Source organism: Melitaea cinxia, chromosome 22 (assembly GCF_905220565.1).
Source record: "Melitaea cinxia chromosome 22, ilMelCinx1.1, whole genome shotgun sequence".
Taxonomy (NCBI): Eukaryota; Metazoa; Arthropoda; class Insecta; order Lepidoptera; family Nymphalidae; genus Melitaea; species Melitaea cinxia.
Window position 1 is genome coordinate 8,761,411 of NC_059415.1, and position 72,089 is coordinate 8,833,499.

General features: G+C 32.9%; 4 protein-coding genes across 4 annotated transcripts in view; 3 read left to right on the forward strand and 1 right to left on the reverse strand.

The window, feature by feature from the left end:
- The first annotated feature begins 6,247 nt into the window (after nucleotides 1-6,247).
- Nucleotides 6,248-6,715, forward strand: LOC123664704 (UDP-glycosyltransferase UGT5-like). Its single transcript, XM_045599209.1, has 2 exons — nucleotides 6,248-6,395; nucleotides 6,492-6,715. Exons 1-2 carry the CDS (start codon nucleotides 6,248-6,250, stop codon nucleotides 6,713-6,715), a joined length of 372 nt encoding a protein of 123 aa, XP_045455165.1.
- A 16,287-nt stretch (nucleotides 6,716-23,002) lies between these two features.
- On the forward strand, nucleotides 23,003-27,322 carry LOC123664703 (UDP-glucosyltransferase 2-like). Its single transcript, XM_045599208.1, has 4 exons — nucleotides 23,003-23,853; nucleotides 25,863-26,085; nucleotides 26,415-26,634; nucleotides 27,013-27,322. The coding sequence occupies exons 1-4, from the start codon at nucleotides 23,032-23,034 to the stop codon at nucleotides 27,293-27,295; spliced, it is 1,548 nt and encodes a 515-aa protein (XP_045455164.1). The 5' UTR covers nucleotides 23,003-23,031; the 3' UTR covers nucleotides 27,296-27,322.
- A 19,618-nt stretch (nucleotides 27,323-46,940) lies between these two features.
- On the reverse strand, nucleotides 46,941-48,782 carry LOC123664595 (UDP-glucosyltransferase 2-like). The gene is made up of 4 exons (XM_045599114.1): nucleotides 47,970-48,782; nucleotides 47,602-47,824; nucleotides 47,302-47,521; nucleotides 46,941-47,193 (listed from the first exon to the last, which is right to left on the reverse strand). Exons 1-4 carry the CDS (start codon nucleotides 48,780-48,782, stop codon nucleotides 46,941-46,943), a joined length of 1,509 nt encoding a protein of 502 aa, XP_045455070.1.
- A 23,015-nt stretch (nucleotides 48,783-71,797) lies between these two features.
- LOC123664596 overlaps nucleotides 71,798-72,089 on the forward strand; it is a 993-nt gene continuing 701 nt past the window's right edge. The window contains exon 1 of the mRNA XM_045599115.1: nucleotides 71,798-72,089. This exon is cut by the window's right edge and continues 701 nt beyond it. Within this exon, the coding sequence (XP_045455071.1) occupies nucleotides 71,798-72,089 (292 nt within the window).

Sequence of the window (72,089 nt, forward strand, 5' to 3'; positions counted from 1 at the left end):
ATATTTTTTTAATTTTTTTAAAACGAGTTAATATACGTCCTGTGTCTGCTTTCATTTACAAAATTCGTTACAGAAACATCTGATTGTGTGCGATTAGCCTTAGTAAGACAGATCGATACAAGATCAGAATTTAGATCACGTTCAAGATTGTCAAGCGAACGAGTCGTTTTATATCCTTCCTGGTTACCATCTGTGACTCGAAAAATATGAGATTATAAGGTTATAAAGAGTATATAAGCGGACATTTAGTAAAAGTTTGATACCTTCGCAGCAGTAGTGGTATATATTAAGAGTGCCATTCCACATATTTGTGATTATTTTTTAAAATTTATTTATCTTTTGTATCGTTTCATTCAAATATACATCGGAAAATAAGACTTTTTTTATCTATTTTGTTAAGAATTTTTTTTTATTTTTTATATTATTTTGGGGTAAGTTAGTATACATAAGCAATTTTTACTATAATACGTTTTTTTTTTTGTTTCGCATTATTTAGTTACTTTATAATTAAGGTCCATAGTCCATAGATATTCATTGGCCTTAATCCGTCTATTGCAAATGATTTAGACAGAGTTAGTAAGACACTGTGTCGCCTAGGACACTCTTCAGGAAAACGCAGAGTTGCCTAAGCTCTGCGCCACCCTCTTGACCTCACTGGCTAGGCCCACAGGAACGACAAGTCGATACGTGTGGAGCCAGTTCGGCTGCAGGAGTCTTTTTCATTTTAGAGCTATGCCACGAATGCTTGACGGAGACCCCATTCCGGGTTTCAAATGAAGTTTTCTTCTTTCTTCTCCAGAACCCTGATGATTTTGAGCCAGGTTTATCCCTCGGTCGCCTTTTACGACCCCCACGGGAAGAAAGGGGGTGGTGCTATCCTACTCGGCCAACACCACACGGCATTGCCATAGATATTAGGGAACAAGAAATATAGAGTATGTAGTTAACAGATTAACGGGTTAACATAATAAATACAACGTTAATTAAAAGGTAGGAATTAAATAAGGTACAGATACACTATAAAGTTTATAACTTTTGTTTGTTATTTGTTGCATGTACACAAAAAATTCAAATAAATAGATAAACTATATCAAAAAAAAAAAATTTAAAAAAAATTGCATAATATTAACTTATTTTGTATAATTTTAAACAAATTAGAATATAAGTAAATGGTAAATGTCTGTTATAGTAGAAGATAATTAGGCTAAATTCGTTACTACGTCCTGTTACTTTTGTCTTCCTTTTGTTATTTACGATCAATGTGCTTGTACATAATTGGAACTGATTTTGATAATTCTTTTTTTGTTGGAATGGAGATATCCTAAGTGTGGTATGATAAGGAAACCAAAATCTGATGATAGGATCCCAGAGAAATCGAGGGAAACCCTCGAAAATAACTTTTTAGTGGGTGAACCGATTTTGATGATTTCTAATTTAATCGAAAGTCGGTGTTTATCAGGTGGTCACGTTTAAATTTCCTCAAGATCTGATTACAACTTTTGGAGTAATCTTTGATAATGCGTATTTACTTGACCAATTTTTCGTCTACCTACGTTGTATTATTTGTCGATGTAATTGAAGTCGGTTTTTTTCGTTTGCCAGCAAACACAATTATTATTAAATAAATGATATTATTTTATTTGTAATGTCTAATTCGGTATTCACATATAGCAAATATTTGTATTGATAACAGAAATATTTAGTGTCTGGGTGTTTGCACTGCTTTTCTTAACTCCTACCCAGTATGTACATGTATGTATGTAGGAGGCCGTTATTATACTTAATTTTATTCATCATTACAGGCTATACAGTCCATTGCTGGACATAGGCCTCCACAAGTTTACGCCAAAAATAACGTGAACTCATGTGCTTTGCCCATAGTCACCACGCTGGGCAGGCGGGTTGGTGACCGCAGGGCTGGCTTTGTCGCACCGAAGACGCTGCTGCCCGTCTTCGGTCTGTGTATTTCAAAGCCAGCAGTTGGATGGTTATCGCGCCACCGGTCGGCTTTATACGTTCCAAGGTGGTAGGGGAACTGTGTTATCCCTTAGTTTCCTCTTACGACACCCACGGGAAGAGAGGGGGTGGCTATATTCTTTAGTACCGTAGCCACACAGAACAACAACAACAAACAGTACAGCCAATTTTATTGATTGACTACTAATTTATCCCAATTATAATTATCAACCAGAACACCGAAATTGGGGTCGTTTCTCGTTAGTTCTTTACTTAATAGATTGTGTTTCAGTGTTTTTGAAATATTATAATAATTACGCGTGTATATTGCTATAGAATTTATGTTTGCGAAGTCTAGTATAACATAGGGGAAATTAAATTAGTTTGCTTATCCGAAATTATCCGAGATAAATTTTTGCGTGAAATGTTGACATGAGTAAATAATTATAATACTGGATGCTTATTTTCATTACAGCCTATACAGTCCACTGCTGAACATAGGCCTCCACAAGTTTACGCCAAAAATAACGTGAACTCATGTGTTTTGCCCATAGTCACTACCCTGGGTTGGTGACCGCAGTACTAGCTTTGTCGCACCGAAGACGCTGCTGCCCGTCTTCGGCCTGTGTATTTCAAAGCCAGCAGTTGGATGGTTATCCCGCCATCGGTCGGCTTCTTAAGTTCCAAGGTGGATGCTTGTTTTAAATATAACAAATTAAGTATGTTTGTTCGCAAACGAAAAAATTAAAACGAAATATTTCAAAAGTACTCGTCATATCTCGATTAAATTGATTTGTTGTTACAATGGTTGGTGGATGTATTATTCTCTACTATGAGTAACTATTACTATCAGGTGTCAATGATAAAAACTGGGACCGAATGCTTAACGTGCTCTCCGAGACACGGTGGGGAAACCCACGAGGACAGACAACCAGACCGGGAAGAAACATTTGTACAAATACAAATATCCATTCCGAGCGGGAATCGAACCTGTAATCGCAGCGTGCACACGCCACTACGCTTCAGCCTGTAATATCCCACTACTGGGCATAGGCCTCTTTCCCCATGTAGGAGAAGGATCAGAGCTTAATCCACTACGCTGCTCCAATGCGGGTTGGCGGATATATTCCCTACTACGAGTAACGATCGCTATCAGGTGTACACGATAACAACCGGGACCGACGGCTTAGCGTGCTCTCCGAGGCACGGTGGGGAGACCCACAAGGACTGCACAAACACCCAGACCACGGCAAACACCTGTATGGCCAATACAAATGTTTATCATGTGCGGAGATCGAACCCGCAACCGCCAACGCACAGGCACAATCCATGGCTGTAACTGTTGCGGCAACGCGGCGTCACGCACACACACCAGAGCGATATTTTGAAGTTACACACAAAAAAATAGTCGAATTGAGAACCCCCTCCTTTCTTTCGAGTCAGTTAAAAACGACTAAGACATAATATCAGTAACATTTCAACAGAATTAACTTATTATTTACAAAACGAGACTCGTGTAGCAAACTTATCTTGGATATCTAAACACAAAAAGTATATTTTCCCTAAACGTTGTTCAAGTAAATGTTTAGAACTAACACACGATTTCAGTTACATTACATTGAAGGCGTAAGTGTTAAAACTGTACCAAATTATTCGTATTTGTTAATTCAAAACTATATTTAGTTTATTTCTTTTATTTAGATAACGTTTCATTGTGTTTACGAGCCTATAAAAATTTAAAACATTTTTGTTATGATCGAAAATAGCAAAGCGAATCATTTTCTGAAAATAGCTTTTTTAACAATTTGTCGCTGTTATCATATTCACTTTTTAAGTTGCATTCAAATATCTATATATAAATACGTGAAGCAAATACTTTTTACCTCTTTTTATGAAAATTGCGCGGATGGAGGAGTATGGAATTTCGTACACTTATAGTTTAGATAGATAAGGAGTGCTTCTGCACTAATTTTTTTTTTAATTATGCAAAAATATATTAAATCGATTATAAAAAAAAAAACATTACACACACTACCTATTTGAAATACATATGTATATTATACTATTTTGTTGATTATCAAAGTCTATAGTCGAATTGAAATTTTTAAAAAAAGGTTCTTTATGTTCATTATTTTTTGGTTTCTTGTAATTTAAATGGTCGAATTTCGACCACTGGGCGACAACTACTAGATGCTTAAAAGTCAACCACCTTAAATCTATACTATGATTTTATTTTTTGTTTGCATTGAATAGGTTCCGAAACTACTGAACCGATTTGAAAAATTCTTTTACTGTTGGGAAGCCACACTATCCGCGGATGACACAGGTTGTATTATATTTTCAAAAAAATCAGGGGAAAAAAATATTTTGAATTTTTTGTTAAATAGTCGTGCGAAGCCGAGGCGGGATGCTAGTAATTTATAATTTGTGAGCTATTAACTGAATATTATTATACTATATTGAATTATTGAGGTAGGGCACAGAATTAGACATGCTCCTTAAAATTTGGAGCAATCCGTCTGGGGAATTACTTCAACTTTAACTTCTCTCATAACTCTTCATGCAAGTAATTCAGATTAAAATTTTCAATCAGTTGAATTCTGCATTCTTTTTCCTAAAAAAAAAATTCGTAGTAACTTAATTTATTTTCTTTGCTTACTCGATTTGAAAGATATCATATATTTTTCTTGGGAATATACAAATTGTATTAATGAAATTATAATATTCATCCTTAAATCTAAGATATTTATTTTACAACTGCAATATCCATCTGGTTTCTTCTTCTGATTCAATTTGTTATAAGCTGCTACCATTAGTAAGTGTCTCACATACCTAATTGTTCTTTAATTACATCGTCACTAACTTGTGATAAGGATGTAATAGAGTTGTATCATATGAGGCACGCTTCACCAGCGTGAGAAACGGTAACACTGTTAAATAGGTACGATTAACGAGACCGCTAATGATAAATCGGTATGTAGATTAGATTTTTATACACATTATGATGTAAATTATAAGTTAAAAATTATTCAGCGACAGTGGTAGACGGTCGCGCACTACGACGTGTATTTAGTGTCTTAATTACAAAACGACAATAGAAACAGAATAGATTTTTAAGTTACGTCTGCTGCAATATTAGTGATTTTTTTCTGATATTTCATTTCCTATCATACAACAAAACTTCAAGGGAGTATTTATATGGCGAATAGTAATTAAATTAACAATGAAATAAAGGAGATATAATATTATCAGATAGCTTGGACTGAATATATAATAAAAATCAAACAGTATCTCATCTTTCTAACGAGCATACAATATGTTTTTATCAATAGTGTTTTTAATTTCTACATTTTTTGGAAATGAGTGTGCAAAAATTTTGGCAGTGTTTCCAACACCATCTATAAGTCATCAAGTAGTGTTTCGTCCTCTAATGATAGAGCTGGCTAGTAGTGGACATGAGGTTACAGTGATAACAACAGATCCAGCATTTCCTAGAGGCCAAGCTCCTTCTAATCTTACTGAAATTGATGTACACGACATATCTTATGAATACGTATCTAAGATAAAAGATTTTGAAGTTGAAAATGATGAAACTGCAGTTGTTAATATACTGTGTAAAATGAATTTAAACTTAGTTGATATGCAATTAAAAAACGATGAAGTTCAAGAATACATTAACAAAAATAAAAATATCGATTTATTGTTTGTTGAATCTTATGTACGACCAGCGCTAATATATTCGTATATATATGATAACGTTCCGGTTATTGAATTTAGCTCCTTTAGTGGGTTTTTTTCCACATTTCAAAATATAGGAGCTGCTTCACATCCATTGTACTATCCTGAGCCAATAACTAGAAGAATTTATAACCTAACTCTTTGGGAAAAAATTAATAAACTACATGTTTATTACTCTTCAAATATGATTTTATATAGATATGCAGAGACGGAAAGCGAACGGTTTAGAAAAGATTTAGGTCCAGATGTACCTAACATGAATGTTTTGAGACGTAAAATAGACATGACGTTTGTAAATGTAAATCCTATTTGGGATTTCAATCGTCCCGTTCCTCCGAGTGTCGTATATTTGGGAGGCTTGCATCAGAAACCTCAAAAAGAACTACCACAGGCATTTATTATTTATTTACAAAACTTTTAGTATTAATAAATTAGCATCTCATCATACCAATTAAATAATAAACTTGTACATTTTCAGGAATTAAAGTCCTATCTTGATTCATCTAAGTACGGTGTTATATACATAAGTTTTGGTACAAATGTCAAGCCTGGAATGTTTCCACCGGAGAAGTTAAAAATATTTACTGATGTTATTTCTAAACTACCTTACGACGTTTTGTGGAAATGGGATGACGATGATCTTCCAGGACGTCCACAGAATGTGAGACTTTCAAAATGGTTCCCACAGTCTGATGTATTACGTGAGTTTTGTTATTATTCATTAATTTGAAAGAAAATGACAGTATAGGAAAAAATGTTGAAATATAATCATTATACTTATAACCTTTCTTGATTAGGGCATCCAAAAATCAAGCTATTTATAACACAAGGAGGCTTACAGTCCACTGATGAAGCTATCACTGCAGCAGTTCCTCTTGTTGGTGTACCAATGCTTGGAGATCAATGGTTTAATGTGGAACAATACATACATCACCATATTGGTATAGGACTCTTGTTAGAAACTTTGACAGAAAAAAAATTAACGGATGCTATTCGAACTGTAATTGATGATGAAAGGTAAGCATTTCACCTATACAAATAAATAAAATTGGAGTGTCTGTTTGTAATTTTAATATAACCGATTTTTAAAAAATATACTATATGTTTATGTAGTATACACGGTACATATACCAAAATAATATTTTTTACAATTTTTGTCTGCCTGTCTGTTTGTTCCGGCTCATCTTTGAAACAGCTGGGCCGACTTTGACGGGACTTTTACTGGCAGATAGCTGATGTAATAAGGAGTAACTTAGGCCAAATTCAATTGATTAATTTTAGAGCTCTGCGTATTGAACAATATCATTTTTGTTAAATTCCACGCGGACGAAGTCGCGAGCATAGCTAGTTATTAAATATATTTACCTACATAGCAATACATAACTGAAAAAAGTAATATTTTGTTACAGTTAACATCGCAATGTTGATGCTACAACTTTTACATTTATATACGCACACTTGAAATGAACACACCCCATGACATGAAAACAATTAATAACACGAAGTTATCTCATGATACGAACACTTACTGATTGTATCTCCTGATAAGTTAAACGCACACATATAATTACGCTGTATGATCACTGAAAATGTATACGTATACATTATCTACTGCCACTATTCGTGCCACTATTTCCTTGTGAATATATTGATATATATATATATATATATATATATATATATATATATATATATATATTCAGGATAAATGAAAGCGCCTGTGAAACTAAACTATACTATACTAACCTAACCTAACCAGATCGTGTATTTGTAGAATGTTTTTGGTAATAGTATTAAAGCATTCGTTCGTCACAACCTACTCCAACCCAAGGTAAACACCAACACTGGATGTCAGACGATACCTGGCATCTAGTAGAGCGCCGCCGTGAAATGAAGGCCAGAGGATCACCTGTCCAGGAATTGAATTCGATAAGTGCGCAGATCCAATCTTCTACTCGCAGAGATCGTAATAATCAGCTCAACAACATCTGCCAGGAGTTGGAAAAAAATGCAGAGCGTCACGAAAGTAAGGATTTATTTAAGAAGATTCAAGCCATAACTCGTCAATTCAAACCTAAAACCTGGGCTGTCGAGGATTTAAGTGGAGTAACGGTGACAGAGATCAGGGATGTTGTGGATGTGTGGAGGGAGTATTGCAAGGAACTTTTCAATGATAGCAGCATAACACTATCGTGTAACAACGGTACACTCTCACAAAATGCTAAGGAACCATCAATCCTGAAAAGTGAAGTTCGATCCGCAATTGGTCACCTGAAGAGAGGTAGGGCTGTGGGAGCTGACACCATTCCAATAGAGGTCTTTAAAGCGATGGGTGAATACGGAGTTGATATTATGCACATTATCTGCAACCGCATCTGGGAAACAGAGAAGTGGCCTCGAGATTGGGCATACTCCGTGTTCATACCACTGCACAAAAAGGGATCAACGAAGAAGTGTGGCAACTACAGGCTTATTAGCCTTGATTTCGCACGCCAGCAAGGTCCTCCTTCATATCATCAATACCAGACTGCAAGCTTTCCTGAATTCCGAAATAGCTATCGAGCAAGCGGGATTTGTCAAGGGTCGAGGAACAAGAGAGCAGATCCTGATTCTTAGACAAATAATCGAAAAGTCTAGAGAGTTTAACATCCCACTCTATATCTGTTTTGTCGACTTTCGCAAGGCCTTTGACACCGTGAAATGGCATATATTATGGGACGTACTCACTCAAATGGGAGTACCTATCCACCTGGTTCGTCTCATACGTCGACTTTACGAGGACGGAACTGCAACTGTTCGAATAGATGACGTTGACTCGGAAAGTTTTCATACACAAGCTGGCGTTCGTCAGGGGTGCATGCTCTCTTCGCTCCTGTTCAACATCTATACGGAGTGTATTATGAGAATCGTTCTGGAAAAATGGGACAAGGGAATTTCAGTGGGAGGTAGAAGAATATCTAACTTGAGGTATGCCGATGATACTACTCTTCTCACTCAAACAAAAGAGGACATGGAACACCTGCTGACACTTCTAGAGACAACAAGCCTCTCCTTTGGACTTACGATCAACAGAGATAAGACCAAGATGATGATAGTGGATCGAGCTGAACTAAACCATCCTGACATCTCTATGATTGGCAACTGTGAGGTTGTCCAATCTTATGTGTACCTCGGTTCCACTATTGCAAACACCGGAGGATGCGAAGACGAGATTCGAAGGAGATGTGCTATTACAAGATCTGCCGTTAGCAAGTTAAAAAGAGTCTGGTGCAATCACCAAAGCCACGAAAGTCCGCCTAATGAGAAGCTTAATCTTCCCGATATTTCTTTATGGCGCAGAAACGTGGACGGTTAGACTTAAAGACCGACGCAAAATCGACGCACTCGAGATGTGGTGCTGGCGGCGACTGCTGCGGATCCCTTGGACAGCGTTTAGGACTAATATTTCCATCCTAGAGGAATTAAAAATCAAGCAGAGATTGTCGTCGACTGTGCAAACTCGTATCCTGAAATATTTCGGACACGTTGTTCGAAATGAACAATCCATAGAGCGACTCGTTGTCCAAGGGCAGGTGGAGGGCAAGCGGTCACGCGGTCGATCACCTACGCGTTGGACAGACCTCATCAAAGCTGCGACACAGACCTCCATAGTCCAGAGTTCTCGAGACGCTGAAAACCGCATCAAGTGGAGACGTATAGCGGGGGCTGCTTTAGCTAATGAATCGTCGTCAACCACGACCACTCTGTCAAGAGTGAACGACTGAGAAGAAGAAGATTAAAGCATTATAAAATATGTTCTATACTATATTAAATAAATAAAATACACTATACTTGAAATTATGTTTAAAGTTATTAAGACTGCATCCAGTTTACTATTTTATATATATATAACTAGGTCGGCAAACAAGCGTACGGCTCACCTGATGGTAAGCGAATACCGTAGCTTATGCAACACCGAAAGCAAGTGCGTTGTAGACCCAGTCCCCAATCCCCCCAGGAGCTGTGGTCACCTTATCCACCAACAGGAACACAATACTACTGAAAAACAGTATTATTTAGCTGTGGTCTTCTGTAAGGTCGAGGTCGTCCGGTCGTCGAGGACCCCAGTCGGGCTGCTTCATATTTTGGGCAAGAAATTCCTGCTGTGTCCTCAGCAATATAAATTATAGCTTCGCATTTATGATTAAAATAAATCTAGAGGTAATATGTATGCATATTTTCTCTTACAGTGTTCTTATTACAGGTATCGGCAAAATATTGCCAAATTACGTGATATTGTGAATGACCAACCGATGTCGCCGCTCCAGCGTGCCGTGTGGTGGACAGAGCACGTGCTACGTCACGGCGGAGGAACTCATCTGCGGGCCAACGGAGCTGGTGTTAGTTGGACCGAGTATTATGAAATAGGTTTAATATGGTTCCTATTTGCTGCAATTGTTACTGTTTTAGCAGCTATATCGATTACTCTTCGTTTTATTTCTATTAGAATGAAACGCTACTTGCATCCCAAGATTAAAGTTAACTAACAAAATATTGTATAACATTCATGTTAACTTATCATAAAGTATGTAATTTAGCTTGCAATTACAATTTAACAATAACATAATTTATTTTTATTTAAATAAATCTAGGCTCTTATTGTAAACTAGCGGTGCCTGCGATTTCGTACGAGTGGAATTTAACAATAGAGTTTTTGTTAAGTTCGCAGAGTCATAAAATAAAAAAATCTAAAATAAAAGTAGCCTAGTGTTACTCCTTATTTTATCAGCTATCTGCCAGTGAAAGTCTCGTCAAAATCGGTCCAGCAGTTTCAGAGATTAGCCGGAACAAACAGATAGACAGAAAGACAAACAGACAAAAATTGTAAAAAAAGTATTTTGGTATATGTACCGTGTATAAATCCATATGCAATTAGTAAAAAGCGGTTATTTTAATATCACAAACAGACACTCCAATTTTATTTATTTGTATAGATTATTTAGTCTTAAAATAAATGTCACAAATGTTCATAAGTAATTTGGAATCTCCAAAATTTATAACATTTTTATCCAAAAAATGTTAAGCGTCAAAAGTTTGCAGAAGCAATATGAATAAATTGTTACCGCAAAGGTATCACAAATAATACAATTTCAACTCTAGAAATATACAGCGTTTTAATAGGTCAGTGGTGTCATTAAAGTTTACATATCTAAATAAATATATGGATATTTTTCATGTTTTGAGTATTTTTTTAAGAAAAAACGATATTATTGCTGTTGAAATATTAGTTTAAATTGTGCGCCTTCTTGTGTAATTTCCTAGTTTGTTAGTCTGTCTTTGATTACTCTATACTTTGTTTTATCTATGCCCTTCTCTCTTCTCTCTGTGACACTACGTTTACTTCTGTTTAAATTATATTAAAAAAGTTTACAATTTTAAAATTCTTTAATTGTTTATTACTTAATTGTTTAAATTCTTTGCTAACAAAATACAATACTAAAAAATTGACAGACTCCTAAAATAAATTTGCTTTTCAAATTTCTTTTTTTTTTTAATCACTTGAAAAAAGTCTCGAACGCATCGATTTATATCAAAATGCTATCAAATGGAATCGACGTATTGATTGTAACAACGAATGACTAAAAAAAGCTTGGTTTTGAGCGCACTTCTAATCCTCAAAAACCGAACCCTTGCCAAAATCCCTCTCGACTGTAAATGGACAGCTCAAAGGTATATTTTATGATTTTCAAATACCCGCAGTTCTACAGTACCGTTCTGTCTACAGTACCGTTTTTATATCCATCATTGTATCCTAAAAACGAATAAAAATCAGTGTCAACTGTCGTAAATCTAAGAATCATGTCTTGTCGAATTGACTATGGATATGGCTGTGGATTAATTTAATCCGTTTGTGGTTAAAGAGTATCAAAAAAAGTACAATTTTTGCTTGGCTAGTATTTAATGCTATAAATGTGAACATATTTATGAGATAATTTTAAAAGTGGCCATATCCCTTGTTTCAATTTTTTTACCAGATGCTTCTGCGAAGGATACATAAGGAAAATTAATCTAATGTAAATTATTATAAATAAGTAGTTTTAAAATTGTTCCTATAAATAGCCTGTTGCTAACCTTTTTTTCTAATAAATGTTGTCGTAGGTGAAAGGTGCATTTGTTGAAAATTTAACTTAATTAGTTTTGAAAATAAGATTCTGAATTATTAGCAGCTACAATAGCAACGCATTATCAACAATTTATTACAAGTGGATAAGATTATAAAATATACTAAATCATTCCATAGTATAAAATAAAGTCGCTTGTATGCTTAGATTACGCAAAGGATTTTGATGCGGTTTTCTTTAGTAAATAGAATGATTTCAGAGGAAGGTTTATATACATAAAACATAACATAGTAGAGGAACACTGATAGTTCTTGCAACCGCGCGAATCGGTAGCTACTTTATTATAAACTATGTTTCATTCTCATACATTATTTCTTTCATATACCATCATCTACGAGGCCTGTCTCCATTGAACTAGTTGTCTACATGATCCTGTATTCCTAACTTTAGGGGGGGGGGGACCTGGTGACTTATAGTACAGGTATTTCATACCTTTTTTGAGCACCGGTCCTTCGCTAATCGTGTTGTCAAACTTTGTTGAGTTATATCATTAATAAGATAAGATTTCATTTTCCATCAACATGATTGTGATTGAAAATAAATCATTATTATTATTATAATAATAATTCTATTATCAGCTCGGTGAAGATCGACTTAGGTTCGGATCTTAGACCAAAGTGAAATCGTGTGAAATAGTAACGAAACATAATAAGAGTGACGTTTTACGTAAAATATCTCTGGGAACGTTTCTAACAGGAAATAGATGAATAATATATGTTTTTAAGTACCACGGTAATCGTTTTTAAGCAATAAACTAAAGTCATGTGTCGGTGCCGATACACACACTTTTTTACATGTAAAATATTAAGTTAATTGTTACGCATAATTTATAATATTCATACATGTAATTTTGTTAAAATTATGGTAGTTACAAAATACAATAGCAAGTTGGTACTACGTGGAAGTAAAATGGACATATGTCATAATGGAAGTATTATCAATTAAATTGCGGTTTGACGATTCAAAAACAAGTAGGTAATATAATAAAAACAACTTTGCTTTAGACCACACGACTGAAGTTAAACTTCTTTAGCATTACGAATAGGCCTCCACTGTGTCCTAGATATATGAAACGTTACTGGCTATGAGAGAAAGAGAAAAAGAAAATGTGTGCTCGCATTTCTCTCTCTTGCTCCGTTCGCCTCACCCGATCACGCATTTCGTAGCGCTCTCGTCACGCATTCACCAGCTTACTCCCCAAGACAAGCGAGCTTAAGGAAGTTTTACCTCAATAAACACCAATAGGAACCTAATTTAAATGATTCTGATGTACTAATTAATTAGAATTGTGGTCACGTCTTTTATATTTGGTACTAATTAAGAATTACACATTTCGACGCGATGATTAGCATCGAGGAGTGTAGACGGCCGCGAGTTGAAGGACCGAGGGGCCACGCAAGGGTAAAACTCAATTAGTATTGCCATTTGACATTAAGCCCTATTAATTAATGGTATTTCGATCGAGTGCAATTTTCTTTTTACAATTCAACATCAGTTTCACAATATCAGGTTTTTTTATGGTAACGGTCAGAAGAAGGTTTGTATAACTTAAATTTAAAAAAGGCGACGTAACCACGAAAAAAAAACACGTGATAAACACCGGCTTTCGATTAAATTAAAACTCATCAAAATCGGTACATCCAGTAAAAAGTTATGCGGATTTTCGAGAGTTTCCTTCGATTTCTCTGGGATTCCATCATTAGATCCTGGTTTCCTTATCATGGTCCCACACCGGGGATATTTCCTTTCCAACAAAAAAAGAATTATCAAAATCGGTTTATAAACGAAGAAGTTATTCCCGAACATACATAATATATAATATATATATACGGTTGAATTGAGTAACCTCCTCCTTTTTTGAAGTCGGTTAAAAAATAGTCAAGTAAATAAGCGTTCACACGTCAAAAAATCATTGAAATTCTGGACGAATTAAAGTTAAAAGCCAAAAGTTCTGAACATATATTAAGTACATTTGATTTGAGAACTTCCTCCTTTTTTGGAAGTCTCTCCCCAAATTTAGAAAAAAATAAGTATGATGAGATTTTTAGAGGAATATTTTTAGGAAATGTTTCGACTATTGATATTTAGTTTTAAAATATTCTTAAAAATCGAACCAAATAAATATTAGGTTTCACATTCACTAAAATGTAAAGTTTATCTATTGTTAAAATTATGATTATAAAATTCAGAATTATAAGATAACATATTTCTTATTAAAAGTTTATGATTTCAATAAAAAAAAATGTAAAATATCATTATAATTATTATTTTTTGTTATTAATATTATTTGTAAAATTTTCAAAATATACAATTTTTTTAATTTTACAAATCATTGTGGGAATTATAGACTTTTGGGGATAGGCTTAGGGATAAATGTTTTTTAGGGTTTGCAACACTGTACTCATTAGTTTGTAAAATATTTTAACATAATTATTATACTGACTTAAAAATTAAGCGTTTGAAGTTGTGGACGTAGACAACGTAACTCGTGAAAAATATTACGTATGTGAAAAGTTGAAACAATAGTGATGTTAAAAATAAACTAATAATTTTAAGGTTACCGAAAGAACGAACATTTTAGCGTTGTGAATAGTTTTTGAGAGTAACAAATTTTGGTGATTTCTAAAGTAATCGACTTGCTGGACGGAATCATAATTATTGAAATCAGTAATTCAAAATTCAGTACTCCTATAACTGGTAACGTTATTACTTTCGTTAGTTTTGATTTGATACACATTTTTTAGTAAATTAAATAGGACTATTTATTGGTAATTTTGAAAATGATTTAGGTTTTACATAATACGAACACATACGAATAACATACCATATACCTTATACCGAATACCATAGCCCTTTAGTTGGGTTCCGCTTTTAATTACATTCTGTAAAGGGCCATATTGATCTATATTAAATGCACAATGTATTTAAGGTACTTAATTGGTTAAGGATTAATTCTGTATTGCTTAAAATCGCTTCGCAATAAGCCATTATTACTCGTAAAAAGTAAAGGATTGTGGGCTATCCCTAAGAGATAGACATATACTATCGTGAACTTTTTTGTAGACCTTTTTAAGGCGTACAATATTGTACTACATTATTTTGATCTATCTCGTAGGGTTCAGCAAGCGTTTGCAATGTGAGCGCTAAAAATGTGTTTATTTACGACATCACATTAGAAACCTCGGAAATTATCAGTGTTTCTCTACTATATTATGCATGTATTGTACATATAAACATTTCTCTTAAATCACAATATCTATTAAAAAAATCGCATCAAAATCAGTTGCGTCGTTTTAAAGATCTAAGCATACATTAGGACAGACAGACAACGAAAGCGACTTTGTTTTATAGTATGTAATGAAGATACTACATCGTCAATTTGTCCTTATCGAGTACAGGTAATAAAGCGGATAGACAGGTTTCTAATATTTACGTAAGTAAGAAAACTAACTTATGTGATAAATAAAAAATACAATTAAAATTTTTGAACAGTTGTATCCATTATTCAGCGTAAAAATATTATTGATATCGTTTTACGACTCTATTATAATAGCCATCTATAAAATTAATTTCAACATAGTTGATTAATGAAATATTATTATCAAAATTCGTGAAGTGATTAACGAAACAGACCAATCATTTTGTCAAAAAGTGACAAAAAACATTGATATTGATAAAAGAACCGACATTTGTAACCGTGGATTTGGTGGACATTTATGAGATTATTTTTCATTTAAAATTGCCAAAGCGTACTTTTTATTTTATGTTAAACCCTTTAGTAACGATAAATTTACCAGTCCGCTGTCTGCGCAAGTATGACGTAGGATTGAAGGCTGATTATTATGTACGCACTACGCACATTCACGCGCAGTGGTGAGTTATTGTCAAAGGTCAGTTCGCGAGGTCAGTGGCCCCATGTGTCATACTCGTACATCTGGCCTTTTGTTTACGATGCGCAAGTTAATGTTTTATTGTGTTTCGAGTGATTTTTCGAATGAGTATGATATTTGAATATTGATAACAATGCAGCTGTATGGTTACGGTAGTAAATAATATAGCCCCTCCCTTCCCGTGGGTGTCGGTGTCATAAGAGGCGACTAAGGGATAACACAGTTTCATTGCCACCTTGGAACTTAAAAATCCGACCGATGGCGGGACAACCGTCCAACTGCTAGCTTTGAAATATACAGGCTGAAGACCGACAGCAGCGTCTTCAGTGCGACAAAGTCAGCCCTGCGGTCAACAACCCGTCTGCCCAGCGTGGTGACTATGGGCAAAACACAAGTTCACGCTATTTTTGACGCAAACTTGGGGAGACCAATGTCCAGCAGTGGACTGCGATAGGCTGAAGTGATGTTTATATAATTAAACGCTGAAATGTCCGCATAAGCTAAATGCTAACATTATTTTATTTATTAACGTTGTTCATTTAACTTTAGAATTTAACTTAGAGTCTGATACATCAATATAAATGAAGATAAATCACAAAAATGTATTTACGCGCGTGACTTGCGAACGACTGCACTGAATAGGATAAGTATATTTTAGTGATCATAACCATCACTACGAGGTATGAATAGAGGTATGAATAAAAGAAACAAACGGGAACTTCTTTAGCAATAGGTTTACACAACAGGCCTGCACTGTGTCTTAGATAATATACGAAACGTAACTGGCTGTGAAAGAGAGAAAGAAAATGTGTGCTCGTACCTCTCTCTCTTCCTCCGTTCGCATTCCTCTATCACACTTTTCGTAACGCTCTCATCACGCATTCACCAGCTCATTCCCCAGGTCAAGCGTGCGTAAAAAAGTTTTTCTTCGTAATTGTATTCCCAAAAAAAAAGTGCAGCGCGAAGATCGCCAAGTCAGCTCGTGTTATACTTATATTTAGTATTATAAGAAAGTTAACAATAAATTTCTTAGACACTTAAGTTACAGATTTCCTTTCTAGTAGAATCCAATAACATAAATTCAATAAAAGCGGAGTGTCACGAACAATGATCGTTAGGATCGTGTTAATACTGTGCACTCAACATTTTGTCAAATAATTGTGTATGTTCGCAAACGAAAAAAAAAATCGACTTCAATTACATCGACAAGTACAACAACGTAAGTGGACGAAAAATAGTCAAGTAATTAAATAAGTCTTATAAATACGCGAGACGCATAAAGATTACTCAAATAGTATTCATTGTATATCGATTTAAATGGGACACCATGACAAGTATTATCTTTTGATTTATAAAAGAAACATCGAAATCGATGAACACAGTAAAAAGTTATGAGGTATATATAATACGTAGGATGACGAAAAACAGTCAACTAAATACGCGTTATCAAAGATCACTCAAAAGGCAATAATCAGATCCCGAATAAATTTAAATGAGACTACATAACAAGCATTAGCTTTCGATTAAAGTAAGGATCATCAAAATCACTAAACCCAGTGAAAAGTTAAGCAGTATAATGCGAACGGTGATGATCTCAATCAAATTTAAATGGGTCCACATGACAAACAACACTTTTTTAAAAAAAAGTCATCAAATTCGGTCCACCCAGTCAAAAGTTCTGAAGTAACAAACATAAAAAAAAAATCAAATTGAGAACCTCTTCCTTTTTTGGAAGTCAGTTAAAAACAATATATAGATGCGATGACGCATTGGCGCAGTGGTCGTAAGAGCTTGCTAACGTAATAACAGTCGTATGTCCGATTCCCGAACATTTGTGTTGGTCATACGGATGTTTGTTGTGCTAGGAGGGTTTGTATTTGTGTGTTGTATAATATAGAACTACGGGATTATAATCTTTGTGGGGCTGTTGAGTGTGAGCGTTTATTTGTGTATTTATTTATTTATCTATTTGTGTTATAAAGTATTTATACTATTATTGATGTCGCAGACTCAATTAGACTGCGTGTAGCCTTCTCATGACCTCGATGTATGCAAAACCGTTGAAAAATTCACACAAATTAAGTTAAGACTAATTTAAATTTACTATTCAACTAGGTAGATTCCAAAATTTCTTTTAAACAGTGGTTTTAACTTTCAAATAATTTTAGTTGAAAAACGATATAAGTACGTATTTTCAATATAAAAACATATATAACTTAATTATTAGAATCGAAATATATTACGAAAACAAAAGTTACCTAGGTATTTAGTAGTGCCAACTATATCGACCGTGAAGTCAAAACCGATGTCCTATTACCAACCCTGGGTGCCCGTGTTTCAAATATACGGAGTACACCAATCCGGGTGAAATATTAAATTTTTATGAGAACACACTCACAGTGTAGGAAGGCTGAGACGAAAAGTTTTAAATATTATCTTGGCAAGCACTTCAGACTTGTCTAGGTTATTTTTTCTTTAAAACAAGTCGTCAAATAGGCCTTCGTTTTGATTTTAGAATATTAAGATGATTTTAGAACATTAATTTTTTTTGTCAGTCATAAAAATCAATTTTAGTTGTCATGACTTAGTAAAATTCGTGAAACATATTCTTCAAACATACATATGGACATACAAACACACTTGTTCGTTAAATACTTCACAGTTTCCTCTAATCCAATCCAAAAATAATTATATTTCAAGAGTATTGACTCTAAAAACTTTTGTATTGAGTATATAATCTAACAACAGAATCTCAAGTTGTTACCGGTGAATTCAACCAAAATTTTCAAATAATATATAAAATGACAGTTTTATTAAATTTGTAACCAGCAAGACAGGTTCTTTCACATATCACAACTTATTTGGACCTCATCCAAGTTGTTGCGGATTCACTAGAGGATTTTAACACTCTTTGCTCTCTATGGAATAGTCTATCGTTGAAGGCATTGGACGTGACCTGTCTGTATTTATGCTTTTCTGGTACTTACTTGCTTCATATTATGAATGCGTATTTGTCATAAACCACGTGCAATGCGTAATATTGGCTGTTCCGTTTTCCCTCTTTAAAATATTTCCCGTGTCACCCAGTGGTACAACAAAAATATTCCAGTAGTTTTTGAATTTATCCATGAATTAACAGCGACTTTAAAATAACATTTTATTAAAGCTTTAAAAAAAAACTTGTAATATGTATATATTTTTTTATCCAACTAGGTCAGCAAACAAGCGTGCGGCTCACCCAATGGTAAGCGATTACCGTACCGTGGTAAATTCTAGGAAAATTAAATAATGATATCAATAAAAATTAAGTTAATAAAATACAAGGGAAGCTGATTTTAATGCCTTATAATAGAAACCTTTTACACGTTTGTTAACCTTGACGTATTTTCTTCAATTTTAATATCAGTTAAGTCTTGCATCTGAAATAAATACCAAAGAAATGAATAAACCTCTTAGTCTTTAAAAATTTTAAGTTAGTAATTTTTCTAGTTTGATATTATTAGCATAAACAAACGTGCGTGGAGGCGTGCAGTTTTCAGTTTTCACATTTTTTTTTGTGCAGTCTAACCAACATACACACATAGCCGCATGTGCCCCTTGTATATTATTATTATTTTGTCCTGTATATTATTATTTTCCTGTCCAATATTTGTAACTGAAACTATCGGATATTGTGAAATAATTAAATATCCGTAACCGTATCCTTTCGGATCGGTTCAGTCACATCGGTAAAGTTCCAGCTAGCATTCTAACAATGACAAAAATGAAACAGAATGAGGATTTTTTCACCCGAAACGTGCGAGTTTTGAAGACGATAGAAATACCATCGCTTTGATTTCCTGAAAGTAATGGAATTTTCGATCGACTTTCAAAAACGAAGGGTTGTTTAAGATTACGCGATATTAATCTCGGGATGACGATGGTTATTTTAAATTATAATATGTAAGCGTTAGGGCCTGTTTTACTAAAGACCCTTTAAAGATATTAAAAATTTAAAGAAACAAAACAAAAATATGACAAAATTGAAAGATTATCATATTATCTATCAGTTTTGGTATACCATGGCCTTAATAGCAAATTGTTTCAGAAAAGTAAACGTACCACAAAAAATGGAAGATCTATATTAGAATATCTAACAATATTAAGAAGGTTAGGTAAAAATACCTATTATAATTTAACGACAATTATATGTAATTAAGTCCACGAGTTTCTTGGAAGAATTAATTAGTTCTTATGACGAAAACATTAATTACATGTTTATCGTTGTAATAATAGCCCCGTTGAATTCAATAATCGGTTTATAAGATGTTTGTTTTTCTTTTTAATAATTGATTCCAAGAAAAGGGTTACGTTCTCAATTCGACTGCATATACTTCTACCTGTGTCTATGTGTCTATCTCATAACTTTTTACTGGATGTACCGATTTTGACGATTCTTTGTTTATTAGAAAACTAACTGTGCCCGCGACTTCGTCCGCGTAGAATAAAAAAAATATTGTTCGCAGAGTACAAAATAAATAAATTTCTAAAATAAAAGCAGCTCCAGTTCTTCCTTATTACATCAGCTATCTGCTAGTAAAAGTCCTGTCAAAATCGGTCCAGCTGTTTCAGAGATTAGCCGGAACAAACAGACAGACAGTCAGACAGACAAACAAAAATTGTAAAAAATTTTATTTTGGTATACTCGTATGTATGGTATGTGTATGGTATATTATATGGTAAAAATGTTATTATCCATATGCATTTAGTAAAAAGCCGTTATTTTAATATTACAAACAGACACTCCAATTTTATTTATTTGCATAGATTAGTACTTTTAATGTGTTCCTATTGAAAGCGGCATCTGGCAAGTAGTTTTTGAGTTATATCTAAATATTATTGACTCCAACAACGCTAATAATGTTCACATTTTACTACTCATATAAGTTTTTTTTTTTGTTTGAGGACAAACAATTACTATCATACAATAAAATAAATGTAGTTCTTAAATAACAATCAACTACTGTAATTTGACTTTTTGATTCTTGATTTACTTTTATTCAGAATTACACTATGATCTATTAAAATAAAAACGTTATCTTCGATAAATCAAATATAATGTAATCGTCATATCGTCTGTTTGTAATCAAACTAAATACTTTAACATTTAACCTCACAAAGTTTACTGATACCCAGATAAAACATTTATAAAAATAGGGCACATACTGCAATCAACTGACTGAAACAGTTAATAGTTAAGCTGTTTCATTGACAGACTAAAATTTGAATTATCCAATTATATTTATTTAACCAACAATCTCGTTTTGCAGTCGTATCAAAAATTTTTTTTTAACTTGATGGCCGAGTTCTAAACTGTTAAATACAACTTCAAGGTATGTTATTTTGTCAATAAGTCACCATTTTGTTTTTACCGAAAAGAATTCACTTAAAATGGAATTCCTACCAAACAGTCAATGCATTTTTTAGAATTTTTTCTACTTATAAGTATTTAAAGTATAAATAAATGATTACTTTCATGAATTAGATAAGCAATATCTTCTCACATTGAAAACAAATAATTCCATAGTTATTAAAAATGTGTACATATTCATTGTAGCAGCTGTATAATAATAATAATAATAATAATCCCGTAAATGCAGACAAACCAGCCAAAGGCTGAGAAAAATTACCAAATACAAATAGTAATAATAATAATAAATAAATTTATTTGTGAAAACACACTGCGTCAGCTTAAAATTATACAAAAAGACAACACATAGTACATAATTTACAATAAGGATTAAAAACTAAGAGGATGCAAACGTGAAAGAGACAAAAAAATCTTCATATTTTATTTGAAGAGACGGTTGCGTAGCTATTTTTAGGGTTCCGTAGACAAATGGCAAAAAACGGAACCCTTTTGGATTCGTCATGTCTGTCTGTCTGTCCGTCCGTATGTCACAGCCACTTTTTCCGAAATTATAAGAGCTATACTGTTGAAACTTGGTAAATAGATGTATTCTGTGAACCACATTAAGATTTTCATACAAAAATAGAAAAAAAAGCAATAAATTTCGGGGATTCCCCATACATAGACCACAAACTTAAAAATGTTTTTCATCAAACCCATACGTGTCTATGGATAGGTTTTCAAAAATGATATTGAGGTTTCTCATAACATTTTTTTCTAAACTGAATAGTTTGCGTGAGAGACACTTCCAAAATGGTAAAATGTGTGTCCTTCCCCCTGTAACTTCTAAAATAAGAGAATGAATATTTTTTAGTTTTACTATGAAATGAAATGAAATGAAAACATTTATTTCGTCATAAGGTGATATACACACTTAACGAAGTCAAAATAATGTCATATACAAAAATAAAAATACAAATAAATTAAAAAAAAACTCGGCAATAATAAAAGAAAGTTAAGGCAGCAAAAAAATCAGACCATAAAATAAAAATGTATATCTTAACATTGGGTACCTACATTACAAACTTAGGTAATATACCCAGTGCTATGTGCAACCTTAACTTAGTCGAAATAATCAAAATATTAAGTTATTTAAATTTCTAATGTCTCGGTGGACATTACCTTTCTATTATGTCCTCGGCTTTATTAAATATTACAATAAATATGATAAACTAATGTCCCTAGTGTAGGCCGAGAGAAAAAAAAGTCGGAGGAAAAAACTCTCGGTACTCTTTTAAAAATTTAAAGTCATATACAAGACAAAAAGTAACAGTATGACCATGAAATGATCAGGACAAACACGAGACAGCCAATCGTGTGCGTCGAAACCACCACATGTCACCTGCTAATAATATTTTAACTATATCTAAAAATGTATATATGATGTATATTACCATGCAAACTTCGACCGAAAATTGGTTCTAACGAAAGTAGTAAGTAGTTCTAGTTCTACTAAGTATTTTTTTTAATACGTCATAAATGTAAACTGTAATTAACCTTTTATTCAATCAACTCAAATATATAAAAAAAAAATAATTTCAAAAACATAAGCTTTTTCATAAGCACAAATAAACCTTGAATTCTAAAAAATATACTAATATTAAACATCAATCAAAGTTACAATAAACTAAAATAACTTTTATATTATGTTACTATCTGCTACGAAACCCTTTATGGGCTAGTCCGACTCGCAATTGACCGCTTTTTATAATCAGTTTATTACGTATCATTCGTTCAAATAAATGTCCCACTATCACGCAATATGTATACAATAATAACAAAAATATATATATAATAACGTTATTTCTCTTCAAGCTCTATCAGTGCGTCAACGAAGATGGCGGAAGCATTAAGACTGTTACTTATTACAATCTTTGCGTTCGTTGGATGTGAATCTTCTAATATATTAGGAGTGTTTATATTGCCATTAAAAAGTCACCATATAGTATTTCGTCCGCTCATGTTAGAGCTGGCAAGACGAGGACACGATGTGACAGTGATTACAACGGACCCAGCCTATCCTAAAGGTCAATCACCTCAAAATCTTACCGAAATTGACTTACACGAGATTTCCTATAAATATTGGAATAATTTTTTCGCACAAATAGGAAGTGAGAAAGATAGTAAAGTGTATTTTAAAAAAGTGTACAATTTAATATTAAATTTAATTACCACACAGTTAAACACGCCTGAAGTTCAAGATTTACTTAAAAAGAAAAAGGTATTTGATTTAATTTTTACCGAAACATGTGCACGACCGTCTTTAGTGTATTCAGCTATATATAAGGCGCCAGTTATCGAAATAAGTACATTAAGTGGAGTTTTTTCGGCCTTTGAAACGATAGGGGCTGCAACGCATCCTCTCATTTATCCCAATCCTTTACATAGAAGAGTGTACAATTTGACAATATGGGAGAAATTATCAGAACTCTATCAGCATTATTTCATGGAAAACGCTTTTGAGCAACACATGAATGATGAAAATAAATTATTGAATACTATAAAAGGCTTAGAAGAATTTGATATAGACAATGTGAGACGAAATATTCAGATGTTGTTTTTGAATGTAAATCCTATTTGGGACTTCAATCGACCAGTGCCACCAAATGTAGTGTATTTAGGAGGCTTACACTTGACACCTCCGAAGGAATTACCTAAGGTGAGAACTAATTTTCTTTCCTTATTTTCGTCACGCTATTTAGTTTTGCATATTTTAATATAAGCAATATAATAAAGCATCAAATTGCATACCAAATTGTATAATGGGTATAATGTTTTAGTCAAGTTACATCTTCAATACTTAATCGAAATTTGGGGATCAGCCACTAAAACCATGCTAAAAGATTTGCAAATCAACCAAAATAAAATTATTAGAATACTATTTAATATCAATATGTTCACTCCGACGGAAATCCCTAATCTCTATTTAATATTAATATTATAAACACGAATGTAAGTTTGTTTGTTACGCTTTCATGCGAAAACTACTAAACCGATCATCATGAAACATTGTACACATATTCTTGGAGGTATTAGAAGTAACATAGGATACTTTTTATTAAAATAAAATTCAATGCGAGCGAAACCGCGAGTAAAAGCTCTATAAAGTACTCTATAAAAAGACGAAATTGCTTAACTTACAAAACCTTTATAAATATAACACGTTAACATTAATAAGAAAAATAATAACTCAAATGGTTATCATAAATGTCATCCTCACTCAGAAAAAATACAAGCATTACTTGAGAAATATAAATAAAATAAATCTTCCGACGCATAGGACTACAAATTATGGCAAAACATCTAAAAAATTTCAAGGCGTTCAGTTTTACAACAATTGACGCAACTGTTAATATTTTAATTTTTAATTTAAAATATTAACAGTTGCATCAAGTCTGTTAATTTTTTAGTCGCCGAAGGCCACAAGCCATTTTGCAAAGTATGTGCGTGGGAAATTTATTTACTACTACCGTCTAGCCCGTCGATTAGTTTTCCATAACTATTGTTTTATATAATTACTTACACTTTATCTAGTTTTATTAGTTTGCAGTTGTGCTGCCATAGTTGTAATTTTACAAAATGTTGTGACATTGTTTATCTCATTAAAAGCGAACACCCGTTCTTATGAGAAATGTTTTAAAAACGATATTTTACTTGTTATTGTTTGTTAATTTTTTCGGTCATAAACTTTTTACTTCTTAGATTTTATGATCTTCAATAACAACTCGTGTAGGTTTTATCTAATTCACATCAATAAATCTTAACTGAAATAACTTGTGTCCGTTTTTAACCGACTTCTAAAAAAGGTTCTCAATTGATTGTATTTTTTTATGTATGTTACTTCAGAACTTTTGCTGGATGGACCGATTTCGATAAAACATTTTTTAATCGAAAGGTGGTGCGTGTCATTTGGTTAAATTTAAATTTATTTGAGATCTAACAACTACTTTTCGAGTTATATCTAATAATGCGTTTTTACTTAACTTTTTTTTCGTCGGCCTACGTTGTATTATACCGCACAACTTTTTACTGGGTGTACCGATTTCGATGATTTTTAATTTAATCGAAAGCTGATGTTTATAATGTAGTTACATTTAAATTTCATCAATATCTGATTACAACTTTTTGAGTAATGTTTGATAAGGCATATTTACTTGATTATTTTTCGTCTACCTACGTCGTATTACCTATCGATGTAACACAATTATTTTCTTCTAAGCCATTGTATTATATAAAAGATATATAGGCATGAACTAAAGTTCAATCGGCCACGCAACTATATCTCGGCTTGGCAGATAAATTCTCCACCATGATTATCCATTTTTACGTTTAATGAATAAAACCGGAACTCTTGGCTGTGTATGTTCTGCGAGGCTGAGAAAAGCCTTAAAAGAGAATCATTTAGACCTCATATGAGTATATAAACAAATACGGACAATAGTTCCCTTACCTAGAACAAAGTTCTATTGGAAACATTCTGGTTGCATCCTAAGATCAATTCCATGTTATAGTTTTGCATTGTTATCTATTGCATATGCACAATTTCAATTACATCAAACATGGAGAAGGAGATCAAATTGAACTTGCTAGATTTAATCATAATTAAACAGCAGAGATAACAAATTTAACAAACAATTGATAAGTTACTTAATAAAAATATTATTTCAGGACTTAAAATCTTATCTAGATTCTTCTAAAAATGGAGTTATATATGTTAGTTTTGGGACAAATGTTAAGTCTTCGATGATGCCTTACGACAAGTTGAAAATATTTACCGATGTCTTTTCTCAACTTCCATATGATGTTTTATGGAAATGGGATAATGATGACCTTCCAGGACGTCCAAAGAATATTAAGATATCAAAATGGCTGCCTCAACCTGATCTTTTGCGTAAGTTTAGTTTTAATAACGCATGATGTTTATACTAACAACAATGATAATAATACTATATTGTACAACGATAGAAGAAACAAAAAAAAAAACTTTCCTTAACGGTAACTAATTACAACCATCAAAGAAAGATGATACAAAGGCGGTCATATCGCTAGAAGAATGGTCTCTTTCAGACAACTTTTGAGTATAGGACACGACATTAAAAATGCAGTTAAGAGTACAGATATCTACTTGTTATGTGAATTAAACTTTGTAACAATAAAAAACATATAATACATAAAAGATTTTATGTAAATTCGTTTTGAAAAATCGTTGCTTTTTTTCAGGGCATCAAAAAATCAAAGTTTTTATAACGCAAGGTGGCTTGCAGTCTACAAGTGAGTCTCTTAAAGCTGGCGTCCCTCTCATCGGTGTGCCAATACTAAGTGATCAATATTTTAATGTCGAACAGTATCTTAAATTTAATATTGGCAAACGAATTTTATTAGAAACAATGACACACGAAGAGCTTAGAGATACTATCACTAGTGTAATAAATGATGACAGGTAATTGTATTATTATTTTTCCTACATCGTCAAATTTTGATACAACCTCTCATTAAAAAGGTATAATTTTATTGTGAGATGGTAACCTCCGTATGGAAAACTTATAGTATCAACATTTATTGTTTTAAGATTTTTTTTTTAATTTTAGTCGACTTCGAAATGAAGATTCTTAAATACATTGTTTATTTTTTATGTTCTTGTTACTTCATAACTATTATTTATGATTCTTTTTGTATTCGAAAACTGGTGCTTGTCTTGTTGTTGATCTAAAATTTCAGTGAGATTTTACGAGTTTGAGTTATCCCTAATAATGTATATTTGAAGGTCGTTTTTCTTATTTGTTTGAGGACAAAAATAATATTGTTTTATTGATTTTAGTTACCGACAAAATGTTGTTATGCTGAACAACATTATGAATGATCAACCACAACAGCCCTTGGAACGCGCCGTTTGGTGGACGGAGTATGTCCTAAGACATGGTGGGAGAACGAATCTCCGCGCGTCCGGAGCGGGTGTCGCCTGGACCGAGTATTATGAATTGGAGTTAGTGATAACGTTATGGGCTGTGCTAATTTCGATATTGATATTCATTGTGTTAGCAGTAAAATTAATACTTATTGTCATTAAATGTCAAAAGAGACTGAATCTTAAGTTAGATTAAATAAAAATCTGTTTTGTTTTCTATCTATTTTTATATTTTATTCATTTAATGTCATTAAACGATACATTTGTTTTGCTATTTTTTTTTGGAACGTTCTAGCCTATTATATTCCAATGCTGGGCATAAACCTCTTTCCCCATGTAGGACAAGGACCACACTGCTCCAATGTTGGTTGGTGGATATATTCCCTACAATGAGTAACTATCGCTATCAGGTGTAAATGATAACAACCGAGACCGACGGCTGAACGTGCTCTCCGTAGCACGGTGGGGAGACCCACAAGGATTGCACAAACACCCATACCACGGCAAACATCTGTATGGCCCATACAAATGTGCCATGTGTTCGGGGACCGAACCCGCAACCGCCATTGCAACAGCCACAAACCAGTGCTTTCACAGTTGCGCCAACGCGTCGTCATTTTTTTTGAAACCGTTGTTTAAAAGTTAAATATTTTTGGGAGTTGTAAATTTTGATACAAGATATGCAGTTAATTATGTCAATATCTAATATATAAAATTCTCGTGTCGCGGTGTTTGTAGTTAAACTCCTCCGAAACGGCTTGCCCGATTCTCATGAAATTTTGTGTGCATATCGGGTACGTCTGAGAATCGAACAACATCTATTTTTCATACCCCTAAGTTATAGGGGGGGGGGGAGTAAGAGGGTTAATAAAATATTATGAAGTTTTGTGTGCATATCAGGTAGGTCTGAGAATCGGCCAATATCTATTTTTTACACCCCTAAGTTATAAGGGGATGGGGGGATTGAAAAGGTTAATAAAATATATGGCAAAACAACGTTTGTAGGGTCAGCTAGTGATGTTATAAAGATGTAATTAATATCAATAAGGTAAAGACGTTATATAATTAGAATTACAGCAAGTAGTTTTTACAAGATATTAAGGCTATAATTCTCGTATTCGTTAATAAGGACTCAATTAAAAAGTTATTTATTTGTATTTGAACTGCAAATATTTGGTCGAAGAGCACTATAAAACAAAGTGTTCTTTTATCCATGTAACTCTATTATTATACATACTATCTTAAGCACTATAATTGTGTTTGCTCGCAAACGAAAAAAAAAAAACGACTTCAATTACATCGACAAGTAATACAACGTAGATCGACGAAAAAATAGTCAAGCAACTACGCGTTATCAAAGATTACTCAAAAAGTAGTTATCAGATCTCGATAAAATTTATATGTGACCACATGATAAACATCAACTTTCGATTAAATTAAAAATTATCAAAATCGGTACACCCAGTAAAAAGTTATTGCGGATTTTCGAGAGTTTCCCTCGATTTCTCTGGGATCCCATCATCAGATCCTGGTTTCCTTATCATGGTACTAAACTAGAGATATTCCCTTTCCAACAAAAAAGAATTATCAAAATCGGTACATCCAGTAGAAAGTTATGTGGTATAATACAACGTAGGTCGACGAAAAAAGCGTCAATTAAAAACGCATTATTAGATATAACTCGAAAAGTAGTTGTTAGATCTCAAATAAATTTAAATGGGACCAATTGGCACACACCACCTTTTGATTCAAACAAAATTTGTCGAAATCGGTCTACCCGGTCAAAAGTTCTGATGTAACATACATTAAAAAAAAAAAAAAATACAGTCGAATTGAGAACCTCCTCCTTTTTTGGAAGTCGGTTAAAAATTCTAACAAATGGAATTAGCACAAGATTTAACTGCGTGAGATTCTAATTCAATTAATTATAGATAGTACATTGCACTAGGTTTGATGAACTTTTGAGGTTCATTTATAAATTATTTATTCTTAACAATGAACACACTCAAAAGATAAACGCGAAGCATATTAAAACGTTGTTATAAATGTTGAGTAAATTACTCATAAGAGTTATTACTCAACATTTATACGTTTAATTTCAAAACGTTTCTAAAACGTTTTAATTCAACTAGCTTGGAAAACAAAACAATGAATTTCTTTTGAATAGAAATAAACACTGTCTTGATGCTATAAATAAAGTTACCACTTCAGTTTTCTCAATTTAAAAACTAAATAAGTAATCAATAAAACTAACATATTAAGCTAAGTTATTAAATGAAATAATTAAGGTAGGACAAATATACCTTGCTCCGAAGTTTTTTTTTTCCTCTTTATTGGGAAACAAACAGCACAAAGAATATAGTTCGTTCATGAGACATAAAAAAAAATAATCAAGCCAACAAAGTTACCACTTAAAACTATGAACAAATAAATTAGACAATACAATAAATATTAGACAATACAATAAATATTGATTTGCTGGACGTGGAAAGTATCTCATAAACTTTCAGAAGTCAAACAGACAAACAGTCAAACAGTGTTGTATTCCTGTGGTGTCTAAAGTAGCTAGAGATCTCAGGGACAATAAATCTCGTGTTTCATGTATATTTTAGGTTATTTCGAAGTGAAATTTCTTTAGAATCGTTGTGATATGAAACTCGATAAAACAAAAATGCGTCGCGATAAATAAAGAAACACTTAAATGTATAGGAGAGAATGAGATGGAATACATTACGCGCACAACGATACAACAAGCAAGCGATACAAAACGCGTAAGCGACGCTTTTTGTATGGCGCTTACGACCTTTCTCACGAGACCGCGATCTTCGTCGATAGAACAGATCGCAACAGCCTACCTTTCTACGACTTTTCAACGCAACTTGCGTTGTGTGTGAATTGTTGTGTGTGCATTAACAGGCCACTAAACGATGCGTGTGCTACAGTAGATAAAGAATCCATAATGTATTATTCTTTAGATTTCGAAATCTTACAATCCATTCACGTCGCAAGGCACGTAATAGGATAACAATTTGTAGGGCGCGTTGGGTGTAAGTCAATTCATTTGTCAGCACTTTACAGTAAAACGAGGGGTTAATACCGATGAGTTTGACGTGTTTCTTCCTAATATATGATTCACAATGATTTTCCTTTTTTTTTCTAGATTTAACATACACATATTCAGTCTAGGAGACGTATTATTTAATGCTTAGAACTGAACGTGTTGGAAATGGATCTTGTTTGTTTTGATTTTCTTATATAAAACCTCATTTTGATATCAAAAATTTCCTTTTTTTTTAATTTATGTGAAATATATTCGTCAGTTGATTTTAAAAGAATTTGTCATTCTAAGTTTAGCCTTTAATAAACGGATCCACTATTGAAAAAGGAGGAGGTTCTCAATTCGACTGTATTTTTTTATGTACGTACCTCAGAACTTTTTACTGGGTGGATGACTTCGATGATTCTTTTTTTTTTTTATTTAAAGCACCAACGTGGTCGTTGGTGTTTGTTTCAACGTTGTCGGTTGTCATGTGGTCCCATTTAAAATTAATCGAGATCAGACTCGTACTTTGTGAGTTATCTCAAATCATGCGTATTTATTTGTCTAATTTTTGTCGACCTACTTTCTTTTTTTTTCGTTTTATTTATTTAATTATTTACTATGTTTATATAGGTCATTTTATTTATATATTTTTATACAATCAACAGCGCTTACAAATATACACACAGTTACAGAACACAGTACAGTTTTACTGTAGTAAAATTGACTTACAATGCTACTTAGATGATATCTTGGCTGTTTGCAAATGAAAGTAGAGACTGACTTGTTGCGGACTAACGGGGAACGAGGGACAGCCCCACCATGGAGCGAAGACAGCGGCGGCTCGAGCTGCGACACATCAGCGACCTTTTGATTCGACGCCTGACACGGTCTACTTAATATTTGCTGCATCTCCCAAACATGTTCCCGGAACGGCTAATAAACCAAACATATATACAGTCCACTTAGGATAGGATAGGATATCACTAAACTTTGTATTAATATATCTCATACCTTTTTACTGGGTGTACCGATTTTGATTATTGTTATTTTAATCGAAACCTGACATTAATTGTCTTAGTTACATTTAATTTTGATCGATATCAAATTTTTTTTTCTGAGTAATCTTTGATAACGCGTATTTACTTGACTTATTTTTCGTTTCCCTACTAATTACTTGTCGATATAATTGAAGTCGGTTTTTTTTTGTTTGCGATCAAACACAGTTATCATTTTACAAGTCATTTTAATAAGGCTGCCTATGCACTTTTTTAAGTTATAATATTGTTATTTTCCTTATTTAATATCAAATGTGCAACAAAGTGTTAAAATCTTTAAGAACCTTTTGTTTAAGAAATAAATAGCGTATCTCGCCAAAAGATGTATAAATATAAAAGAATTGTATAAATAAAGGTTTGTTTGTTTTATTATTGTATCCTCAACGCTTATTCTTTTTATATTTATTTTATTTCATATTCAGTATTCTTATCTAAGTTTTGTACGCTAAAGTTGCTTATTTGTTATCCAGTTTAGCTGAAACAAGGCGTACTTACGTGTGTAAGTCTAGCAATATTTCTTCATCATGTTACTTTTTTGCTGATTCAACGATCAAACTGGGATTTAGGGACTAGAACACCTTTATTAGAAAGGGTAAGGTATTAGGGCCGATAGTTTTATTATAAAGACTAAAAAGAAACAAAAAAAATCCTTTAGTAAAAACCATAAAATTAAAATAAAAAATATATTCTTATTTTCCTTTTGTTGTGTGTCTTTTTAACAAAATCACAAATGTTCACAAACATTACGAATCGAATCGAAATAATAAGGAAGTTTATTTCAAATTTTAAATTAAAATATAGACTGAACTTCTTAGTTACGTTGATTCGTATTATAGGTATACATTATTGTCCTATAAAGGTATACTAGAGATTCGCGAACTAAATCGCGATACAAGTTAGTATCATCATCTTCCTGCCCTTATCCTACTTATGTAGGGTCGGCACAACATGTTTTCCTCTTCCATTCCTCTCTATTATTCGTCACTTCAGTGCTTACTCCTTTCTTTCTCATATCCTCACTCACACAATCCATCCATCGCTTTTTCGGTCTGCCGATCGCTCTTCGTCCTTCGACATTCATCCCTAACATTCTTTTACCGACATAGCGGTCATCCCTCCTCATTACATGCCCATACCACGCTAACCTATCCTATCATATCCGATACAAGTTAGTATAAAACATATTTATGTAAAAGAAGCGTGTTAAGCGTGCTGCATCTTAGACAGCATTTTCACTTATCATCAGGTAAAATAGCGGTCAAACGCCAGCCTATCTATGTATAAAAAAAAAAATCTGAAGACGTTCTCAACTTAAAAAAAATCTACAAATTAGATGCATAAAGTATCACCAGTAGTGTAATTAAAAATTCAGCGTCACGAGCCTATTAAGGGAAATAAATCAAGGGGAAAAGGCAACACAGCGTATGTATTATGGACGTCGATAATTTTCGTCCTAAAATAAATCGATTACATTATACATTATATTAATGATATTGTTAGTATTATATTATGATATTTAATGTTATTTTATGTTATATTATTTTTATTATTTTTTATTGTACACTTACACACTATACATTCTTGCACATACCAAGGTTTGCTGGTAGAAAATGCATTAGCGTAAGCCTGCCTTTTGTACTCACTTTTAATTAAATAAATAATAATAATTAATATAAGTGAATAATAAAAATTATAGTTTTTCGGCTGACCTGTTTTCTTGTGACCGTCTGTTTCGTATAATTTTAGCCCATAGTGCAATATTTTCTCAATTACACAGATATCCTAAAATATAACATCACGTATATTTCATTTTTGTAAGCGTATAAGTGGTTTAACTCTACTTGATTGTAAATACGGGATAGTACCAAGTAAAGTTGGAATTTAACTCAAGTTCCAATAAAGTATTGCAATTATGCCTGTTAATTCTCTTATGAGTTGAACGATCTAAATAGTTAAGGAGTTCGCTTCAAGTCTCGGGAAATTTTCGAATGCTTTTGATGGAAATGTGGTAAATAATTAATTATCTTATTTGATAAAATAATTAATTATTTTATTTATAACAGATTCGTCATTGCCAAGCTATTGAAGTAAGGTATATGAATTTTGGTTAGTATGGTCACTTCATTAAGTAGACATACCTATAAGTAAACCTCTAGGAAAAAAAAATGTTGTATAAAAATAAATAAATAAGTATTCCAGCAGTAAAAGCTTACCACTAGAATTGTGTAGAATCCATTACTGACAGAACCTTTAGACATAAGACAAGAAACTATTACAAGTACTAGTGTACAACTGAAATTAGATTTACCAACGAGGACTGGAGTTGTGAATTTCTGAAATTCATAATTCGTATATTGTGAATGGATGAAAATTACGAAGTACATTGAAGCTAGCCCGTTTACAATACGACTCGTTATGCGTTTCGAAAACAAGCATATGGAATGTTCTAGTTCACTAGAATACTTAATGCATCTTGACATGAAATGAAATACTACTAAAGATAGTTTGTGTGAATTAATTGTTGTTCAAAATGGGATTGCGTATTTTAGGCCACCTATGTAAATCTAATATAGTTCTATGTCTTATTCGTGTCTTCATTATCGTAGAATAGTCATTTTAGGCAGTAACTTCAATTTTTTACAAATAATATACTCCTTCTCAAGTGACGCAAAGCACTTCTTATCAAATTCCTAAAAAAAAATTCATGATATCCTCAAAAATAATATTATTACATGCTAATTGAATGAAAATTTGCAGTCTACAACTACACCCAGGTCTTTAATTTTATTTATATGTATGTTGTATGTGTGTTGTTTGATCTTTTAGGGTGTGATTGTACCTAAGAGTGTTTAATTTGCGAGTAAAATTCGTAATGTGGCATTTAGAGACATTAAGGTCTAATTTATTAATTTGGCAATTATTGAATCTGTTTAGGTCATCCTGCAGTCATTCATTGAAGAAATACGTAGTAAAATATTGTAATTTTTCATTATTTATCGTTGTGTCCATTTGTTATAAATATTCTTTAACGGCTCGCAGGAAAGTGGACATAAGGTGCCAATCAAACCACAATTGCACAATATGCACAATTTCAATTGTTACCTATTTAAATTTAAATGTTTTAGTATAAATTTTCAGAATTCATATAATACAGCTTTAAACGTAACTTAGAAATAATATATAATGCATTTGGATTTAGAATCTTACATAATGAAAAAACTTTAATGAAGAGATGTCGATTGACTGCTACATGTAAAGATGCCTGATGATGGTCCAATAAAGGATCGAAACGTCGCATGAATTTGCAATTAGTGGTTTGATTGGCACCTTATGTCCACTTTCCTGCGAACCGTCAAAGAATTATAATTTTTATTATCTACTTGTGTCAATCAAGCTCTTTTTATGTAAAGCTATTTTTCAAAAATAAACTGTATATCGGATAAAATAGATCGATCAGTCAAAAAAAAGCCAGACTGTACGTCTATTGAGAATTACTACAACCTACGTTGGGAATTTTCGGACGTGAATCTCGATTTACTTTTTACCCTTTAAAAAGTGAACAGATAGAGGTTCAAGTGAACAAAATGGTTAAAAGTTATTTAAAGGAATTGAAATTTTTAAAATGGATATTTTTAGTATGTGTTAAAATACGCTAGTAATTAAGATGATACTAGTTATGTAGTTTACTAGAAGTATTGTTAATTAGAAGAGATTTTACTATAAAATGTATATATTTTTTTCAGAAATTTTCATCTCATTTTGTCACATCCCATTTAGTCAAAAACCTAAAATCATCATTAAAATCTATCGGCCTAAACCAGTCCTCCCGACGTGTCGGTCTCTGTATGAACTTGGACAAGACTAAAGTTATGTTTAACAACCAAGTCATACCGAGACCGATATCGGTCGAAGCTACCCTTCTCGAAGTTGTTCAGGATTATGTTTACCTAGACCATACTATCCAACTAGGCCGCAACAACTTCGAGAAGGAAGCCAAAAGGAGGATTTGAAAGGCGTAAAGTAACCGACATTGCCCACAGAATTAGCAAGTTGAAGTGGCAATGGGCTGGCCATCTGTGTCGCAGGACCGATGGTCGTTGGAGCAGACGGATCCTGGAGTGGAGACCGCGTCTTGGCAAACGTAGTGTGGGACGTCCTCCGGCCCGTTGGACCGACGATCTACGTAAGATTGCCGGTGTAGGCTGGATGAGGATTGCGGAAAACCGGGATGTCTGGCACGAACTTGGGGAGATCTATGTCTAGCAGTGGACTGCAACAGGCTGAGCTGACTGACTGACTGATTGAAATTGTTATCGATTGGTGATGTGCTTGATTCAAGTCGGTCTATTGTCTTTTTGTCTTGTTTTAAGGTTTCACTACCACCTTGGAACTTAAAAAGCGGACCGAAGGCGGGATAACCATACAACTGCTAGCATTGAAATACATAGGCCGAAGACGGACAGCAGCGTCATCGGTGCGACAAAACCAGCCGTGCGGTTACATGCAGCATGGTGATAATGGGCTAAACACATGAGTTTGCGCCATTTTTAACGCCATTATAACACCTAAGAACAAAAGTTAATTAAAACTAGTAGAAAAAAATGGATCTCTTTCTTTCTCTCTCTCTGTATGTGTGTGTGTGTGTGTATGTGTTTTTATGTGTGTGTGTTTTTACACATACTAGTAGTCGCCCAGTAGTCGAAATTCGACCATAATTAATTTAAGTTATAACTGTAACAAAGACTATACTTCTATAATAATTAACAAAAAAGTATGTATATGCGTGTATGTGTGTATCAAGTACACAGTAGTGTATTATTTTCAATAATTAAAAAAAATTAGCATTTTGCATTCCTTCGGTAGGGTAAAACCGGGATAGATGCCTCACTTTTTGAAATAGCCACCTAATTTTAAAAATATTATTTTTATACGAATAATTTTTATTAATGTAGCTCAATCCTTTATGTTGAATTATGACTATTTTTTTTCAACCTAGCCAATGAAGATTAAGCAGAAATTAGCTTTTCGTGAACCCTTTTTTTTGAGGATAGATGCCTACCTATATGGATAGTTGCCTCATCATGAAAATAGTGAGTAGGATAGATGCCCTTTAAAGCGTGTAAACGAAAAACCAAAACCAAATGTTAGGTTAGGCTACTCCTAAAACATCGATTGTCTCCAAGAAACATGGGCCATACCAATGAAATTTTTTTTGTGTTTTTTTATATCTTTTAATTGTTATAATTAGAATATAATTTTTATATAACACAGATTACTATATATATATATATATATATATTTAATTAAATTTTACAAGCATTTATTCAACAAAAGTATAAATTCTTAATTGTTGGTCTAAAATATTCATATCAAGTGTCAACATGCACATTGCACAACCATACTTTCTCATCTAAAGCTGACTGTAGGTTTTCTATAGTACAAGAACATACTCGAGCTCGCATTTCTTCCTTTCTTTTATATTTTCGTGGCATAGTTCTGCTAGAATCAGTAAAACATCCAAACATAAATATACCTAAATACATAAAAAATATAACAGACACAAAAAAAATTATACATATAAACTTACTCTGTATATGGTGAATGAAGGGATAGATGCCCCTAAGGGCACCTATACCTCAAAAAATCAGGGCAACTATCCTTTGTGATTGGGATAGATGCCCACGTATTTTTTAAATAAATTATAAACAAAATAGCATCTATTTATAACTATATGCAGACTCAATGACGCAGTATATAGACGTGATAAAAAATATAACGAAATTTATTACTATTTATAAAATTATACAACCTTAAATACTAACCTTTAAAACTTTGACGTGTTTGTAAATTTCGCTACGGAGAAAATTACACACACGATCCAAACGCGTCCTTGTCACACGAATATCTGTAGATATCTGAGGTACGGGGTGTCTTCGACTCCTACTTATGCGATTAATTTGTATTTGTGAGTTCGGGATGTTAGGTTTTTAGAACATGAGGCATCTATCCCACTGCGGCATCTCTCCCGGTTTTACCATATATAAACTATAAGTGTGCGAAATTTCATACTCCTGCGTCCACGCAACTTTCGTAAAAAGGGGTACAAAGTTTTTGCTTTACGTATTTATATAATGATTAGGAGCCTTATTGAAAGAGTCTAAACTATAGTAAGTTTCTGTCACAATTTTTTTCACTACTTTTTATATAAAATTTTACACTAAACATGCCAGAATGGAAAATGACCACTGATGGACCTTTAGTCAAAACTAGTAAATTAAATGTAATCATTTTTTTTATAACAATACTCGTATCATAGCACATATACACTCTATAATTGTTTTTTGAACGAATTTTCTTGTGTAGCATAGCAGGGGTACCCTAGCTGGCAAACAACTTCCGTAACGTTAAAAAGAGCGTAAGATTTTTATGTATAGTTTATGTATGATGGCTATACAGTGTCTAATGTATATTATATGTGTGAGTGTTATTATTTATTAATTAATTGTTAATTGACTCCTATTTGAAAAGAGGAAAACATTAAAATATTTGCGAAATTTAATAATACAACTATTTTATTAACCGACTTGCAACAAAGGAGTAGGTTCTAAATTCGATTGTATTTTTTATGTATGATACCTCAGAACTTTTGACTGGTTGGACATATTTCGATGATTTTTTTTTTAATCTAAAGCTTGAGCGTGTCATGTGATCCTATTTAAATTTAATTGAGATATAATAAGTTCTTTGCGAGTTATATCTAATAATAAATGACAAAGTATATTTACTAGCACTTAAAGCAGGAGCGTGGTAAGGCGACTCGGACTCAGTGTAATCAACAACTTGGGTTACTTGGGTTATGATTCTCTTTGATGCAAGTCTAGTCAGTGTGTCATAAAGAAAGAACTGACTACACATGCTTACACTGTATGCACATTGATTACTCATGCTTGATTTTAATGAGTATAGTACATGTTACACGTTACATATAACTAAGTTGATAAACGCGGGACCAAGGGCGCAAAAGTTTTTCTTTCCTTTCTTACACTATTTGTATAAACACAGTAATTTCTTGAGCTTCTGACTAGCAGACTATTTTATAACAGGCGTGTATCAACCTATAGAATCTCAAGCACAATAACCAACATATAATTTGTGTAAATCAATTCAGGTTTAATTCACATATTTACAAAATATTGAAAGTTCAAAGGAAAGGATCATCCCAAAAATAAACGGGACATATTGAGCAACGGGAAAAAATATTCACAAAAATATTTCGATGTTCATATTATCCTCTAAACTGAATAAGAAAAATCTTTTTATAAGAAAAACGCATATAGGTTATTTTATACACTTTACGCCTACGCTGGAGGGTATTTCGGGATTTCCCTTAAATGTTTGCAAATCAAATTTTTTCCCGAACATTGGTGGAAGGTCACCGGGTAATAATTGGTGGAAGGTCAGGTGGTAAATATTAGGATGAAAGCTTACTTAATACAAAGTCTTTAGGGAACGTTTAGTAATATCGCTCCTTGAATACAAAAGGGCCACAAATAAGAAAATATTTAAAATCGTTTTATTGCATAAAATGATAACTAAATCTACTATATTTCATGGTAAAAAAACTCCCATAATTTTTGTTTATAATTTATGGTAACACTGACTTACCACCTTTTTGCACTGGAGCACTTTGGACAGGTAACGTCAGTTCAAAACCGCCATATTGTCAGTTGAGACCCGAGATTCAACGTGAACGCATGTCGGTTTCGTGAAAAAGTGCCACAATCCAAAATACGTCTGTGTTGCATTCAAACTTCAGGTAAGTGCGATTATATTTTGTAATACAAAAGTGTCATATTTTGTAAAACGTCCGTTTTGCATTATAAAATCAGCATTTGTGATCATAATACATAATACAAAAGTGCCGTATTTAAAATGCGTCTGTTTTGTATTCCAGTATTATTTAAGTGTAATCATATTTTGTAATACATAATCGGAAATGCGTAGTGTTAATACTTATAAAATAATGAGTAGATATTCCTAAATTATGTTGAATATGAAGTGATTAAGACAGTGACACTCGTTGTATGTATATAAATAAACTTGTTTCATTTATGGTGTTATTACTGGAAAATTAGTATTTGAAATGCCAAATTAGGGATTGTTTTGTATTTGATTGTGTATGATTATTGTATTTTTTTAGTTAAAAACTTTAAAGGGTTTTTTTTTACAGATTATTACGTCATGATGAATAGAGCACGAAAAATTTTGAATATGGCAACCTCCATTCAGAAATTGGAACAAGGTCAACCATTACCTGGCCACGATATTATTGTGGATAATAAGACATACTCAAATGCTCGAGATTCTTCAGATACAAATTCCATTCCAGACAGTCAACCTGACTTAGACCTTTCAATATTAAAGGAAGAAAACAGTGAAGTAAGTTGTGTAAGAAATACGAAAGATACAAATAGGCCAAAAATACTTGTTGAACAGAGTGACTCAATTAGCAGTTCGAGCAACTCTGATAGTGACTCTGACAACAATTCTAGTCGTTCATCAACATCCAGTAGTTCATCAGATGCTGATTTTTCTTCAGACGACGACAGTGTTAAAGATACCAATTTTCTACCTTATCATGAAAGATCTTCTGATTCCGAAGAAGACGTACAGTCAAAAGTAATTACCAAACCATTTTGTATTTCACCCCAACCGGGCCCTTCTCGTATAGAACCTCATTTACTCGTCAATGATAACCTACCGGTCGATCTAGATACTCAGTCCCCTAATATAGATACAAAGTCATCCATCAGCCATAACCAGTATCCCAGCGTTAATATTCAGTCACCGAGCATCGGCAGTGAACCAGCTAGCGTGGACCCTAAACCTCTTAGTCGGAAAAGAAAAGCTAATCCAGAATCATGGAAAAGAAATAAAACCAAGACTCTAATAAATAGTGGGAAGGCACACATAACTATGTCTAAATCGAAAAGAAATATTGCTGCCAAAAAAATGGGACCTGCTTGTTCAGATAACTGTAAATTTAAATGTCAAAACGAATTTTCATTTGAGCAACGATTTGCCATATTTAGTGCCTATTGGGATACTGGCGATTTGAACGTTCAAAGGCAATTTATATACAACCACATGACAAAGATTGAACCTAAGTATCGGTACACACGTGTTGGTAGTACCCGCCAAAACTTAAACCACGCATATCATTTCACACTTAACGATAAATGCATTCGAGTATGCAAGTTATTCTTTATGAATACCCTTACTATATCTGATAAAACCATACGGACTGTTGTGAAGAAAAATTCTGGATCAATTACTGGAATTCAAATGAAAGATAACCGAGGAAAACATGGCAATCAATTTAAGTTGGATGCTGCTTTGAAGGATGGGGCAAAGGAACATATTAACTCCATCCCCAAGATTGAGAGCCACTACTGTCGCGCTCGCTCTAAGCGTGAGTACATTGAAGGAAGCCTATCTATTGCTGCACTGCATCGTGATTATGTCAATAAGTGTAAAGCTGAAGGTAAAGATTATCTTTCTTATAAATTGTACTATAATGTATTCGTCAATGACTTCAATATTTTTTTTTGGAAACCTAAAAAAGATCAATGTGAAGACTGTACAGCTTTCGCAAATATTGAAGATAAAACGCTTTTGCAAGTAAAATACGACCTGCATTTGAAAGAAAAAGACTTAGCGAGAGCTGAAAAGGAAAATGATAAAAAAAATATAAGCGAGAATTTTGTAGTATGTGTGTATGACTTACAGGCTGTAATGCCATGTCCGCAAGGTGAAGTATCTAGTTTTTATTATATTTCCAAATTGAATATGCTGAATTTTACTGTAACTGAACTGGGTTCAAATAATACGCACTGCTACGTTTGGCATGAAGGCGCAGGAGCTCGTGGTGCGAATGAAATAGGATCGTGGGTACTCGCCTACTTGAAAAATTTGAATGAAAAAGCTTCCGACTATTTTGACGTAGTATATATATATATAGCGACAAGTGTTGTGGCCAACATAAAAATAAATTTATGTTAGCGACGTACCAATACGCTATAAATGAGTTATCGAAGTTGAGGAGTGTTACTCATAAATTTTTAATAAAAGGGCACACTCAAAATGAAGGAGATGCTGCGCACTCTCTAATTCAACGCAACATTTCCAATGTCTTAAAATCTTCTCCCATTTATGTGCCGGATCAGTACATAACTCTTATTAAAACTGCAAAGAAGAAAGGAAGCCCCTTCGTTGTTCACGAACTTAATCATGAGAGTTTTCTGGATTTAAAATGTCTGGCTGTCGGAAATTACACCACTGCAGAAGATGGACAAAAAGTCAAATGGGCTGATATAAAAATTATTAAAGTCCATAAAGATTATGAGAACAAATTTTTCTTTAAGACTTCTTACGAAGATGAAGAGTTCACCTCGGTAGCCACACTGACAAAGAGAAAGTATGCTGGTCCTATAGTCCCAAAAAAACTGTACAAATAAAAACTTAAAGTAACTGAAACTAAAAAACAGGGTATCCTTAAACTTATTGAGAAAAATATCATACCAAAGTATTACCAAAGCTTTTACGAAAATTTGTAATACAATAGGTACTTAATTGTGATAATATTTAGAAAAGTAAACTTTGAATGTTCCTTTTAATTAACAAAGACTTATAAAAATAATATTAAGTAATTAATAACAATATTAAATAACTACGATTTTAAATAACTTTCTTAATTGTAACTTTCTTAATAGTAAACGTAAAAACTGCCATAAATTGTTTAAAACTGTGATTTTGTAAGACTGTGATAATCTTACTGTTTAATAATATTTTTATAAACTAGTATTTTGCTACTGAATTCTGTGCATTTATAACTGATCTCGTATTTTGTTTATGTAACTTGAAATAATTAACGTAAAAAGTGCATTAAATTGTTTAAGACTGTGATTTGTAAGACAACTTAAATTGTTATTGTGTAATAATATTATTGTAATATTTTGTTATATTATTAAACTGAATTCTGTGCCTTTAGAACTGGTCTCGTATTTTGTATTAGTTAGTTTAGTTGTAGTAAGAGCTCGCGTAACACTAATAAGTAATACAAAATACGAGAAAATAAATAGAGAGATGAGTGTCGGCGTTTTATTTTTTAGAGGATTTATTGATTTTATGTTTTTAATGAATATTTTGATATGATAATTAAACTTTTATCTCTTGTTTTTTTATAGTTCTAAAAATTTATAATGTAAATGTTTTAGAGAGATGTTTAATTTGACTGAATAATAGTCGCGTACAAAGTTGATCTTAGTTCTATTAATAATAAGTTAAGATTTTATTAGTTTGGAATTTTTAATTCAGTATGTTTTTGGTGTTCATTCACTTCAGTTATTACCTAGTAATAAGATTAAACTTTTTGATTCATTTTTTTTACCAATAAGGTACAATAAATTATTTTTATTTGTAAAATTGTGTTTACTTTTAGACATAATTTTTAAGATATTGATTAAAATTTTGAATGCAAAAGGGACTTTTGTGTTATTTTCTCTTATTAGGTAACAGCTATTACAAAGTTCATATTATACCTAGATACAGCTAAAAAATACGCATCTATTGATATATCAACATCTCATATTTAATTAATAAATATATGAAATATTTAAAAAAAACAGTTTAAAAAATTTGTTGTAGCCGTCCTGGAAAATTTATGAATTACGATTTGTGTCCGTTTTGTATTCAAGAAGCGATATATGGATATTTTAGATTTGTTTTTTAACTGACATAGAAAAAGGTCGTTTATAAGTTCAATTTTTTTTTGTTTTTGAATTAATAATTAAAATAGAATTATTCAAGAGATAAACATCTCTCTTCCAACACCGAAACGTGTACCTATTAAGGAAGATTCTATTATGAAAAAATTTTGGAATTCAGGTTAAGAAACTTCATTTCGATCATTTTCTTTATTTAAATATTGGTTACATATAGACTACATACAAATAGGTTTTACATTTTGTCAATTATTTATCGAATACCCCATCTACTTGTATTTAAATAAATACTTACAATTAAAACTAAGAAATAAAAATGAGTTAATATTAAAAATTATAATTATAATACATTATGACATTTTTCCTGTTTGTAGTTTTTAATTTTCTAATTTTATTACTTCTATAACTATTTTTTTATTTATTCAAGAAGATATCGATATAAATAAGTCACAAAGGCGCTACTCATAATGACGTATACGGTGTCAGCTTTGACACGTGACTGGAGTACTTCTTAAGAGTAATCGTTACTGTGATATTTACAAATTAAAAAGTAATATTACAGAAATTAAATAAGTATTAACTATAATCGTATTATAATATCATTTCTTAAGGAATATAACATGCATTGCATGCCGTTACACAGGTTTTCCTCCAGCAGAGGCATCCTAAATATAATTAACTACATTTAAGTACAAATGTAAATATTTCATTTGAATAAAAAGAAAAAAGAAAAAGAAAAACTAGTACAAAAGTATTAATATTAATTCGTAAAAATCGTACATCTATCCCGAGCGGAAATCGAACCTGCGACCGCTGGCGTTATAACACTTAATCGCACTGCGTCAGAGCGTTTATCAAAGGCCATTGTTGCATAAAATAAATTAATTTTAGTATTCATATCTTTGTGTGCCAGTAAACAAACAAAGGCAATCTCTACTGTTGAAGACAAAAAGCTTATGACAAAAAAAATCATGTTTTTATGAAAACAATAGGACCTTCAGATTTATTTTATATTTAGTTTACTGTAAAGATTTAACAAACATAATTGTGTTTGCTCGCAAACGAAAAAAAAACCGACTTCAATTACATCGACGAGTAATACAACGTAGATCGACGAAAAAATAGTCAAGTAACTACGCGTTATCAAAGATTACTCAAAAAGTAGTTATCAGATCTCAATAAAATTTATATGCGACCACATGACAAACATCAACTTTCAATTAAATTAAAAATTATTAAAATCGGTACATCCAGTAAAAAGTTATTGCGGATTATCAATAGTTTCCCTCGATTTCTCTGGGATCCCATCATCAGATCCTGGTTTCCTTATCATGGTACTAAACTAGGAATATCTTCTTTCTAACAAAAAAAGAATTATCAAAATCGGTACACCCTGTAAAAAGTTATTGCGGATTTTCAAGAGTTTCCCTCGATTTATCTGGGATCCCATCATCAGATCCTGGTTTCTTTATCATAGTACTAAACTAGGGATATCTTCTCTCCACCAAAAAAAGAATTATCAAAATCCGTATAACCAGTAGAAAGTTATGCGGTATAATACAACGTAGGTCGACGAAAAAAGCGTCAAGTAAAAATGCATTATTAGATATAACTCGAAAAGTAGTTCTTAGATCTCAAATAAATTTAAATGGGACCAATTTCCACACACCACCTTTCGATTAAAACAAAATTTGTCGAAATCGGTCTACCCGGTCAAAAGTTCTGATGAAACATACATAAAAAAAAAAATACAGTCGAATTGAGAACCTCCTCCTTTTTTGGAAGTCGGTTAAAAAAAATTTAAAATTAAAATAATATTTACAATGGCAGCAATTATTACGAAAACATTACATTTATTTATAGATATACGTATATAGAATACCAGGAGTATTCTATATTCCGGGAAAGGTAATTTATACAAACATTATATGACACATTATTCAAAGTTCAGTTGTAAACTTTTCTTGTACTTGATGATTAGGTGCTTCTTTCATTTATCATTACAGCCTATACAGTCCACTGCTGGACATAGGCCTCCACAAGTTTACGCCAAAAATAACGTGAACTCATGTGTTTTGCCCATAGTCACCACGCTGGGCAGGCGGGTTGGTGACCGCAGGGCTGGCTTTGTCGCACCGAAGACGCTGCTGCCCGTCTTCGGCCTGTGTATTTCAAAGCCAGCAGTTGGATGGTTATCCCGCCACCAGTCGGCCTTTTAAGTTCCAAGGTGGTAGCGGAACTGTGTTATCCCTTAGTCGCCTCTTACGACACCCACGGGAAGAGAGGGGGTGGCTATATTATTTAGTACCGTAGCCACACAGTACAGTACTTTCATTTGTATGTATTTTATTTTTAGTAGAAGGCTCAGAAATGTCATGTAATACTTTCAGTTTGATCTAGTGTCTCCCATTTTTTAGCTTCTATCCACCACACTCCTATATTAGTGTTTAAGTTGTTTAAGAACGAAGCAAAGGAATTTTAGGATATAGAATAAATATTTAGTTAATACTGTACGTGTACTAGCACTTAGTACATATTATACAGTTATCAGGACAGTCTAGCAGGGAATCCATTTCTATACAGTGGAGCAGTCTTAAGTAATAGGAAATAGTTAATTAGTAGTTAATTAGAAGTCAATAAATAAAATTTAATTAATTAATAACATAAAAATAAATAAAAATAATTAAAATTTAAAGTAAAAATACAAATAAATAATGCATTGGAAAAAATAAACGAAAATAAATATCATAATAATTATGTTAAGTAACATATTTATAATATCAATTCGCTTATTTTTTGTTAAACAATTTTTTCAAGAATATACATTCGTGTCTTTTAAAAGGACCGGACCGAAACGGCTGATCAGGATGAGATGAGATTTCCTGATCGGGTCCAGATCAGGAAATCTCATCTCATCCTGATCAGGTCCAGACAAATCATCTGCGTTATATGTCTTATCTAGTCCTGATCAGGCATGCCTGGTCCGGTCCTTATAAGGACAAAATTTCTACTCGTGTACATATTTGGATATTTTGCCCTCGATTGTACGTATAAGAGAGTTCATAGGTCGTATTTACAATATGATAATGATTATTTAATGGAAATAAATAAAATAGATAATGGAAGCGTTACGAGTCAATCATTATTTTACATTAATTGCTATTTTGGGCCTATCTTGGAATATTTGGCAGTAAATTACCTTTACTTTCAGTGTTATGATTTCTACTCCCGCCAGCCAGATGACCACCTTCGATATGAAACACACCGGCCTGCATCTGCTTTGCTGGATGCAGCGGCCGACTGTCTTCTATCTGCGGGCTACCCGGTCGGCCAGTCGTGAGCCTCGGGTCTTGCCATATCTGTCTACGCCGAATCGGGCGACGTAACTGCTGACTGTATTCTGTCCGCGGGCTTCTTGACCCATCAATCATGGTGCCTCGCGGGTGCTGTCAAATAGTGGTTGCTGCGGCGGTTGTACATCTTTGATCTGCAAACACCTTTATCTTCCTGTGCGGGCTACCCTGCTTGCAAGTTGCGAGCCTCTTAGTACGGTAACGTCGTGCCTATACCATGTGGTTAATTTTAAGTTGATACGCTGACGTCGCACCTCTGCCATTCGCACGATCATCATGGTACGCTTACGTTGTGTCTGCCATGTGATTGATTTGAAAGTGGTACGCTAACACCAAGTAGTCATCACTACTTGTCATCCCTTCCACGACGACACCATCGCGTCAGCGAGTCTATATAATCCCGTGCGCGCTTCATTCGAAACGAAGTTCGTGTAGTGTAAAGGGGAAGACAAACTGCCTGTTTTTTTTTTTGGATTGGTATTCCTTAAAATTATTTATAAGTTAGAACCTTATTTTTGTAACTAATTTTGTTTCAATCTCTATTAAGGATATAACCGTGTAAGTAGTCCTTAGGTATTGTTTTTTTTTTCAATATCACCTCTGGTTCCTAAAAATATATATACTTGTATATACTATATACTAATATTGTAACCGGTACAACTAATAAAACAGTACCTAACAACACTATTAGTAAATCGACTTCGTAATATTCGGTCCAGTGCATATGCGCTGCAGGTGTACGTAGATGCTCCCCTCCACCACGCCTCAATATATGCTCTGTCCACCATACGGCACGATCAAGCGGTTTCTGTGGTTGATCTTGCATTATGTTACGTAACTTTATAATATTTTGACGATAGCTGAAAATAGCATCTTCGTTATTAATAAAATGTTCAAAAGTCTCATTTCATTATTAAATATATATTCATTATTGTATAATATTTTTTTAGAAAATTTAAATAACATACCATTTCTCTTCGATAACAGATTTAATAGCGTTTAATAATTGATCTTCTGTTAGATTATCTAATAGTAATTTTTTTCCAATTTTGAACCTGACGTAATGCTCTACATTGAACCATTGGTCTCCAAGCATCGGTATACCAACAAGAGGAACTGCTGCAGTTATTGCTTCGTCGGTCGACTGTAAACCTCCTTGTGTTATAAATAGCTTTATGTTTGGATGTCCTGGTTGAGACAAATAAAAACTTTATTGTTTGTTCATTTGTTAGTTATAAATACAGAAGGATTATAAAAATAGAACATACGCAGTAAGTCAGACTGCGGCAGCCACTTCAATATTTTAACATTACTTGGACGTCCTGGAAGTTCTTCATTGTCCCATTTCCATAAAACATCGTATGGAAGTTGAGAAAAGACATCGGTAAATATTTTCAACTTATCCCGAGGTAAAAAAGATGGTTTAACATTTGTCCCAAAACTTATGTATATGACTCCATGCTTCGAAGAATCTAAATAGGTTTTCAGGTCCTGGAATGGTATCATTACAAATGTTTATTTAAATAATTTTATAAGAAAATCGAATCGGTCACTATTAAATAATATAAATATTATTATACTTAAACGAAAAAAAAAAAAACAAATGAATTAATAAATGATAAAACAAAAATACTACCTCAGGTAGATCACGTACAGGTTTCTGATGCAAACCTCCTAAGTAAATCACATTTGGTGGAACTGGTCGATTGAAATCCCAAATTGGATGTACATTTAAAAATATCATGTGAACGTTTTTTCTTAAGACTCTCATAGAAGGTACATCTGGTCCGAATACTGTCTTTAACAATTTACTATTCGATGTGTACTGTTCCAAAAGCCTCTCCATTGAATAATGAGTATACAAATTTTCTATCTTCTCCCATAACGTCAAATTATAAATTCTTCTTCGCATCAAATCGGGGTAAATTAAAGGGTGTGTGGTAGCTCCTATCATTGCAAACGTTGAGGACAAACCGCCCAAGGAACTAAACTCAATAACTGGTACTTTATATATATCAGAAAATATAAGAGCCGGTTGTATACCCGATTCGACAAACAATAAATCAATATTTTTATTGTTTTGAATAAACTTTTGAACCTCATTAGATTTCAATTGTTTTTCAAGAATATTCACAAGTGCATGGGATATCCGTTTTATTAATACGATTTGATCTGGTTCTTTTCCGTGTACAGCTAAGAAATCATTCCAATATTCGTAAGAAAAATCATGTAAGTCGATTTCCGTTAGGTTTTCTGGAGCTTGGCCCTTTGGAAATGCTGGATCTGTAGTTATAACCGTAACTTCATGTCCACGTTTAGCGAGCTCTTGCATGAGAGGACGAAACACCACTTGGTGACTTATGGAAGGCATCGGAAATACACCCAAAATTTTCGCGGATTCACTTTCAACAAGCACAGACACCATCGCGGTTAGCAATAATCGGAACATTTTTGAAGAGAACAAGATCTTCTCATGGACATAAAATTAAACCATTTGCTTGTGGCCTGTGTTCTTCTTGTAATATATACAACTCAAGTTGTGCGATAAGATAATTATTATCATTAATTTTTATTTGTTTTTAATGATAGACTAATTGACTGATAAAATAAGTAGTAGTAGTCTTTGTCTAATATAATAAAAATAAAAAAGTTATTATATTATCTTGGATTTTCGTCCTAATATTATACATATTCAAAAAATTTACTTTATAACTAGAATGAAGATCAACTACTTAACAAAAAAAAAAAACAATTGGACTAATAATTAAATTATAAACATTCTCATTTTAATCTAAAACGTCAGTCAGTCAGTTTAGTCTATTGTAGTACACTGCTGGACATAGACCTCTCCAAGTTCGCGCCAGACATCCCGGTTTTCCTCAGTCTTCATGCAGCCTACACCGACGATCTTACGTAGGAAACATTCGTACAAAATTTTTAAAGCCAATGATCTCTATCTCTCAATCTACAAGTGAGCACTATTTTCCAAATATAAACTGCGTACATTTATGTTATCTTTCATTATTATTTGTTGACTTAATTTGATCGTAAAAGTGAATAAGGAAGAAATAGTTATGAAAAATATCACTATAATTTCTTTACTAATTTTATTTAAAAATCTTAAATTTTTCTTTAGTAAAAGGGTTAGCTTATGTTGGGATAAAATATAGCCACACGGGGATGTCGCATCTGTATCGCCATGGGGTATGTAGGTAGCAGTCCCACAGCGCCCTGCTATTGTGTCGACAGTATCGATCAGTTATAGTGGGTAATCAGGTCTACCCGACTGTGATGTGGTCTTGGTATTGGCTAGAAGTCCTACATGCCTCCTAAAGGAGTTCCTTTCTCCCATGGGTATTTATATTATGGGTAATTTTAATTAAATGGTGGTCGATAAAACTGTTAAATCATACTGAGAAACAAGCAATCAAACAAATATACAGATTTGTAATATTAATCGAGTTCTAATTAGCATTTGTTGATAACATTTCAGTTTCTACATCATTATATATAATATATAATAATAAATTTCTACAACATACACACACGGTCGTCTGTTCCTAAAGTAAGCAACTTAATGTTTGTGTTATATATAGGTAACAGCTGACTGGTATAGCTATATATTTTTTTCGATAGACATACATTATAAATAACACATATATAAATAAATATATATATTACGCCCATACTCGAGGTGGGAATCGAACCCACAACCTCCGCAGCAGAAAGCAGGGTCCAACGGGCTAATAAAATTCATTATATGTAAACCCTATCTATTACATACAGTGCTATGTCGAAATAGGCCTGCACTAATCGTATTGTATCAAAAACAAGACATAATGACGTCACATTGTCTTCGATAAAAATTTTGTAAACTTAAATATACATCCATAGAATTGATTTAATTATTATTCAAAAAAAAATTATCAAATTATCAATTATATAATTTTATCGCGGTTTATTAAGTTTTTTAAAATTTGCGTAAACATTAGGAAACATCATTTACTTTACTACAACATTAACTTTAATCTATACTAATTTAATGAAGCTGAAGAGTTTGTTTGTTTGTTTGAACCCGCTAATCTCAGCAACAACTGGTCCAATTTAAAAATTCCCCGAGTATTAGATAGCCCATTTATCGGGGAAGGCTATAGGCTATATATCATAACGCTGAGACCAATAGGAGCAGAGCACCAATGGAGAATGTTTCAAAATCGGTATTTGTTCCTTTTGAGAGCTTCCGCTGCGTGCCCTGCGTAAACAGTAAAAGTTTTGTAAAAATCATGTATAACAGAATTGTTCCTATTCCACGCAGTGGAAGTCGCAGGCAGAAGCTAGTTACAAGATAATTAATAACCTTAAATTGCGATTTTTTTTGCAGTATTACCAAGACGCTTCATCAATTGTAAAGAAATTAGCTATTCACTCTTAGTAAAACGTTAACAATTTTCGAAAAAATTGCGAACTTTATCATTAAACAATTTCCTTAAAAACTCCAGCAATTGGTCCAAATTTAATACACAAAAGCAATTAAATTCGCATCAGCTTACACGGTTAAACACACATGTTTCATCTCCACAACACACTAATATAATTTTCACACTCGTGCCCGTCAGTTATACGAATAATTGAAAGACATTGGACACTGGAAGAAACTTTAGAGAACATAAACCAGATTATTTTAAACCTTATGGAGCTAAAAATAAGGTGATATCATCAGCAAAATACAAATGTGCAAGCACGAAGTTTATGGTATGCTCACTCCTAGGAACAGACTCGTTATAAAGTTAAATCTACTGAACTCAGTGGACTACTTGGAAGAGTGTCGATCGATTGCAAGATTTTATTTCGTGATTTATGAACATACGTGGCATAAAATTGTCCAAAAGACATAAATTTATTTTATAAGGATAATCGTGGTTTCGTATTACAAGAGTAAAATTTCATGAACCAGCTACATGCAGCTTTAATTATTTTTGAATTAAAATTTCTTCACGCATGCTTGACTTGGGGAGTAAGCTGGTGAATGGGTGATGAAAGTGTTACGAAAAGTGTTATCGAGCGAGGTGAATGGAAGTTGAGAGGGAGATATAAGTTAGTGAAGATAGAAAGAGAGAGAGTTATGTTTCGTATATTACTGTAGCAGCTACAGAAGTTTTACTTCAGTCGTGTGGTGGAGCAGACTCGATTTTTTAGAATAATATTTGTACCTTTTTCAAACTATTTTTGTGTAATAGTTCAATGCAATTAAAATGTTATGACTGTGATTTGTATTTCACTATATTTTCTAGAAATAGGAGAAAAACAGATCTTGAAAATATTAAAGTAAACATATTTTTAATATACTTTTAAGTACAATTTTATTATTACCCATTGATGATAAAAAGGTTGAATATTCTTACGGAAGGAAAATTTAAACTTTATTCGTTTGACTATCATTTCAAAAAAAAAAAAAAAATAATAATAAAAAATATACCTTACAAAAATAATAATTGAAGGATTTATTTACCTAAATAAAAAGGGATCTCAATTTTGTCAATACTGAATAAATATACAAAATAATTTTCAAAAATATAATTATTTATGAAATCCATCATTAACCCTACCGACGTGTAATGATTTTGGTAACTGACTCATACGTGACATACGTGGCAAAATACGAACTTTTAAACTGACACCATTACAGATTGCGGCAAGCTTTCGAAATTTGCAGGATTGATAATAATAATAATATTGGCGAATGGCTTTTTTCCCATTAAGCTTTATTCTTATGTAATTGTTATATGTTACTGTTTGCAATAAAGTTATTTATTATTATTATTTTAATGTTAAATAAATTTCTCTAGACTCGTTTATTTTATTTATTTATTTATATACTTTATTGTTCAACAATATATACAGTTGTAACAAAAGGCGGACTTAATGCCTAGTGGCATTCTCTCCCAGTCAACCTTTAGGCCAAACAGAAAATATTGTAGGCGGTAACAATAAAGTCGTAAACATATATATCTATATATAAATACACTACGGACATATATAAATAAACATACACACACACTCACACAGACACGCACACATACATACATACAAACACACAAACATACAAATATTCGATCATAAAAACAGAACTTAATAATATATACTCATAATAAATAAAATACAGTAAAATAAAATTATAAGTAAATTTTGTAACACACATGTAGCAGCAACGTTTTTATGAGTTGATAATTTCGGTATGATATGATAATGAATTTGTTGTGTGGTATTTTTATAAACTACAAATAAATAAAATACAATAAGCTAACTTCTTCATTATAGGGCTCTACCTGTAAGAATGTTTGCTAATGCCGAATTTTTATAATTTGGTAATTTTATTTTTTTAATTATAGATTTTCCTAGACAAAGATCAACCGTTCTTGTGCAGTGTTCAGGCATTTTTTTTCTGGTCTAGTTGTACTCGTATGTCCTTGGTCTTCGTACTGTGTCTCAAAGAGCATGTGAATCTGTTGGTTCTAAATATTTATCCTCGTAGTGATCGTTACTCATTACAAGGAAATTATCCATTAACCCGTATTAGAGCAATGTGTCCGATTAAGCTCCAACCTTTATACTGTATGGGAAAAGGGCCTTCAAAGGTCATTAATACATAATTTAGTTCAATTCTACTTTATCAACAACAAAAAATGTCTGTTAATTATAGCAATCACACATTTTTTCTAAAACAAATCTCATTGGAATGCTTTTTATTTTAGCAATCATACCCACGAGGCATGAACAACAAAAAGATCTAGACCGATGGTCGAAGTCGAAATGAGGCGCTGAGTTTTTAATTGCTAAACTTTTTAAAATTCATCTCGTTGATACTGGTAAAGGTAAAATCATAAGTCCTGAATTTTATTATGAGAAATTTTATGCCTTTAGAAATTTGAGTTTTTGCTATGTTATTACAGAACTCAGTTGTTCATTTTCTAAAACGAACGTATGTTCTGTAATTTTTACTTGGAACTTTATTTGCAAAATATCACATATTGAATTTCAACCCCTTTATACAGATACTAGTGACCTGCCCCGGCTTCGCACGGCTGCAATGCTGATACTAAATATACTACAGAATGTCTTTATGTATAGTGTGAAGCTAGCTTATAGCATGGTTATTAACATAATAACAACAACATTCAAATATGCGTCGTTAGATTACACGTTGTTATAGAATGCGTTGAAGAAATGAGGGTTCACTGCCCGTTCCCCGTAGGTGATAGCGTGATAATATGTATTGTATTCATGCCAAATTTGAAGTAAATCGATGTTTTTGAGTTTATCCCGGACATACATACAGATAAAAAGAAAAACAGACAAACAGACGAAAATTCTAAAAACTATATTTTTGGCTTCGGTATCGATTGTAGATCACACCCCAAGTATTATTTAAAAAAAAAATTCAATTTACAGTTTTGACTTCCCTACCATTTTATTGTATGTATAGATTATATATTAATAATGTATTTCTAGGTTATGGGTTAACCAAAACATTTGTATCGTATACCTACTATTTCAACGGTCTTCAAAATTACTTTGAGTTCAAATCTCAAGAGCACCGATGCATCTTTTTCGCATTAACTTTATTATCAGTGGTCATCAGTACTATCTTGGTACTATTGAAAGTAATCAATCGTAATCAATAAGAATACGACGATACCTTTAAAAATACAGTAAAATAAAACATTACCAACCATAAAGTAAGCGCTGCTAGCAAATCCACAATCAACGCTTACTTGCACAAACAGCGCAGTCAAACAGGCGTCTGTGGTTAAACGTGCTAACGGCTTATGTAATTGTTGCACTAATTGAGCTGGTTTTTGGTTTATATGAAGCCATTAATTTGTATGATTTTATTTTTGTGTTACCCACACATTAGGGAATTCTAAACATTTACGGTGTCCACGGTCGGTTAGACCGAATATAAAATCATCATATCAAAAATTTCGATTTAGCGGGTACATCGTTCCATAGCTTAATTGGCTAGAGCACCGACACGGTCAGTCAGAAATGCAGGATCGATCCCCGCTGGAACGGTCGATTTTTGATATGATATTAAAAAATGAAACCATTAAGTTATAGAAAAGAAGTGTTTAGTATATTTTATCGTTATCCATACGAATGTGACAAAGTTGAACGCACTAATCTCAGGACACTAATATTCTAATTACTAAGAATTGTATGGTTTTATGAAACTACTATGCAAGTGAAACTTTATTAAAAAACATTTACATTAATACACAGATCCAAACACATAAATACCGCGGAACACTTGCACGAATAAGTGAGAATATAAATGCTGACCGTGTACAGCTGATGTGAGCTACGGGCGCCGCCATATTGGCCTTGGCTGCTGCCATGCGTCTTTCACCTTATCCCTACTGCGCGGCCAGCTTTATTGCGACATGTGGATAGATGAACGAAAAATGTTGGGGCGATAGAAAAAAAAATGTGCTTTAAAAATATTTTTCTAATGAATAGCCTATTTATCCAGGAAGACTATAAATAGGTTATATTACAACACGCTATGACTTATAAGGGCAGATAAATAATTAAAAAAAAAGAGCAGGGCCAGACTGATAGCATAAAAGGCAAACAAATAATATTTCTCCTTGCTTGTTTGCGGGTGACGCTGCAGGTAAAAACTAGTTCTCAGACAATGAATAAATAAAACTATTTCGTAAGCATCGTAAACGACAGTATTCAATGAACCGACACTTCTGTTTATGTGAACGATAAATATGTAAATCCGTAATGTCCAACAATATCCTGGTGTTTTTTAAAAAACAGTTGACGGTTTGATTTATACTGGTTCTGTATTCTGAATATATCATAGGATTTTTTTTACCGTTTAACATACACACGCGTTCTACTTTAAGCGCCTTAATAGGTACCTTTTTTGACGCAGCTACCTGATATACAAATCTATAAAGTATTTTTTTTAATAAATATGTAGTACATAAATAAATATTACACATAACATCTAGGTTCAGGAAAATAAATAATTCACGAATCTGGAGGGGGTCATTGCCAACTGCGCTGACGGCCAAAACACGCACACAAATACAAAAACGCACGCACTACGCATATCTACTATGTAAATTTTACAGGCAGTTGCTGATAATTCCTTGCGTAATAGCTATCAAACGTTACATGTGTGCTGTTTGATAGTTAGCACTTTTAGGATGTCCTAAACGGAAATAGCAGATTTAGGTCTAGCAGAACAGGAAATATCTTACTCAAAATCTGGAGCAGCACGACTGCACCGAATATTACTGCTCTCAAACAGTACCCTGTTTTTGAGATAAGACAAGTACTTTATTGACTTTACCAGCGGTTCACGTGACGACATTGCTAGCGTTTCTCTTGACATGGACCACCGGAACGGTTATTGAGCTTAATTACATTTTTTTACTAAAACGACTTCAACGCAAATAAGTTTTTACGGTATTTTTACGGAACCATGAAAGCAGACGCAGTCGCATCGTAAAATAAACATTCCGCTTTAATAGGCCAAGATTAACACATAGCATTACATTTGTTACGGGCTCAGGTTGTTGAATAATTAATTTGTTTAAGGGATATTGGAGTTGTTTAAGCGGATATAGGGTAATGGCGTCTCGTTCGACACTGGGATTTAATTCTGTGCCTCTTGTGATAAGTGATATAAGTTGAGTTGTATAGTTATTTGCGATTTTAACATGAGTATTATCGGGAAAAAAATACATTTTTTTGGTCGTATACACTTTTTTTCTATTTGCTGAATATCGATATATGTCACTGGAAGTATTCAATACTTTCGTACTTTGTGATTTAAGTGCGATTGTACTGAATTCACAATTAATTTTTAATAAATTTTTCGTGGATACTGATGTATCTAGAGTTATCAGTTTAGCCTATCGCAGTCCACTGCTGGACTTATGCCTCCACAAGCTCGCGCCAAAAATGGCGTGAAATCATCTGTGTTGCCCATAGTCAACTACGCTGGGCAGGCGGGTTGGTGACGGCAGGACTGACTTTGTCGCACCGAAGACGATATCTAGAGTTATAACCCTTTGAAACTAAAACCTGGTAAAATTCAGGTAAGTTATGTGAACAGGCGAATCATAACAAAGACTTGAAGAGGAATTGAGAGACAACGATTTGACTGGGAACACAAACTCCCTCAATTACAATAGTGATAATTGTATAAATAAATAAATAAATACATAAATAAATACATAAATAAATAAGTAAATAAATAAATATTTTTAAAAATAAAATATAATGTACCTGTATAGTGAGAATGTAAACTTATAGTAGGTATTGAAGGAAATAAATAAAAAATAATAATGTACACAAAAAGTTACAAGTTAAAATTACTTTACATATTATTAATTAATTATAGGCTTCTTTGTTGTTTGGTGATAGCTGCAAGATAGTAGTATAGTTTTGTAGCTGTTTTCGCTTATTTCGTTACTGGCTGTGCCCGCGACTTCGTCCGCATTTAACAAAAAAGTTATTGTTGTTAAGCTGTAGATATTTGGTGACTAACTTAGCTAAAAAATTGTTTCTATATTCTAATACTATCCGCCAATCCACAGTGGAGCAGCGTGGTGAATTAAGCTCCAATTCATTTCCTACATGGAAAGAGACCGTTTCCCAGTAGTCGGATGTCAAAGGCTGAATGAATCAATAATATTCTATATACATTATTTAATTAATCAATAATATATACTAATATGAAGAGGCAATGTTTGTTAAATTATTTATAAGAGCTTTATATGGAGTTCCATATTAACTACATAAAAAATAACTATTTAGCCGATTCTAAAAATTCGTCCACCAGAAAAAAAAGCAAAAAATCTGCATCACCTACTTCCAGTAAAATTTTGACTTAATTTTTTTAATAAGTTTAATTTTAATTAAAGTTATCTTTTCATTTTTTATACTTAGTAACTAACTTTCAGCCCGTGGTTTCGCCCGCGTGGTATATACGATTCTTGTTGTTTCGCTTTCTCTCATTAAAATATAGTCCATGTCACCTAGCAACAACGTAATTTTTGTTAAATTACTTTTAAAGATTAATTTATTAGTTTTAAAGTTATAAAAATTAAAAAAATATCGAATATATCATCTGTATAACATTACGATAGAAATATAGAAGTAAACGACATATACCTATCACTTATTTGTTGTACAATATCGGTAGTAGATGGCAAGTCACTCAAAGAAAATGTGACAGAGCGTCGATCAATATGATCCTTTACATCAGAGCAGCGAAAATGTGTAAGGATACGACATTATTATAAATAGGCCCATGTTAGAAAACTTTTAAATTGATACACAGGATTTTCTAGAATTTTCATTGTTAATTTATCTTTGACCCTAAGTAGCTTAAATCATAAAATTTAGTTAATGTTCATTTTGGTAGGAATATCGGAAAATAAGTTGTTAGCATCTGGAGCTGATCGACTGGGGAAGTATGATAACCTTACACAATAACTCACCCAAATAAAACTTTTTGCAAGTAGTGTTGTGTTCCTATAAGGAACAAGATAGTGCTAGTGGTTATGGATTCGATCCTTGCACATTCTAGTCTGGGCAATCATTGTCTTCTATATTTCCGTAAATTCCATTTTCCAAAACATATTTCGCATCCAACTTGCCTGCTACTTGTATATATTATGTGTTTATTAACTACATTAGATTAAAAATCACGAATTAATTTCTCATAAGATTCTAAACATAAAACTAAGACAACTTACTTTTTACGTTAAACAGACAAAGAAATAGGCAAAACTACTGAATAAATAAAATAAACTAAAAGAGTAATTATGGAGAAAGAAGTAAATTAAAAAAAGATTCCTGTCCACACTGAAGCGACAGTACTTTGAAAGAGATTATGAGGACGAACAATTTGTTTCTCAGATTGATTGCACTCAGCGATAATGTCGACGGTAATTTTAAAGATTTATGTGACTATAATTTACTATTCGACTAAATAGTGAGACATAGTGACCATGAATGTGAAATATGTATTATCTAATATATAAAATTCTCGTGTCATGGTGTTAAACATTGAACTCCTCCGAAACGGCTCGACCGATTTTAATAAAATTTTGTGGGCATATCGGGTAGGTCTGACAATCGGTCAACATCTATTTTTCATACCCCTGTTATAAGGGGGAGGGGGGGATTAAGCGGGTTAGTAACATATATGGCAAAGAAAAGTTTGCGGGGTCAGCTTGTTTCTATATATATTTATAAACAAAATTTAGTTATAACAGTCGGCTGTTACCTATAACACAAGCATTTATTTGCTTGCGTTGCTTCTCATCGCACGCCTTATCGTTTCTTAAGAAGTAAAACTCTACTAAAATAAATAAGATAATTTAAACTTAAATTCCTATAAGAAGATTCTAACAATAAGTCCATTCTGCGAAATAAAATTGCTATTCTCAGTTCCCACAGATGTTATTAAGGTCATAAAATAATAATATAAATAATTTTTCGTGAATTTTTCCCTAGCGAAAATATGGCCGGAGTTCCGGCGCTAATTTTGCGAAAACAGGAAAACCTTTATATCTCTCTTCCTTACATATTTGTTGATAATAAATACAATGTGTAATGTTAAGGAAGTAGCTTTGGTATCTTTGTGAGAATATTTTGTTTCATAGACAAAAGCTATTGAAAGAATGTAATTTTGTTTGCCCGCACACGAAAAAAACTGACATTAATCACATGGACAAGTAATACAAAGTAGGTAGACGAAAAAATAGCCAATTAAATATGCGTTATCAAAGATTAATCAAAAAGTGGTCACCAAGTCTCAAATTTAAATGGGACCACCAAAACAAACATTTTCGAGTAAAACAAGAATCATCAAGATCGGTACACCCGTTAGCGGGTACATCGTTCCATAGCTTAATTGGCTAGAGCACCGACACGGTGAGTCGGAGTACTTTTTTTATACGACTAGGTCGGTAAACAGGCATGCGGCCCATGTGATGGTAAGCGGTTACCGTAGCCTATAGACGCCTGCAACACCAAAAGCGTTGCAAGAGCGTTGCCGTACCCCCATCCGTCCCCAGGAACTTTCTATTTTACTCACCACAAGAACAGAACACTGCTTAAGACCAGTATTATTCAACCATGATCTTCTTTAAGGTTGTGGTACTTTTCTAGCTCAGCAGATTTTCAGAAGGATATTTTCTGCTCTTCCTGACCTCAATAAGGCGATGAAATAACAGTAATTATTGTTCTAACTGGAGTAAAGATTTTAGTTCAATGGCGATATATTTCAGCTGCTCCAATCTTACTTTTATAATTTAATACATCAAAGGTTAAATAAAATGAAAATAGAAGTTTAATTACTAGCATCAAGTAGGTATAATATTGAAACTAATAACTTGGCTTCCGCCACCTGGCGGAGTGCCATTAATTAAGATCTTAATACCTTAAAATTGAAATTCTGTTTGCACTTATCGATGTTGAAAGTTTGTTTTTTTATTTTATTTTACTTTTAACCGAAAAGGAGGAAGTTGTCCATTATCTATAACGTATTTTGTTTCTTAAATTAAAAAAAAAAAGTCGAATTAAAAACCTCCAGATTTTTTTAAGTCGTTTGAAAACTATTTCAGTTTATTAATACGTAAAGAAAAACTTTGTACCCATTTTGACGTGTTTGCGTGGACGGAGGAGGATGAAATTTCGCACATTTCTCTTATAGTTTATATAGATATATATAATATATGAAACACTTACTCATGACCATTGGTTGACTGGAAGAAATCTTTTTCAGAGATAAGTCCACCTTTGCCATCGACCTTACTATTGTTTTATGTTTCTATGTATTTTTGAGTGCACTAAAGTATATATAATAAAGAGAGGGAGTGCAGAATGCTGTTATTTTTTTTAAATTATGTTATATAAGAATCACATTTAATCAATAAAAAAAATACAAACATTGCACACTATCATGTATTTGAACACACACGCATAAATACTCTTTTGTTTATTACAACAAGCGGTTGAAATCTAGATTATGGACCGTCAATTTATGGAGTTATAAGGGGCTGGAGGGGAGAGAGGGGTAGCGAGCTACCCTCTACGCCTCAAAACCTCGTATATCGACGACGGTCCATAATCTAAATTTTAGCCGAATTGTCTTTGACAACAGAACTTTCATAATTTTCAAACTTATAATTTAAATTAATAATGGTCGAATTTCGACCACTGGTCGACCACTAGTAGTACATAATTAGGGATCTCAAAAACTACACGTCAAAACTCAATCAAGTTTAATAGGGACCATACGACTAGCACCAAGTTTTGATTGTACAATTATTACAAAAATCCTTGCTCGCAAACGAAAAAATACCGACTTCAAATACATCGATAATAGTAATAATACGAGTACCAGCTCGAAGCCGGTGAAAACTTATGAAGTGTAATACAGTGTAGGTGTAAATACGCATTATTAGAGATAATTTAAAAAGTACTTGTCAGACCTCGATTAAATTTAAATGTGAACATACGTTAAGCACCACATTTTGATAAAAAAAAATCATCGAAATCGATCCATCCCGTAATTTTTTTAATAACGCGTAATCTTTGATAACGCGTGTTTACTTGACCATTTTTTCGTCTACCTAAGTTGTATTACTTGTTGATGTAATTAAAGTCGGTTTTTTTTTCGTTTGAGAGCAAATACAATTATTTGAAACCTTTGTCCTTTCAACCCAATAATACCCAGTATTCCGGGTAATAATGCAAATACGATCGCCTACGTGTAAATCTATAACTACCCACACGTGCTCACCTATGAGAAATATTTTTATTCGTCACATTTTGACCATAAATATTCACAATACGATTTTTATAGTTTGCGGATATACAGAAACTTTGTAAGAAGTTTTAATAATTATTGATAATCTAAATTATTTAGGTGTAAGGTATTATAAAAAAAATTAAAGTTAAACATTGTAGAAGTAAATATAGGAATAATCAAGTGAATAAAAAAAAATACGAATGACCAAGTTATATTTTTAATCGACTTCAAAAAAAGGTGGAGGTTACTCAATTCGACCCTATATATGTTGTGTTTTTAATGTATGTTCGGGGATAACTCCGTCGTTTATGAACCGATTTTGATAATTCTTTTTTTGTTAGAAAGGAGATATCCCTAGTTTGGTACCATGATAAGAAAACCAGTATTTGATGATGGGATCCCAGAGAAATCGAGGGAAACTCAGGAAATCCGCATAAAAAAAGTAAAAGTAAAAATTTACTGGGTGTACCGATTTTGATGATTTTTAATTTAATCGAAAGCCGATGTTTATCATGTGGTCACATTTAAATTTCATCGAGATCTGATTACAACTTTTGGAGTAATCTTTGATAATGCGTATTTACTTTACTATATTTTCGTCTACCTATGGTCTACCTACATTATTTTACTTGTCGATATAATTGAAGTCAGTTTTCAGTCAGTTTTTCTTCGTTTGCCTGCAAACACAATTATTATTAGATCATTTGTGTTTACCACTAATAAAAATACAATAATTATTTATATTACTTAATATTTATTTAATTGATTCTTTTTACTGTAATAATATTTAAATAAAGTGTGTACCTACAAAGTACACATATCAGAAGTGAAACTTCTTTGGCAAACTAATTTTTAAGTCTCGTGTATATTTATACAAATCTAAAGCTTTAGATTTCCGTTCCAGCGCCATCTAGTTAGTTTACAATGTAATACTATCGATATTAATGTAACAACCTTTGTAGTTTCTATAATATACACTATGTGGCTCTATTTACCAACATTAACAACATTAACAGTAACTGTTGTTCGACACAGCCGTTCCATCAAAACGTTGCACGTTTCATCCGTAAAAATTTTACCCTCATGCGCCAAAAGAAATTTACTTCAAAAATACTTAGAAAATGAAAGATTGATGTGGTTTCTTTATGAAAGTGTATATTTTATGACATATTATTACAAACAATATAAAGGTTTAAGCGATTCCCGTACTTTTCATTTTATGAGAAATAAAGCAATATTATACAGCAATATAAAAAGTCACACAGAATTGCCAAAATATCCAAATCTGAAATATAGAAAGGTAAGTCTACGTACATAATTTGTATACCAGAGTATCAAATAAGATCACGTGTAAGAAACATAAACGAAAGTCACTTTCACAGACCATTATTCAACATTCCGCTAAAGTTGCCGAGATGCGAATTTTTTTATCAATTTTCCTGGATTATTTCACATGAACCGATTCTGAAGTGAACAATATTGATTTCCTCCCTTCTCACGGGAATCTTGAAATATTTCATCCGGAACGTCAAGCGATGACTGTGATAAATCGTAACATGTGAGAGGGTTAGGCGTGTTACTGCCTTTATGTGTTTTTTTAATCAACAACATGTTGATCTATATGTGTATTCAGTCACAAATGTCTTAATATTATGTTCCTACCTACTATGAGCTTGTAAAACTTATAATCTTATAAGTACATAAAATTTTCGTGTCACAATGTTAGTTACAATATTCCTCCGAAACGGCTAGACTGATTTTTATGAAATTTTGTGTGCATATCGGGTAGGTCTGAGAATCGGCCAACCATCCGGCCGTCTATTCTAGACCGTAATAATTACAGCTGGCAGTTTCAGTGACTTTCTATTTCAGTGGTATTACAATGATACTGTATGTACCGTGATGAATGCATAAATGCAAATGATACAGTCTTCCCCATCCGTAATTTATCTTGATAATCACTTATCACATATTCGACATTACCGCACGTGACAAGTTAGATCCTGCGGTTTTGGACGCAGTCTGTTCTAAAGGCTTTGATCACGTCACCGGAACGCGATTATGTTGTCAATTCGACGTTCATTATTTAATTGATATTATAATGAAAAGTGTACAGTGTGTATGTGGTTACATAGAGTTTCAATATTATAAATGGATGCATAGAGGAGCGGATACATCATGAAGAAGTAAATATTGAACTAAAAATGTTAAAAAATATGATCCTTGAAATCTGTAGTAGACTAACTAGGTGAGTATCTCAACTTTACAGAAGATCACATGCAAATACTACTCTTAAACATTTTTTTTGAATATCATAATTATCAAAAATAACCGGGGTCAATTTTTATGATATTCAAAAATGTTTAGAATTCCTAATGTGTGGGTAACAAAAAATAAAATCGTAGATATTAAATACTACTGTTCTCAAGAAGTGTTGTGTTCCTTTAGTGAGGAAGATAGCCCGAGCTTTTGGGGATGGTCTGGGAAGGGTCGTAAAAGCGCTGCAGATTCCCCTGCTGTTGGGTCTATATGCTACAAGTAAACGTTTTCATCAGATGGGCTTGTGTTTGTAACTTTTGTAGTTTCATTATGTCTTAAGTTTGAAACGCAAAGCTAAAAACGTGATATTAAAATAACAAAAAATATCACTCTAAATTCGACGTTAATTCCAGTCCATCGAGATTTCAATCAACACGTCGGAATCTGTAATCGAAAAGTGAAGCTAACAAGATTTCAGTGTTGTGATCTCGAAGTTACTTTCCAACTACTGCTCAAACTTAGTTCAACCTAGATATGAGAGATTAGATAAGTCCTATTATCGCTGATTGACACAAGAATATACCAAAGTGACGAACAAATGACTTGCAAAACTATGTTAGCCTGGTAAAGTTTTGTAAGATATATATATATATATATACCTATATTAAATCACATGGCATTTCATTATTACAAATAATTGCTTTAAAAGACTAATAATAATTATGAGTAATTTCTCTTATTTTTCTTATAATTATATACTAATACAGAATATAGATATCAAATAATAATAATTACATAACAAATGTTCACGAGAAGTACTCTGAAGGTTTTGTGCGTAAACGACCGTATATTTTGATTGTGTTGGCTTAGAAGTTTGATTTTCACAGCTTCAAGGGACAGTAAACCTGAGTATTCGATATGAATTTGAAACTGAAATTATTATGAAATACTGAATATATTATATGAAATTGAACTGAAAGTTATAATAAATAAATAATGATAGACGCCACACACTCAACGGTCCTTACTAGGATTTATTCCCGTGTCAGTGGTCCGGAAATACACACAAATGTCCAGATCACGGCAAACATCTGTGTGTCTGGGATCGAAGCCGCAACCGCTAGCGCAACATCCGTAATGGAGCGCTGTGACTGTTGCGCTAACGTGTCAAATAATACACAATATCAAGATAACTTAAGAAGACTGAATATGTTAAGTGTATCTTTGTCTCAAGCAACAGTAAAGCTATGTCCCGTTTAAAATAACAAAAGCATAGTTCTGCTTACTAAACACAAAACAGACAGATAACATCTTTGTGGAAACTTTAAGATTAAGTGATATGTCAATTTCCGCAAATGCTCTAACCCTTAAACTTTTATTATTTTAGGGAATTTCAACTTTATTTCTATTGTATGTAGATTCAAAATTTGCTGCACTAATAAACATTGTTTGTTAACTTGTTCAGCTAAAATTTTCGTTTAGGATATTCCGTTAACGGGACAAAATTAAACTGTTCGACAATTTCGTTTTTAAGTTTTCTTTTATTATTTTATTTTATTCGATTAAATATATTATACGCGAATACAGGTGATTCCTGAAGATAATATTTATATAGGTATCTTATTTTTTTTTATTCTGAATTTTTATAAAATTTTAAGCAAAAAAGCTTTTCACTCACGGCTTCGCCCGTGTAAACTTCACGATTTTGTCGATTCCGTTTTCTCCCGTTAAAATTTAGCCTACGTCACTCAGTGGTAACGTAGTATTCTCGTGGTTTTTAACAATTTTTATACTAGTTCAATAGTTCTTGAGTTATCCATTACCAATAAACAGAAAATCAAATCTTTCCTGTTCATTACCAGCAAATAGGTTAGATTGATTTTTAGGTATAAACATTATTTGACAAATATTAATTAGTTTCACAATCAACGTTTTGTTAGTAAAAAAATTACAATGTATAATTTTCACAAGTTAACGAATCAAAAAAACAGGCTTAGTGGATATGTAATGAAATATCCTTGTAATAGGAAACAATTGGAAAATAACAGTTTATGATTAATGCATATGTCTATCAATAAACTGTAATAAGTAATATATAATGAATTCTCAAGTATATACGTAATAATAATTAAAAGGCATTTTATAAAAATTATTTTTCGTAAATATATATCGTGTTTCATTATTGTTAAGGAACGTCTCACATTTTCATTGCGGTGCAACTCTATAACGATTCACATCGTGTGATCCATGCTTAATTTATCGGTTATCGGTGTGAAGTATCTATATAAACTGTGAGTGCAATAGACAATCAGTGATGTGACAGAACGTTGGGTATATAAGACAGTGATTTGACATGTAAACTCTCTTTCCCATATTTCTTCTCGTCGTACGAAGTGTTTGCCTAAACAATGTAATCTTGCAATATAAAATAATTTAGTTTCTCAAATCTTTCATTTTCTCCAACTCTTCAAACAACAACTCAATAAAATACAAGCAACAAGCAATACAACGAAACATTTGGCGCCCGAACAGGGACTTCAAAACAAGATCCACGGAACACATGGCCGACGTCTTCTGCCGAGCAGTGATGCACCTCGCAGCATGATAAGATAAGTGCCCTATATTCATCCAAAACCAATCGATCCTAACCTTTTTCTAAATCAATCTTATTTTTAATAATTATGATTACCAATCCTAAATCCTAATCCATCCTAATCTCTTAAATTTATATTTCCATTTCTACTATTTCCATTTATATTTCAAAATAAACATTCCGCTATTGCAAATTTACAATGATTTTTGGTTTAATTTCTTAATTGCCGCACTACATTAAACAAACATGTGTTCTTATATTCAATTTTCTTGTTCGAATTTCTTCATTTAATACAAATTTACAATAATATTTTTCAACTTAACCTCTAAATTTCTTTCATCAATGCATTAAAATTAATATTTCACAATAACTTCTTATTCCAAATTTCTTTCATTAAGACATTAAATTTAATATTTTATAACAGTAGTTTTCAATTTACTTGCATATTATTTTTATTCTAAATTTACTAAATAAATTAAATTTAATGTTTTATATTACTAGTTTAACCGCTTCAGATTTTTATTTCTTTACTTCAAGGTGTCACACCTAATACAAATGTTTTCCATACATTAATACAAATGTTTATTCAATACTTCATTCAATTTAATTACATTTAACTTTTTATAAATTCCCTTACTTGATACAACATTAACTTCACAACATAATTCAATTCATTTCAAAAATTGATTCAATTCATTTCAAAAATTAATTCAATTCATTTCAAAATTAATTCAATTCTAAAGGCAATATTGAGCCTCAATCCTATTTATTGTGCGATGCTTAGACGATTTGGCCGACTATTTCAGCGTTGCGGTACATGAAGCGCACCAACGTGGTTGAGGCTTCTGCCATCTTGTCTTGCCGCTCCGCGCCGGTCTTCTATGTGTCGTCGATTGAGGAGCTTCAGCTAAGACATTTGCATCATTTTATTTTATTTTCTTTCTTTTTGAGGTGTCTTGTAATTAATTAACTTAAATTCAATTGTAGTTTATATTATTCTAGTTCATATTCACATTCAAATTCAAATAACTTTAGTATTAATCCAGTTCATATTCAAATTCAAATAACTTTAGTATTATTCACATTCATATACAAATAATATTAGTATTATTCTAGTTCATACAGTTTTCTATTTCAATAATTACAAAAAATATTTTCTATCTATATTTTTCACAATGTCCGAACCTTCAGTATCAACTATGAACAAAGAATCCGGGATAAAGGTTTTAATTGTAAAGCGCAGTTCTATAAAAGGACAAATTACTAAATTCAAAAACTATTTAGACAAGATTACAAGGCAATCTCAACTGACGGGTATCGAAGTCGCTGAGCTTTCACTGAAGCTCAGTCGCTTTGAGAATCTGTCCGCTAAATATGATGAGCTGCAAACTCAAATTGAACTAATAAATTCTGACAATTTAGACGAAGAGCTCGATGAGCGTGAACGCATTGAGCAAGATTTCATATTATGTACCGCGATGGCAAAAAATATCATTGAAGAACAAAATGAATTAAAGAATTTAGAACAGGATAAGAGACGCCGTGAGTCCTTATTCCAAGATGCTCAATGTGGTCGCGATCATAATAATGAAAATTATATAACCTTGCCGCAAATACAAATTGCAAAGTTTGATGGTTGGTTCTTCCGTTGGTTAGAATTTCGAGATACTTTTAATAATTTAGTTCACAACAATAGTCGCATTTCATTGATTCAAAAATTTCATTATTTAATTTCTTATTTGGAAGGCGATGCAGCTCGGGTAATTTCAAACATTGAGGTTTCCGCAGCCAACTATAATAGCGCTTATCAATTACTTTATGAACGTTACAATAACAAAAGATTACTTGTAAATTATCACATCAAATCATTATTCAATATTGAAAAAATAAACCGCGAATCGGACACTTCATTACGCTCTTTAGTCGATCATGTTTCAAAAAATTTACGCGCTTTGGCTAACCTAGGTCAACCTACTGATCACTGGGACACGTTAATTATACATTTGGTTTCATCTAAACTCGATACGCAAACACTTGTTAAATGGGAAGAGCAACGCAATAGTTTAGGTGAAATTCCTAGTTTAACCGAATTCAATAAATTTTTGATTGATAGGGCTTATGTTCTTGAATGTACGCGTCACAATAAGAATGATCAAGGTTCTAGTTTTCATAATAACATATCAACAAATAACAATAGCAAAATGCAACATTCAAGGCCTGTCAATTATCATCATAATCATTATAATCATCATAATCATCATATTAAGCGTGATCGACCAATTTCAAATTCATTTATTACTACTAATCAAAACGACAATAGCACTTTGTCTAGGTGTGTTGTCTGCAATCAAAATCATAGGATTTATGATTGCCAATTATTCAAATCAAAGTCCAGAAAGGACAAACTAAACGATATTTCAAAGTACAAATTATGTATTAATTGTTTAAGGCAGGGTCACTCTTTAGTCGAATGTCGATTAGGGCCATGCAAAATGTGTAAGAAACGACACAATACTCTATTGCATCCAGTTGACGCACCAAAGGTCAACAGTGCCTCTGGCGAGGTCTCTGAAACTATAGCAAACTTTTCAAACAAAAATTCAAATAAAGTTTTATTGACTACTGCCCAAGTATACATTTTGAATCCAATCACTAAAGAGCCTCTTAAGGTACGGGCTTTGTTGGATTCAGGCAGTCAGTCATCCTTCATTACAAAATCTCTTCAACAGAAACTTGCAATTCATTCAAATCCAATTTCTACAAATGTTATTGGTATCGGTCACTCAGATAACCAAACAAAGGAAAGCTGTGTGATCCAATTAAAATCCATTCACAACAATTATAAGACTAAATTAAATTGTCTTGTGCTTGATAGGCTGATTGGGAATCTGCCTAAGGCACCTATAAATATACAACAATTAAACATACCATCGCACTTGCATTTAGCTGACCCCGATTTCAATCAGCCAGCTCCTATTGATATACTAATAGGAGCCGATCTTTTCTGGCAACTCTTAAAGAATGAACGTATTTCTTTAGGTGCAAACAAGCCTACATTACAATATTCCAGTTTCGGTTGGTTGATTGGTGGTCCTATTTCATATCAAGCTAAACAAGTAATTTGCAATCATTCAGTTATCAATGATAACCTCCCAAAGAAAAACAAAATTAACAATTTACTAACAAAATTTTGGGAGCTAGAGGAGCTTCCCCAAAAAACAATTTTAAGTGAAGCAGAATTAGCCTGTGAGAACCATTTTCGGTCTCACACTTCACGGCTTCCTTCTGGCAGGTTTAGTGTCAGGCTTCCACTACGCGATTCACCTGATTGTCTAGGTGACACATATAATTTGGCAAAAAGGCGATTGTTTAATCTAGAAAAACGTTTTAGAAAAAATATTTCATTGAAAACTCAATACATACAATTCATGAAAGAATACCAAAGTTTAGGCCATCTGTCGGAAGCTACAGTTGCTTTACCAGATCCCTCTTATTTTTTATGCCATCATGCTGTCTTTAAAACATCCAGCGAATCTACTAAACTTAGGGTCGTATTTGATGGTTCCGCTTCTTCTTCTTCTGGTTTCTCAATTAATGATAAAATAAATTTTGACTGGCCCGTTGGCGCAGTTTGTAGTGACCCTGCTTTCTGCTCCGAGGGTTGTGGGTTCGATTCCCACCCCGAGTCTGGGTGTAATATAAATATTTATTTATATATTTATATATGTATTATTTATAAGTATATTTATCGAAAAAAAAATATATGTAGCTGTATACCAGTCGGCTGTAACCTATAACACAAGCATTAAGTTGCTTACTTTAGGAACAGACGACCGTGTGTGTATTGTGTAAATATTTATTTATTTATTTATTTAATGATTTGCTAATGATTGGACCTAACATACAGGATTCTCTTTTCTCCATACTAATTCGAGCTAGAACATACAAATACCTGTTGACCGGAGATATCGAGAAAATGTATCGCCAAATAGAGGTCAATCCAGACGACAGAAATTTACAGCTGATTTTATGGAGAGAGGACGAGTCTTTACCAATCAAAACAATGCAGCTAAATACTGTCACTTACGGTACCGCAAGTGCCAGCTATTTAAGCACGCGATGTCTATGGCAGATAGGAGATGAATGCGACGATAGTCTTATCAAAAACATTATACAAAAGGATTTTTATGTCGATGACCTCATAACTGGTTCTAATGATATCGAAGAGCTAAATTATATCCAAAAATCAATTGCACAAGAATTAAATAAGGGTTGTTTTAAATTACGTAAATACAAAAGTAATCTGTGTTCTATTTTTGAGAATTGTAATCTAAATTTGCAAGAAAATTTTATGTTAAGTGAGGCTTCAAGTACTCTAGGCTTAGGTTGGAATCCAAATAATGACATGTTAAATTTTCCAATCAATATTCCTCCTTCAAGAAATACCATTACAAAGAGAAGCATCATGTCGGATGCATTTAAAATTTTTGACCCACTTGGTTTATTAAGCCCATACATCATGCAGCCAAAACTTATGTTACAAAAATTATGGAAGCTTAAATCCGATTGGGATCAACCAGTACCAATAGACATTGAAAACGCTTGGAGAGATTTTTCTAAAGATTTGCTATCAATTTCTAATTTTCAAATTCCTAGATTCGTTCTTATTGAGTCACCACAAATTATTGATATTCATTGTTTTAGTGATGCTTCATTGGTTGGCTATGGTGCTTGTGTCTATACTAGGGTTACGTCTTCAAATAATCGCATTGAAGTGAAGCTTCTGTGTTCAAAATCAAAGGTAGCCCCCTTAAAGCCTGTTTCAATTCCTCGATTGGAACTATGCGCCGCTTTACTTTCAAGTCGTTTAGGCAAGGCTGTTCTAAATTCTGTTAGATTCACTCCTAATTCTGTCACTTATTGGTCTGATTCTAGTGTTGTTCTGGGATGGCTCAGTAGTGACTCAACTAGGCTAAAAACCTTTGTGGCTAATAGAGTAGGGGAAATTCAGGAAAATACCAAATTATCTTCATGGCGCTATGTACCAACCGATCAGAATCCTGCTGATTTAATCTCACGAGCTACTACTTTAATTCAGTTGCAGAATTCAGATTTGTGGTGGCACGGACCAGCATTCTTGACAGAAGATCAGAATGAGTGGCCCGTATTAAAATCTTGTGACAACATCAATTTACCCGATGTAAAATTCACAGCCACAGTAGTGATCTCAGAGCCTATTATTGATTTTGAGCGGTTTTCTAACTTCAACAGATTACAAAGAACAATGGCATACGTCATTCGGTTTATAAACAATTTAAAAAATCGCAAGAATAGGCTCTCTGGTATATTAACTGTCGATGAACTAAATGAAGCTTTTAAATCATTATGTTTAATAGCTCAGCAACAAAGTTTTTCTGTAGAATACAAAATCTTACGTAATAATAAACAATTAAATTCTAAATCTAAAATTTTAAATTTATCACCTTATATTGACGAGGATAAGTTATTGCGAGTTGGCGGACGTCTAGATACTTCTAACTATTCCTATGATAAAATTCATCCAATACTTTTAGATTCATCACATCATTTGTGTAAATTATTATTCAGATATGAACATATTCGTAATATGCATGCCGGTCCTCAACTGCTGCTGGCTACAATTAGGCAAACAGTTTGGCCAATTAGGGGTAGACTATTAGCACGTTCTACCGTTCGTAATTGTGTGCGTTGTCGACGAGTGCAGGGTAATACATTGTTGCCAAAAATGGGGAAATTGCCTTCACAACGCATTACTCCTGACTTCCCTTTCAAGTCCGTTGGAACTGACATGGCCGGACCATTCTATATTGTAAATCGTAAAGGCCGCGGGGCCAGGTTGATGAAATGCTATCTTTGTTTATTTATTTGCCTTCGTTTTAAATGTTTACACTTAGAGGCCGTTAGTGACCTCTCTAAAGATGCCTTCATCATGACTTTGCATAGATTTGTTTCGCGCCGCGGTAAACCAGCTGAGATCTATTCTGATAACGGACGCAATTTTGTAGGAGCGGCAAGGG

Bases quoted from the DNA above. Each gene is read 5' to 3' on its own strand.
- LOC123664704 (XM_045599209.1), top strand. From the start codon at position 6,248: ATGTTTCCACCGGAGAAGTTAAAAATATTTACTGATGTTATTTCTAAA. The intron at 6,396-6,491 runs GTGAGTTTTGTT...TTTCTTGATTAG, and splicing joins CCCACAGTCTGATGTATTAC to GGCATCCAAAAATCAAGCTA.
- LOC123664703 (XM_045599208.1), top strand. From the start codon at position 23,032: ATGGCGGAAGCATTAAGACTGTTACTTATTACAATCTTTGCGTTCGTT. The intron at 26,086-26,414 runs GTAAGTTTAGTT...GCTTTTTTTCAG, and splicing joins GCCTCAACCTGATCTTTTGC to GGCATCAAAAAATCAAAGTT. The intron at 26,635-27,012 runs GTAATTGTATTA...TATTGATTTTAG, and splicing joins AGTGTAATAAATGATGACAG to TTACCGACAAAATGTTGTTA.
- LOC123664595 (XM_045599114.1), bottom strand. From the start codon at position 48,782: ATGTTCCGATTATTGCTAACCGCGATGGTGTCTGTGCTTGTTGAAAGT. The intron at 47,522-47,601 runs GTATGTTCTATT...TGTCTCAACCAG, and splicing joins GCCGCAGTCTGACTTACTGC to GACATCCAAACATAAAGCTA. The intron at 47,194-47,301 runs GTATGTTATTTA...TGCTATTTTCAG, and splicing joins TCTGTTATCGAAGAGAAATG to CTATCGTCAAAATATTATAA.